The sequence below is a fragment of the Triturus cristatus genome, chromosome 3_1, assembly GCF_964204655.1.
Source record: "Triturus cristatus chromosome 3_1, aTriCri1.1, whole genome shotgun sequence".
Classification (NCBI taxonomy): domain Eukaryota; kingdom Metazoa; phylum Chordata; class Amphibia; order Caudata; family Salamandridae; genus Triturus; species Triturus cristatus.
In genome coordinates, this window is record NC_140583.1 from 581,596,103 (window position 1) to 581,668,191 (window position 72,089).

Consider the following 72,089-nt stretch of genomic DNA (forward strand, 5'->3'; position numbering starts at 1 on the left):
TAAGTGCAAGCTGGAGATAAAGTTAATATTTTTGTATTGTATTGCAGTGTCATTTATATTCCACTTTCTACCCCAGGGAAGGCAAGCAGTCATGCAAGGCATATGTTGTCATCCAAAATGCCATGTAATCTTATTGCTTGTCGTGAGTCACCGGGCACTATCCAGGGAGCCTGACCATGATGTGATACCCTGAGGGTATAAATAAAAGGGTCGAAGACCGCTCGTGATCTTGCACCTGTAAATACAGTGCTGTGATCGTGTTGTCTTTAATGCTGCCCAAGGGGCTCCATGAGCTGTGACGAAGCTCCGCGCCACACTGGCGACAAGGGGGAAGCACCTCACATGGTGTGACTCCGTGCTGCAGCATCGGCAGCACCTAAGCCCTGCCCCGGCCCGGTGGCCCAGACATGTCAACGCATGGAGCTCGGTGCCCAAAGCGGCTGTAGCTGCAGCTTATACCCGGCTCTTGATCCAGCGGAGTCCAGGTTCTGCCTTCACGCCTTCGGTACATTGGTTTAGGGCAAAGCCGTGGCCTGGTTGAAGTGGCGGCTGGTGACTTTTGAAAGTGGTGAGCGGAAAATTTGTGGTGGCGTGCACTGTGGTGAGCAAGCTAAGAAGGTTTGGGGGGGGGGGGGGAGGGTCTCCCTCCACGAACATTTTGTAAAAAGTGTGGGCAAATGAAGCTATTTCAAGCAATTGGAGAAAGCAAGAAGGTTGATAAAGCAATATTAAATACAAGAACATTCCTCCAGAGAATTAATTAGGTGCACACTTATGGAGTATTAAGAACTGGCATGCTACCCATGATTAACTACAGTCGCTTTCATATGCAATATTAAATACTAGTGCACTCCTCCAGGGTATTAATTGTGTGCACAGTTACAGAGCATTAAGAACTAGCATATATTAAATACATTCACTTTCCTCTATAATATTAAATAGTACCTCAGCCCTCCAGAGTATTAATTACACTAAGGGGCAGATTTATGTTTGACGTGCGCCTCATTTACGCCGCCGTTGCGTCACTTTTGTGACGCAGCAGTGGCGCAAATGCTGCGCCATGGTGCGGGGTATTTACAGCGCGACGCATCTGGGAGATGCGTCACGTTGTAAAGCCCTGCGCCACATGTAGGCGTTCCAGGGCAGGTGGGGGCGTTCCGGCGCAGGAACGCCTCCTAAAAGTGGCTGAGTGAAATCTACAAGATTTCACTCAGTCACTTTTGAGCCCATGCTGCGTCAAAACCCTGCGCCTGCTTGAAGCAGGCGTAAGGATTGGCGCAGCATTGTGCAGAGAGGGCCCCCCAGAGCATTGCTGGAGCTGCGTCGCGCTTGTGACGCAACTCCAGCAATGCGCCACTTTTACGGCACAGATGCGTGACGCATCTGTGCCGTTTTTGCCCCATGGTGCGCCGCATTATAAATGCGGCGCATCCATGATGGCGGAGCTGGGGTGCAAAATAACTGGCGCATCCCTGCTGATATGCAGGGATGCATCAGTTATTATAAATATGCCCCTTAGAGTATTAAGAACTGGGATACGCCTCCCCTTTATTAACTACAGTCGCTGTGTGTAATGTTAAATACTAGTGCTCTCCTCCAGAGGATTAATTATGTGTACACTTACAGAGTAGTAAGAATTAGAATACTCATCCCTGTATTAACTACAGTCACTTTCACTGCAATGCTAATTACTAGCACACGCCTCTAGAGTATTAATTACATGCACACTTACAGAGTATTAAGAACTAGCAAATTCCCCCCCTTTATTAAATGAAGCCTCTTTCCTCTGTATTACCAAATAGTAGTTTACTCCTCCAGAGTAGTAATTACATGCACACTTAGAGTATTAAGAATTAGCATACTCCTCCCCTTATATTAACTACAGTCAACTTGGTCTGTAATATTAAATACTAGAGCACATCTCCAGAGTATTACTAAGGTACTTACCGAGTATTAAGAACTAGCATACACTTCCCCTGTATTAACTCTATTAACTTTCCAATGTAATATTAAATACTAGCGCAACCCACATAATCTTAATTATGAACACACGTACAGAGTATTAAGAACTAGCATATGCCTCCCCTGAATCTACAGACAATTGAGCAATAATTATGTTTTATGCTTGGAACATCTCGAACTGTGTTGTTTCTTGTTTGATCATGTTATGTGAATGCGAGAAGGCAGAAACATAAATGGTAGTTTTTACCGTTTAGGTTTCTGCCTTCTCGCACCGCGAGAAAGCAGTGGGGCAACGCCCCCACACCCCAATGGGGAAGCCGCCACTGCTGGTGAGTCCTGGGACCGGCGCTGAATCACCACTTGTGGGTGCACGGCCCTGCCCACGCGACCTACCCAAGTGGATCGTGGAGCACGTTTTGCAGCCAAGAGCGTGATTGGGGGTCTGCTGCCCACCTCTCCCCAGTCAATCTGCTCGGTGCCGTGGGTTGCCTGGTCTCAAAGTGTCTGACTCACGCCTGCCAAACTACACTGGCCTCCAAGACCAGGTGATTGCAAAGAGTGAGCTTGAGGCCTGCTTGGCCACTTCCCGCCTGCACCTACACGACGATTCACGTGACCTCATTGCCATCCTGTGCAGAGCAGCTCCTGTCTCTTTATGCCATGTCCTGGTGAGACTCTACCCTTATGCCATAGCAGACAATGCCACTACTGCACAGGCGGGCACACCACTGGCACACGCAGCACTTCCATAGCACCTACCAGTTGCATCGCTCCAACCCTTTAGTGAGCTAGTCGACCAGGCCACAGTAGCACCCCGATGGAAGGCATGGGTGGGCTGATTGAACAACTATTTCAGGGTGAACCGTGAGACTGATGGTGCGGTAAAATGATCTCTCCTGTTGCACTCTGTGAGGGAGGAGATATACAAGCTATTTGAACACCGCCCAAACATGGGTGCCAATGATGATTATGAGACCGTAGTAAGAGCCCTGAATGGCCTTTTTGACCTCCAGTTGAACCCAGACTGTGAGTGTTTCAAACTGAGGTAGACACAGCAACGTGAAGGGGAAACAATTGATAACTTCTACATGGCTACATGAATTGGCCAGCACCTGCACTGTTGACAACAAGCCAAAGGAAGTTTGGGCTCAAGTCATTCAAGGTTGAAGGTCCAAAACCCTTGGAGGCCTTATTCTGGGACAACCGAACATCAGCGTAGATTATATTCTCATACTGGCCCATTCTCACGATCTCTTGGCAGCACGGGCCACAGAGCTGTAGATGGCCCTAGCACAAGGCCATGGAGGTAGCAAGACACCGATATCAAGACAGAAACAGTTGATGTAGTCTCAAACAGGCCAAGGAGCAGTCTCCCCAAATCCTCAGCATCTATGCCTGGGGCACGATGCAAGAACTGTGGGAGGGAAGAACACCAGTGGGAGAACTGCCCAGCCAATGGGAAGGTTTGCTCAAATTGTGGAAAGATCAACCACTGCACCAAAGTGTGCTGCGGGGGACCAGGAACCCGAGGGAGCAGGGACAGAACATGGACGAGAAGGAAACTGTCATTGGGAGACTCTGAGAAGCAAACCCCACCTTGAGGCATACATGGCAGTGCAACCAACAAGAGGAAATGTCGGAGGAGGAGGAAGATGTCTTCCTCGTATCATCCACAGATGAACTCAAGAAGAACTGGAGACCTCAACCCAAGTGCAAAATCTGTGTAGCAGGCTCAGCAATCAAAGTGCTTGTAGACACGGGGGCATCTGTCACTGTGATAAGCCATTGCCAATACCTGCGCCTCCTCTTGAGGCCAATACTAGTGCCATCTACAATGAGGATCTACACGTATGGGGGGAAGATGCCCCTGCCACTAAAAGGGATGATTGGTGTCTGGGGGAGTCCAAAAACAGGAAGGCACCCACAAAATTTCATGGTATTGACTGTGAAGCTAAAACCCTCATCAGGAGTCACACGGCCGAGGATCTGGGGCTAATATTGTTTGCTCAGAAAATCCAGGCATTCCAGGTAGATGAGCTCACAGGTCAGTTCCCTCAACTCTTCCAGGGACTAGGGTGCCTCAAGGCTCCCCTATAAAGCTCCATATCAACAAGTCAGTCCAGCCCGTGGCACTCCGACACTGGCAGGTGCCTCTCTATCTGCAGCTGCTGGTGGACCAAGAGCTAGACAAGCTGGAAAAACTGGGTGTAATTGAGAAGGCATTCCAGAATACCATCCAGGAAGTACTTTCTGTCCTGCAAGTTGTGATGAACATTAGCAATAATATTTTTATTTACTCCTTGACCATTGAATAACACTACCACCAACTCAGGGCCACCTTAAAGCGTTCGAGTGACCACTGCCTCACTCTTTTACCGAGAAAAATGTTTTTTCTTTGAAATGAGCATAGAATTATTCGGCTATATGTTCACAGAAGAACGCAACCAGGTGGATCCCCAGAAGTCACAGGCAATCTAACATGCCACAGCACCCCTGATCAGCACGGAGGTCAGCACCTTCCTTGGGATGGCCACTTATTGGGGACGGTTGAACCAGGAGATCACACCTTTCTACAGGACTGATGACTGGGCTGGAGGTTCCTCATCCCCTATGAGCCTGGAAGGTGGGTGGGTGGAAACTGCGGTAGAAGGAACAATGGGTACGGCTCATCGAGGTGAAGAGACAGTGACCCAGAATATATCCAGGTTTGAGAGGGTAGAGAACCCAGCAGGAGAAGAGGAAGGTGGTGAGCTAAGAGCCAGGACCAGAGGTCGACATGAAAGGAAGGGGAACCGACTGTAGCCCAAGCCATGAAGAACAACAGCCAAGCCAAAATCTCTGGGGCAGCCAACAGCCACCACCAGGACAGGCCGAAAGAGAGGAACCATCAGAGAAGACCCAGGTTTCAAGAAGGCAGTGCTATGACGTGTGCCCAAATCTCCAACACAGTCAGAGACTGAAAGATTTTGTATTCGCGACTTGATCCTAACAATCAGAGTAAAGTGGGAGGGGGATGTAGTGAGCCACCCAGCCACTATCCAGGTGACCTTGACCTTGGATGTAATGCAGGCACTATTGAGGCAGGTATGGCCAAAGGGTATAAATAACAAGCATTGGCATAGCCAATAGGTCTCTCTTTTGGGACCTTATAAGTGTTTAGCCATGCAACACTTGATGTTGTTTAATCAAGTATATTGTGCTGGATAACTAAACACTTATAATGTCCTAAAGGTGATACCTATTGGCTATGCATTGGGGGGGGGCCTTATAAGTGTTTAGGTAGAGCTATTGACTTTGCCAATGTTTCTAAACTGTGCAGTAGAGAAGTGTGGCTGCTGTGCAGCATGCTGAGAAGTTGTAATTAAAAAGTGCAAGAAGCACTGAGTGATGCTGTGGTGTCGTAGAGTGATGCTGTGCTGGCCCTGAGTCATGCTGTGGTGGCGTTGAGTGATGCTGTGCTGGCCTTGAGTGATGCTCTGGTGGTCCTGTGTGATGCTGTGGTGGTGCTGATTGATGCTGTGCTGTTATGTCTCTGGTTGCTTCGTTTTACAAAAGGCATTGACCCACGTGGTAGGTGAGAACTGCAAAAGAAGAGCAAGGCCCAGAGCTCACGTGGAGCTGCGTAATTTGTGGCACGAGTCGCAGCTGCTAAAACGTCTTCCACGTTCCAAGCTCCCTGGAACCCAGGTGGCGGCAATGCAGCATGAAGCTCGGTGCACTAACACGACACGCATGTGGAACTAATGGTTTCTTTCAGCATCTGCGGTTAAGGTAAAACGTGTGCATTTTGTTTTTCTTTTACAGACGCATTCAGGCATTCGTAAGTGAAAGCGTATCAAAGACTCTTCCACGTTTATGCGTGCTTTCTGGCCTGTGTGGAACTGCCTAATGAGCTAACTGCTCCCGCTCTGGATTTGTGGATTTGTAATCAGAAAGTGTTTGGTTTCAGAAAGTAAGTTTGAGTATGGCAGAAACCCCGGGACGGCAGAAGTGCAAGCTTAATTTGCACAAGCTGAAGTACAGGGCAGGCAGCACTATCGTCACACATGCAGAACGTGGGGGAACACAGGCAGGGCTTTGAGTAGGCCGTGGACTCAGTGGCATAAAGCACATTTTATGGAGGAGCTGGTTGGGGAGTGAGAGGTGCAACAAAGACGCTTGAGGATTTTTTTTTAAAGCTGCACTGTGATGGAACACTCTCCCACGTAAACAGCAAGGCCACACATTGGAGCATATCAACAAAGAATAGCGATAAACATCGCTGAGCGTGTTTAGCATAACGCCGGCTATTGCCGGATTTAATCGCCGAGATATCGCGTTATTTACAACGCATATCTCCACGGCGATATCAAATCCGGCGATAGCGGTGAAATCCGCGCACATCGCTGGAAATCCAGCGATACAACGGAAGCGATAAGGCAAACCTTGCTAATAGGGAAATGTGGATTCAGCCATAGAATCCACCTCCCATAATATGTAAAGCTAAGTCTGCTTTTTAGCAGATGTTAGCTATCGGCGTTATCCGCGGTTAGCGCTGATTCTAACATAGGTATTGCCAGCTTGTTGATAGGGAGTAGTGCTGTAACTCCTTGATTCCCGTGTTGTGTTAGTAGGAAACGCCCACTTTGCATCTCATTAGAGATGCAAAGCGAGGCGTAGGTAAAAAGGCTGCTAACATGTGCTAATGCACGTTAGCACTGCCTTGTAAATAGGGCGAATACATTATCTCCGCTTCTTTGGCTTTTTAAGCCAAAAAAGCGGAGATAAGGCCCTTGATAATATGCCCTATAGTTTTTATTAACCAACTTTAATTTGCTTCCTTGTGGCCTGTCAGAAGCACGATTAATGAGTCTACACCCAGACAAGAATAAAAAACTACGAAACATAGGGAAACAAAACGCGTGCATTACTTAGCTGGTTAGATATCTCGAGGGTTTTGCGCCTGTTGCAGTGATCTAGTTGCAACCGAGAGAGTTGAATACCGTGAAGGCCAACTCAGTCTTTTATCCTTAATGGGTCGATTAAATTAATGCTTATAATTGAAATTTGTTACTAATAGCTGCGTAGAAGTAGCAAGACACCATTCAGTCTGGTGTAAATGGTCACTGATTTTATTATCCAATGCATATGAGAAGAGTTGACCACATCAAGAGGCCGCAAGCGCAGCGGACGTTGAGATGTTCGTAGCAGCTGTTTGCGGAGGCATGCCACGAGCAAGAGGGGTCTCTCAGACCCTGCCGACCCCTTTCTCTGGGTTCATCATACCTTGACATGCCGATGACGTGCGAGTTTACTCGGTGGATGTGATTTCACTTTCGATGCAGACGTCAAAGGGGGGGGTTGTTGCAGTGGGGCGCTGCGGGGGCCGGCCAACTCTGTAATGTACTCGAGAATAAACGCGCACATAAATACAGGCTGACCGATCTTGAAAGAGGGGACGGGGCGCGCAGGCTAGACACATGGCGTGGAGGGGCAGCCTGTGCCTTCCGATGGTCTCTGGGAGGAAATCTTGGAGGACCTGTGCACTCACAGCACACTGCAGCCACCCCTTGCCCTCGCTGTTCACTATTAGGGCACAAAGCTGAATATCATCACGACGACCAAAATGAGCTGTGGCTACTAGCGCCGCGAGACGCACGTGCATTCCTTGGCGTTATGTAGTAGCAAAGGCCGCGCTCTGTGGTGGGGGAGGAGCGAGACGCTCGCTTGTGCTGTAATGCATTAAGAAACATCGGACACACAAATTCAGCCCGGTGACTAACAAGGAGGCAGGGGGAGAAGGGAGGAGGTAGTGAGAGGGCGGGAGAGGGAGAAGGGAGGGGGTAGTGAGAGCAGGGGGGTGGAGGAGCATTAAAACAAAAGTGATTCACGCACTGTAAGGCTTAATGAGCCATGTCAAAAAGCCAGATGGCGGATGCGTGCGTTCACGCAGGCGTAACCACAAGCTTGAGGCCACCAAAAGCGTCTGGTAGCACTTTGAAAACCTCTTACTAAATGTCTCGCAGAGTAGAGCATGCGCTGGCTCAGGCGAGAGTTAAAAAGGTAAACTGGTGGATAGCTACTCAGCACCACTGAGTCAGACGTAGGCTTCTCTAACAGCAGAACCAACAGTGCATTCTTCAAGTTCCGCAGCATTGCAGCTAAGTGCAAGGATGGTTTGGATAATGCCGCAAGATAAGGCATGGTTACATCACTATCCATGTTAAAAATAGAGACAGGCCAGTAATCGCTTTGTGATTAAGATTCAGTCCTGAATATAAAATGTTATATATCATAGCACAGGAGTTGAAAATGCTACAAAAGTACTGCTATCCTGGACCAACCCGTTATCGCTCGTGGGGCAGTTATTAGCCCCATCAACTGCAAGCGTTTGATCAAAATTTTTTAATTTGTTTTTTTAAATTGGGAGTAAATGGCTTCACAAAACTCTATGGAGCAGAGAACGCCCGAGCTGGCAGATGGCAGTGGGGACTGCTTATGTTGCTGGTGCTGTAGACTTCTTGATCTACCCCTTCCTCAAAAAGAGCGGTACGTTTGCTGAGGTATCTTACCGACTTATATAATTGTCTGGACTGCTGAGCTACGGATTATCCCCTGAACTTTTTGTATTGCTGATGGAAGCACATTGCAGGCAAAGCCATGTCAAGCTAGCAGGCTGAAGCAATGCAATTCTTGAAGCGCTCCAGGGAGGAGTCACCCTTTTCATCAAACACCTGCTCGCCTTTGAATGGAATATCCATCAGAGTGGCCTAGACATTTCTGAAAAAAGCCAGTAAAACCGCATGCAAGCATGTCGGCGTAAAGTGATGATCTTGCAAATGGACAGGCCAAGTTAACCACAGAATCCAAGCATTATTGGCTATTCAAAAACCTGCTTCTGCATGTCTTCGAGTCGTCCTAGAACAGACAGCCTTTTAAATTCCAACAGGGCTTGCACACAATGGTCTGAGATGTACGTGGCATTTCCCGTACAGAGAGCAATACTGCCCAAAGCAAAAGCCTTTCAGTCTATGGTGTCTGAAGTTTGGACACCCTGCCTAGAGGGGCTATAGGTATGGCACTGGGGTTCACTTTGACCATGACGTTAGAACCACCAGGCTCTCTGGCGACAGGTGTAAGGCCCATTTTTTCAGATCACCTCAGGTTACCCTATGGCATACACCAGTTTGTCTGTGGACTGCAGGGTCGAAGGAAGGCTTTTTCCTAGACAGCCATGAATGGTTCCAGAGGGATCTCATTAACTGAGAGTGGAAGGACACTGCAACTGAGGAGGGTGACTGCTAGATTTCCATCAAAATGGTAAACTTGGTTACCTGTGAGGGCAAAGTCTAATCCTGAGGATCTGCAGCTTTATACAGTGGCAAACGAGGATACATTTTCTATCGCACCCCAGTGGGGTAAGGGATGTCTCCTCCTGGAGGGGTGTCTAGGCCATTGTCATTTTGTAAAGTCAAGCTATATCTCTGCAAAATAATAAGACTGAGGTAGCATATTTGATGAATACAGGCCCCAGCTAGGCCCGCAGGACACAAGGGTTCGCTCTCCTGCAATGGAATCTATAAGGAAGTTGGCACGGAAACTGCAAAGTACAAAGACAAGGTTTATTAACCCTTAAGGGTGGTCCTATAATCCATACAATACCCTTCAGTATTGCATAGAGTAGCACAAAGAACTTGCGTACACGGTCCCCTTTTATACACAACAGAGGGGCTCATAAGTGGGAGGATACAACATGAGGCTAGGAATGTTACCTTTTATGGACATTTTCGATACAAGATCAATATGTGGGCGGAGCTGACATACTCCTTGAGCCCGCGAAAACATGGTCAAGCAAGGACTAACTAATAACAGATGTGGTCAAGCCTGGGCATGCGCCAGGCGGACAAAGGAACTATTTATAGACTGTTACTAGGCAGATTACAAGAGCAACTAACACGAAGATAGGACTCTTCTCGTGCTGAGCACGTGGAGACATGACAATACAAAATGGAGTCCAGACTTTAGTCAACATAACGAAAGAGACATGTTCTAAGGAAGGAGAATTCATGTCTTTAGTAAATGCTTAATCACATCGTGGTTTCAATTTACAACAGACGACCCTTTCAGCATTTACTGAAGACATCCGGTTTGTTAAGATAATCATCGTATATGTCAATTGTCATCATTTCTTCTACTTCTTTAGCTAAACGTTTCTGATAAGTGACATTGGCAATAGCTTTCTTATCGGGAATACAGAATGATACACATAAGGAACAGAACAAGGGACCACATTGGACACAGATGCAACAAGAAAACAGAACTGCTACAATTATACAGAGACCAGTTGAAACCTTCCAACCCCAAGCAGTGACCAATGCCCAGAACCATCCAGAAAAGGACCAAGTGCCGTTTTCTGTATGGATTTCAGCTGCAATTTTATGCAACCTGTTGATAGCATTATAGACTGACGGTGTGTGGTCAGGGATAAACACACAGCAACTACTTCCGATAATTTTACAAGCTCCACCTCGGTCAGCTAACATAACATCTAACACCATACGATTCTGCAATGCAACAATTCTGGTAATCTGCAATTCTTCCGTAAGATTCCCAAGAGCAGCAGCGGTTTGGTTTGTCACAGCCTCTACCACTCTTGTTAATCTTCGAACTTTCCTACTATTTAGGGCAGCTCCAACGAAGAAAAACAATCCTAAATTAAAATCAATGTACTGCTGCAGACTGGTGTCAGTCTGATCCACGTCATCAATTGCTAGAGTACGCTTATACCTATTTACAGTCACATTATTTAACAACTTCAAATCCTTATGATAGGATGCAGGTGCCAAAAATACAGGAGGCAATAGAAATGCTACATAACATACTCCGGACCAACCGGCTGGCAAACGGTAATAACCTTTATTCCCGCATACGAATTATGTATTATGGGATGCTAAGAAGGTACTGTTATTCAACCCGTCGATGTTTAATATGGTAATACAATCACTAACACCAACAGGAATATAACCCACACTCTGGACACACAGGTCCGCTTGAGCTTGTGCCACTTGAATCACAAATTTGTCTTTTCCCACAGTGTCTCTGGTGTTCGTGAAAATATAAGGAATCGATTCATTGTCTGGTCGATACTCTTCCCATTCCCAAATTGTCCCATTGGCTTGCGGATATCCATCTTTATCCTGATGACATTCTTTATTGAGTCTGAAGAGTAATCGTCCCACTGTGGGTTTCCGGGTGGCAAAAAGCAAAGTGTACCATGCTCTACAAGAGCCATTATGAGAGAAAGGAAGAAGTATAAATGGCGTTCCTCCTTTCTTCTGATGAGCTGGCATCATGCCACATATCCAACAGTTCGTAGCATTCGTGGCAACGTGGGTATGATGCAACATCTGGATGAAAGTGTTATTCAAATAAGACTGACGATGCTTCAATTCTTGATACGGAAGGGTATAGAAGTAGTGCTCCTCAGGCACTGGAGTGGTCAACACAAGTAACTCTCGAGCAGGAGTCACATCCTCCACAAACCATGTGGTTATCCCAACAATAGCTACTGTGAGCATAAAACCTGTTGCACAAAGGATCTTCTTTTTCTCCATGTCAAGATAAAGAATCAATATCTTCCTGAAACTAAAAGGTTTGTCAGAACTCTTCCCCTTAGGCAGCGGTCGATTTCTTCACCAACGGGCCAAGACGGGTGTCACTACACTAATGCAGGGCTGATCCCCCCCCCCTTGCCTCATTGGCTCTCCGTTTCACTAACCCAAGGGCCGTTCTGACAACATGTCCCGATACTGAAGGATTCACTTTCTTGGCCTCAGATGATATCGCTTTCCTCCAGGAGTCGCGTGGTCCGGAAAGAGCTCCTCAGCGTCGTTCGGTTCCACAGCACGGCCTTTCTCTGTGGTCAGAATCTCTCGTTGATCGGTCAATACAGCAGGCTCCACCAATCCGGGCGGTACTTTGCGGCAGTGCAGGGAATGGATCCAATTCTTTCTGTTGGAAACTCGCACAGCCGTCCTCGTTGCAAGTAAGACTTGCTCAGGACCAACCCATCTCGGCTCCAAGCTATTCGTCCTGTCAAAGATTTTTATCATGACATAGTCGCCAGGCCGTAGACTCTGTCCTTCACCGGTGGACCGATCAGGGAGCGCCTCCCGGACCTGTTGATGAATAGAAACCAAGTTATCCATTAACTGCGCCAGATAATCATTCATCATTACACAAGGTACATCATACACAGTCTTAGGTTTTGGTGGACCCCAAATATTCATTGGGCGTCCAAAGACAATCTCGTACGGTGTAAGACCGGTTCGAGAGTGCGGTACCGATCTGATTGACAATAACGCCAGCGGTAAAGCATCTGGCCAAGTCAAAGATGTCGACGCTTGGATTTTAGCGATCTTGAGCTTCAGCGTACCATTATACTTCTCGACTAGTCCTGCAGATTGAGGGTGAAACACTACGTGGAACTTCTGGGTGATGCCCAGACCCTTCAAAACATACTTTATAACATCCGCTATAAAGTGGGGTCCGTTATCACTCCACAGAAGTCTACAAATGCCATATCGAGGGAAGAACTCCTTCAACAGCATCTTGGCGGTAGTCATTGCAGTATTGTCTTTCGTAGGATATGCCTCAACCCATTTGCTAAAGGCACAAACCACTAATAGAACATACTTCAAATTGTTACAGCGCTCAAGCTGGATGTAATCCATCTGCAAAACCTCAAAGGGTGCAGTAGGTGTTACAAATCCTCCTGCTGGGGTTCGAGTACCCTTTCCTGGGTTGTACCTCAGGCAGATCATACAGGTCTGCACCACCCTCTTTGCCGTGCTAGCAATCTCTGGATGCTCCCAGACTTGGGTAAGCAATTTTACAATTGCGGAAGCTCCAACATGTGCTAGCCCATGTGCCATCTGAACCATAGGTTGTACAAAAGCCGTGGGTAATTTCCATCTATCCATCTGCTTATTTCTCCAGCAACCCTCATCATCCAATTCTCCCTCACTGGACCATTGCTCCCGTTCTTTATCAGAAGCGGTCCTCTGTATTTCTCGCACTTCTTCCTTCGCATCGTGCCATCTTTCTACTTGCGACTTCACTACATACATGGCAGTAGCACCCGGCTGCATCGCAGTCTCCCGTGCCACCCGGCCTGCTAACGCATTCCCTTCTCCAACTTTATCGACTACTCTCCTATGGGCGCTACATTTAACGATGGCAATTTTCTTCGGATATGTCAATGCAGTTAAAAGATTATAAACTAACTCCCCATGCATTATTTGTACTCCATGTGACGTTAAAAACCCTCTCTCCTTCCAGAGCAGGCCGAAATCGTGCGCTACTCCGAAGGCATACCGACTATCTGTATAAATATTCACACACAATCCTGTACTGAGCTCACATGCTCGCGTTAATGCTATCAGTTCCGCTGCTTGAGCTGATTTCTGTGGTATGCGTGCTGCCTCCACTATTGTTTGCAATGTGGTAATTGCATACGCTGCTGAAGTCGTACCATCTGGTAGCTTCAGGCAGGACCCGTCCACCCACAGTTCTCCATCTACATCTGGAAAGGGCGTATCCTGGAGATCAATACGACCCTTTGTTTGTTCCTCAGTCACAAGAATACAATCATGTGCTTTCCGTGCTTCAGACTGAGTCTCGAGGTATGGCAACAATGTGGCCGGATTTAACGTCACGCACCTCTTTAACGTAATATGAGGAGCCAAAAGCGTCAGCTCATATCCCGTTAAACGGGCACTGGTCAAATGCTGCGTCTTTGTCTGATTAAGCAGGGCATCAACAGCATGGGGGACTAATACCAACAGCTTATGAGATAACACAATTCCCTCGCTTTGGCGTATTGACACAGCTGTCGCCGCAACCGAGCGAAAACAACCAGGCAATGCTCGGGCAACAGGATCAAGTACAGCCGAAAAATATGCACAAGGGCGCTGCTTGTCGCCGTGCATCTACACTAAAACTGATAATGCACATCCATCTTTCTCATGCACATACAGCGAAAAAGGTTTGGTATAATCAGGAGTCCCTAACACTGGTGCTGAACAGAGAGCCTGTCGCAATTTCTGAAAGGCAGTGTCACACTCATTCGTCCAAGGAAGCGGAATAGGTGTGTCTTTTGTCAAAAGGGCTAACAATGGCTTAGCTATGTGTGAAAACCCTAGTATCCATTGCCTACAAAACGAAACGAGACCCAAAAATGCACGCACGTCCTTCTGCGTGGACGGCGTCGGCGTGTCCAGAATTACTTGGACACGATCTGGTGTGAGTGCACGCCCCTCCTTAGACAAAAGGTGACCCAGATAAGTCACCTTTGGTCTACAGAATTGCAACTTTTTCCGAGATACTTTGTGATTGTGGGATGCCAAAAAGGAAAGCAAAGACAACGTACTCGTTTCACACAACTCCGGAGTGTCGGCCGCCAGCAAGATGTCATCGACATATTGAATGAGGGCGACACCCTCGGGCAGAACAAAGGAGTCCAATTGTCTTTTCAAAGCTTGACTGTAAATGCTAGGGCTTTCCGTGTAGCCCTGAGGGATTCTACAAAATCGGTAAGACCTATTATTTAGAGTAAAACCAAAAAGGTATCGACTATCAGGATGAATAGGAATTGAAAAGAAGGCATTTTTCAAATCAATAACTGAAAACGTGGTCGCCGTAGGCGGGACCAAAGTAAGCAACGTCGTGATATCAGAAACCACTGGGTACTGAGGTATCACGATCTTGTTCACTTCTCTCAAGTCAATTATAAACCGATAGACTTTGGCATCCGTATCCTTTTTCAGAATGGGTAAAATCGGGCTATTACAGACGTTATAGGGAACTTCTTCCACTACTCCCACCTTAATCAGATCCTGCACAATCTGTATAAGAGCCTCTTCCCCCTCCTGCGAAATACGATACTGTGGAAGGCGTGGTAACACCGCCCCCTCCTGGACACTAATGTGAACAGGCGGAATCACCATCTGTCCCACATCAGTATCCGAAGTGGAGCACAGAGCACAAGGGAGGGTAGCTAACACAGCATCCTCTGCAACCACACACATCCGTTCAGACAGGGGGTAATTGTCATTCAATATCACCCGCACTCCAGCAGGGGAACAGCGGATCGTAGCTCTGAAGTGCTTCAGCATATCAAGGCCCATAATATTGTCCGGCGTGTTCGGGGCAAGCAAAAACGGACAGGGTGCAGAAAAGGAATCAACCTGAAATGTGAGGGGCCGTGAAAGAGGGCTTCGGGAGAGTGTACCATCAAACCCTACCGATGTAACCATTAAGCCAGATGGGGGAGCCCTCGGAACCAATTGTTTAGACAGCGCACTACGAGTCGCTCCTGTATCCACTAGGAACTGATCAGTAGAACCCAAAACCTCAGCTGATACGTAAGGACCCTTCTGATCAACCGGCACCTCAACTGATTCTAACCCCCATCCAACGCATTCCTATGCATGCTGAGAATCATGGTACCCAGAACGGTCAATCCCCGACACTTGATACTGGTTTTGTCGATCGAAAACATTAGGCCTATCTCGTTGCTGCCCGGCAGGGTCAAAACGAGCGTGATCGTTAGAATACCCTCTAAAATTCGAGAAACCCCCTCTACCTCGTGGGCCACCCTGATTGTGTCCCTGACGCGAAGCATGCAACGCCGGGCAATCTCTGGCCCAGTGTCCCGATTGCTTACAATACGCACATTGATTCCTGTTCAAATCAGATCGGCCCGAGGGAGGACCATAAAATCCTCCCCTACCTCTATTTACACCCCGTCGGGGCGGACCATATACTTGTGCTAACATCACCTTCGTTTTCAAATCCCTCGATTTCTTCTCCTCCTGCCCCTTCGCTTCTTGCTCCTGGCGCTCATAGTACTGAGCTATAGTCAGGAGGGCTGTCGGGGTCGCAGTGGACCAAGAACTTTCACTCGCTTTTAGGCGGGCTGCGATCGCCGGTAATAAGTTCGCCACATATTTATCAGCAAAGAGGTGTCGACCCGTATCGTCCGTAAGTGACTGACCACTAAAATCATGAAACGTCTCCTCAAAGCGCGTAAAGAAATCTGCAACTGATTCATCGACTTTCTGCTTGCACGAGGCTAGCATATTCCAGTCAATCTTTTTAGGGGGAATGATTGTCTTCAACTTAGCCAGAAGAGCAGCAGGGAGATCTAAGATAATCTGAGGTGGTTTCTGCGCGGGCTTCCTCCCCCTATCCTCATCCTCAAGCTCAGACCATCGAGCCTTAAAAGCGGCAGCATCATCCACCTTCCGCACAGATCGCCACATATCTGGTGGTAAAATAAGCCCAAAGAACAAATCTATATCTGCTAAGGTCATAGTACAAGAATTCAAGGCCCCCTCGACTTCTTCGTAAAAGGCCGCTGGATTCTTGCAGGGATCAGGCAACGCATTCTTTAATGCCATAACGTCAGCCCTGTGCCAGGGAGTATAAACCCAATTATACACAAAATATCCCTTAGCATCGGCGGAGGTAGTATCCGAGCTAGTCCCCGCTCCTTTAGGAGGAACATACAAAGGCGCCGCCTCTCGCATTGGTTTAGCATGCACTAGATCGCTCTTATCTGACTGAGAGGTGGATGAATGGCCATCTCCGGTACGCGAATCCGACCGCTTCTCCTCCTCAACTTGTTGGCGTGCTTTCTCTTTAAGGTCCCTCGCCGCATCCCGCAACGCAAACAGTCGCCGAACCGCATCAGGCGCCTTAGAGGGAGAGAAAACACCATTACGCAATGCTTTAGCATCTAATACCACATCGTCAGGTTCAAAGACACTGGAATATTTCTGGAAAGTAGCAATCACTTCCTCAGAAAAGTGGCCCAAAAAATACAACCTTTCTCTATCCTGCCACAACTCCCAAGAATCCAACAACTCAGCAAGGGATAACTTGCCCTTAAGTGCACGATAGGAAACTTGCCGAAGCTCACCCATTCGCTCAGCCGATAACATGGACCGCGTGTCTACCTTACCCGAACCCGATCCAGAATCTTGTGGCCTCGGGGCAGACGCGCCGACATAAGGAGGCGGAGAACGATCTAATAAATAAAAATCATCGTCATGATTATTAAGGACAGGATAGAGTGACTGACGAACAGCATATTGACCCGAGACTTGTAACCTACGCTCTTTCTCTTGCCTCTCCGTCTGTTCTCTTTCCTCCCGACGCTTTGCTTCCTGCGCTCTCACATGATCATTCTTTCGTTGCTCTTTATCAAACAGCGCTTTCTCACGTTTCTCTCGCTCACGCACTTCCTTCACCCATAATCGCACACATTCAAACATGTCTTGCCGAGCACGCCGCTTACACATACACTGTTCCACATACTCAATCTTACGCATATCAAACGACCCATACAACGGCCACCGTAACTCAGGATCCTTTCTGGTATATTTCCTCCATACTGTGCTGTACATTATGGAAGAAAGACCATGCTTCACATACATATCCCTATTAGGAGTCCCCTCTGGGGGAGCTGGAGCAGATTCCTCGAGGTTTAACCGGTTTCCAAAGCAGCAGCACCACTTACGGAGTGCGCTAAAAGCAGGCATGCTCAAAAATAATGCAGAATATGCAGTATTATCAAAAAAATGGCACTTAAACGTTGTGCCGTTCAAAGTTACACAGTTCCGGAGAAATATCTCCACATTACCTGCCTATATGTGTTGCAACGCATATATTCTCACAATAATCAATACAAGATATGACCGGTCATCACAAATCAAACTCAAATAGCCAAACCAGGCTTCAAAAACTCGGAGCAAGTGCCGTACAACGGTTCTTACCAATCAAGAGTCCAGATTCCAACTGCCAAGCTCCAAAATTCACCCAAACGGCTGTCACGGCAGGACCGACAGAAGAGGTCTCAGTCGAGGACCGGCGCCACCCAGATGGTCAGGTCGGAAGGGAAGGAAGAAAAACCTCGGGATGCCAGGACTAAAGTGCCTCTGGCAGTGATCACATCCCCGGCCAAATTCCTCACCTTCGTCGCGACCAATCCTTCGAGCATCCGAGTCGCCGATGAGCCCCACGTGACGGGCGCCAATTGATGAATACAGGCCCCAGCTAGGCCCGCAGGACACAAGGGTTCGCTCTCCTGCAATGGAATCTATAAGGAAGTTGGCACGGAAACTGCAAAGTACAAAGACAAGGTTTATTAACCCTTAAGGGTGGTCCTACAATCCATACAATACCCTTCAGTATTGCATAGAGTAGCACAAAGAACTTGCGTACACGGTCCCCTTTTATACACAACAGAGGGGCTCATAAGTGGGAGGATACAACATGAGGCAAGGAATGTTACCTTTTATGGACATTTTCGATACAAGATCAATATGTGGGCGGAGCTGACATACTCCTTGAGCCCGCGAAAACATGGTCAAGCAAGGACTAACTAATAACAGATGTGGTCAAGCCTGGGCATGCGCCAGGCGGACAAAGGAACTATTTATAGACTGTTACTAGGCAGATTACAAGAGCAACTAACACGAAGATAGGACTCTTCTCGTGCTGAGCACGTGGAGACATGACAATACAAAATGGAGTCCAGACTTTAGTCAACATAACGAAAGAGACATGTTCTAAGGAAGGAGAATTCATGTCTTTAGTAAATGCTTAATCACATCGTGGTTTCAATTTACAACATATTGTCCATCTCTAAATTATCTTTCTTGGGTCCATAATCCTTATCAAGCATGGCAATTTAGATGGAGTTATAACCAAATAATTTCACAATCCGGGCAGACGTTTGGGCTCAAGAAAGAGACTGTTCTTTAAGGCAAACCATGACCTTCTCTTCTGCCACCCACATGATTTTACCTGACTTGCCAGCAACTACGAATGCTGTGCTGGAGTGGACTCCAGGGGCAACATCCTGAACAAGAAATGTTTCTCTGCAGTTTGTGACTTTTTATGCTCTAAAGCCAGCGCCTATGAAGGCACCAAGCCTCAAAAAACAGGTCCACCCTTGAGTGGCCCAGAGGGTGCCGGAGCGGTCCTAAAAATGTCCATCTGGGCACTACAGAAGGCCCCAACCTGTTTGGTATTGTAAGAGGAGATGGTAATTTCAAATTAGTCTTCTGCTGCCTCAGAATCGGCTCAGCGGATGAAGAATTCAGAGCCCAGCATTTGGGAATGGTGCTTTGTCTCTGAAAGGAGGATTATTCCTCATGGCAGTAATAGGGCTTGTCCTTCCAATGTCGCAAATCAGCAGTGGGCTCTTGGGTTCAGTGTTCTTCCGCTAAATGTTAAGAGACTGAACTCCCCAACCGTCTTAAGATTCGATCTTTACTTAAGGATACTGATATAGTGGCTCTGCAAGAGATCAATTTAAGATTTATATGGGCTGATTAGCCATATGAAATTGGCAAATCCATGCCTCTGGTAGGGCTAAGTTTGTGGGGTAGCCTTACTGGACCTCGGGCAGGAGCTGGTCCCCATCGGATAACCTGGGTGAAAAGGAACACGTATACATCCTGGTCAAAGAGAAGACGGGCAAGGAAATTCCGATGTGGGTTGTGGCTTATGCCTCCAAACCTCAAACAAGTATACTTGGAAAAGCTACTACGCACCATAGTGGGCTTTGCTGTGGCAAGCGATCTCAAAGTTATTTACTCCAAGTTAGACATCTCTGAGTGGGGCAGGAGGGGGGCTCCTTGATGGTGGTATCTTGGAATTTTCAGGAGAGACTTCTCAATCTGGGACAGACTGGTGAGTGGAGGAAGTTGATTATTATAAGACATTCTACACCCATGTACACCAGCCCTTCTCTAGGGCAAATCACATATTTCCCACAAGGCTGGGTTAGAGAGGTCAGGGGAGCCGGTAGAAGAACGAACAGAACAATGTCTGACAACTCTCCATTTCAAAAGCAGTGCGCCTCGGGCCAATGGCTCCTCGAGATAGGAGATGGAGAATGAAAGATACATTTAACATGGTGGAGACTAGGAAATACGATCGAGGAATATGTGGACAGAAATTTGACTCTTGAATTCAGGATGGTCACAGTGTTTCATGCCATAAAGGATGTGTTAATGGGCAAACTCTGTTTCATAGCTTTGGCCTCCAGGTGGGAGAGATCTCAGGTAAAAGTTCTATTTGTGTTTTAAAGCCACAGGAACTTTTCAAGTGTTGAGGACTATGAAAATGAGGGAACTACTGAATGTATTGCTAGTGAATAGATCTGAGAAATGACTGTTGTTTTTTTTTTTACTTTTTATTGGTGTTATTTCAAATATTATAACAGAAAGGTAGCATGATTGCAAGTGGTGTAGATTGTGTACAGCTCAGTTAAATTTGACATGGTACTCTCTGTACAGTTGGCCTTGACCCTTGGGTCGTCTGTTATTGGTGACATTCCAGTCCTTTACTACCCTCCCACTCCCTCTGCATGAGTACTTCTGAGAGCTATTGTCCTCTCAGTCTCCTCCGGTAGGAGGTCTCATTATCCAAAGCGCTGTAATCATGTTTCTCAGGACCTCTGAAATTTCCTAGGGCATTCCATCCCCTTACTTACTCCGCTTCCATGGACTGGCCCATCCCTATCTGCCATTGGGTTTTGGATGGGCTTCCTACCCGTTCAAGACCCTCAGATTATTTCCCCCTCATATACAGAGATGTTATTTTATGGCAAGCCAAATAAGGCAACGGGTATCCTCGCTTGGATCTATTAAGTCATGCGTGGAAAGTCTTTTCGGCACAACAGCAGCCCAGTCATGGGTGAGAGGGAAAAGGCCTGCTTGTTAGATTCTTCCACCAGGAGCTACATAACTCTGCGAGGAAGTGGCTAGAGATATCTAAACACTATAAGGATCCCGAAGTCATTGCCAGAAAAGTAGGCGGCTTTGTTGTTCATGGTTTCCCATGGCGACATGCGAAGAGTATTTGGTGAGATGAAAGTAAATAAGGACTTCAATCCTAATGGTTTTTCAGTTGTCTTTTATTGGATGTTTGCATTTGAGAAGAAGCCCTTGATGATGGATTTAATTCTTTGTGTTCTGCCCAAAAAAAGCCTGAATTCCAATTGAAGCCCCTGTTAGATGTGAAGGACATCTAACCTGAGCTTCAATTGGAATTCCATAGAGCATATTATCAAGCCCATTATCGCCCCTTTAGCGGCAGTTTTCTGCCGCTAAATCGGCGATAATTTTATCGCCTGTCTTGATAATATGCCCCCAGGTTTTTATGGTCAGGCCTGAAAGTACAGCTGTCGCCAGACAATTATGTGAGTATCACCACAGAGGGGCTTTGGCTCCACTCACATTTGGAGGGCCTGGAGTACATGTTTTGATTGGCCAGAAGTTGTGTGCTTCCACAAAAAAAGGGCTTGCCCTCCAGGCAGCAGTGATAATTTTAGTTATCCAGGTGCCCGAGCTTGGACTTTCAGGGGCACACATGACATTGTAATGCTATTAAAGTGTCTTAGATAATTTACAGTGTTCTCAGGCAGTAGCACAGATAAGAGGTGGGCAGTCATTCACCCACATGGATGTTTAGGTCTGGCTTGATGGTGCTACTATCAAATGACATTTAACCTTAACCAATATTAATCTACAATTCTTTGTTTGAACACAAATACATGTCCACTTCTATGCTATTTATTTGTAATGCTTCACATTACATACAACACTCCTTTAAAGCCGGACATATTGGCATTGCCAATGCTTGTAGTATTATGCTTACAGGGTAGCTCAGTGATTTAGATGGTCCCCGATGACATCTGCTGTGATCTAAAAGTCACGAGCACCAATATAGCAAGTCATGGGCTTCCATCCTTCCAAGGTCGGGAAATGAATATTTAAATGTATAATAATTAAACCTGTCATTTACTTTCCTTAGAATCAGCAGAACTATAGTATGAAGCGCTGCATATACAATCTTTTATTCCAATTAACCGCATCATGGCACTCATTTTATCAATCATGAAATGCTGAGTTGGCCATGTAGAAAATATAAACTTGAAGTCTGCATTTAATGTACCCCTCGATTAAGTTTGTAACTTGTGTACAAAGAACAAACTTACCATATAGTTCTAACTCTGCAATATTTTCGTTGCAGCAAAAAGTTAACCTGCATTTTATATGCATAGCAATTAATTATGTTGCTGGTACAGAAAGGACAGCCGAAATATGGCATCTCCCCAAAAGTGCCATGGTATAGTGGGATAAACATATAACAGACTACTTAGCGATTGACAGATTTTCCAAAAACTCTTTAAGACTATGCTACCCTAGATCTCCTCAGGTTCCAGAAATAAATATATAAAATTATCTTAGTATAATTGGCCCACTATTTGGGGCGTGAGCCTCACTCCACCGGGTTTCAGTGCGCTGTACAATCCGGGTGGAGATATACAGCGGCAACAAGTGGAACAAACACGCTTTTTTTTTTAAGCAGAAAACCGTTTTTGAAGGAATGGGCAGGCCTAAGGTACACGAATATAGACAACTTGTAAGTGTGACATAAGTAGAGCGTGATCACAGTATGTCACAACCTCAGGGTGTCGGACACACAATTGCCCTATTGGACTGCAAAGGCTGCTGAGAGTCATAAATCAGTCACAAGTGGAGAAAAAAAAGGTCTACTCAGGTTGTCCGCAACTGCACAGAAAGTTAAATATTAGCATATTAGTAATGTATATACACATTAAAAAGGCAATTTAAAAAAAAAAAATTTAGGCTGTGGAAATGTGAGGGAGTTCAAAATTAGAGGCTAAAATCTAAGTTGGGATCCATTGCTTGATTGGTGGAAGTAGCATAAGTTCAGCAAACAATAGTGCGTAAGACTGGTGGCCTCAGTTGAAGCACGAGTATGCGCTGGCAAAAATAGACACCGCTTTAGGCACAAAAAAAGAGTGATAGACCAAACTCTAGAATATCGCTTTGTCTTATAGGAATAAAACTAAAAGCTTCAACCTCCCCATTAAAATATGATTTTTTTAGGTTTTGTTGTGAATTTAAGAAATCTCATAATTAGTATATTTCTTGGATTTATGATTCTTTATTTTTGTATATTTTTTTAGGTTCACATGGGGGTCATTGCTTGTACCTGGCTCCCCAGCTGCCCATAATGATTCAGTGTGAGTGCACAGAAGTCAAATGGTTAAGAACCCCTGCTCTATAGCATTAGTGACAGACAGGCAGCCATGGTGTTGTGCTGGAGGACTCTCCCTTTGTTAATGTTTACCTAACTTGATGTGTTAAGCTCTGGGGGGCGACAGGGACCGAAGAGTCTTGGACCCTGGTGACTTTCTAGGAGAGGAAGATAAGGGAGAGCGCACTGAATTTTACAAACCCGTTTTACCCAGGATACACTTTTGCTTTACCTCCAAAAATCTATACAATAATGCCACCAGCTTTTAGCCGACACATATGGAGGTTGAAGGTGCTGGCGCCTCAAACACTATTTTAGGGATATGTTCTGATGGTTCCCCCTTAAATTCCTCGCCCACCATCCCACCCCATTGGTAAGAGCAGCCCAGGCATCTGCTTGGGGGCCTCGGATTACTGAAGATAGGGGTCGAATGGTGAACTAACAATATATCTTTTCCTTCTGCCTCGATTTCAATGGCTTGCAGGTTATATGAAAAAACTGTCCTGTAAAGCCCTTAATTCAGCAACGTGGTCTCATCAACGCAGTTGGGGGGAGGTAGAAAGGTAAAGGGACTAGGGGCGTGGTTGCCTTGTGCATGGAAGGGTCATCCCAAAACGTTCCCACCCCACTAGGTGGCCAGGAAGTGGTGCTTATTGGTAGACAGCCTTGGATGCCTGCTTTAACTGGACAGGAAAGTGAGAGCAAAAGGGGGTTGGGGGAGATGGAACCGGAGCCACCTCGAAAGGGCTGGGAAGGGTACAGACTTTTTCCATCATCGGAATGACCCAATTCTTCTCGAATAAAGAACAGAACTGGGGTTTCGAATTTATTTTTCAATTGCACAATTCGGTGCAATGCAGCACGTAAAGGATGAATTTCCAGCCCAGCCCAGGGGTTTAAGCTGTCCGGAGGGCTCGACTCATTTCCTGTGGCAGGTACTTCAGTGCGCTGAGACATTAACATTTCATCATCCTCCCCTCCCAAGTCTGGCCAGTCGCAGCGCTTCGAAAGATGCTGGCAGTTTCACTGTGTCACGAGAGGCACAAAAAAACCAGAAGCAGAAAATAAACAAGTAGGGGGTGGGGGGGAGTGTGGCCGAGAGCAGGCAGCGTTTCCCTTGTGGGAGCGAGCACAATAATTGCTAACATATGGTGCTGCTCACTCCCGCAAGGGAATCGCAAGCGTGCTCGTGTTGCATTGAAAGCAATGCAACACGTGCACGTTTTTGCCTGCAAAGCAGAATCGATTTCAAGAGGTCTCTTTCCTATGCAGCACATGTGCACTGCGTAGGCGAGACCTAAAAAGGGTGGAGGCCGCTTGTGGTCTTGCACCCATAACAACAGTGCTGTGTGCGTGTTGTCTTTATAGCTGCCCACAGGGCTCCATGAGCTGTGATGGAGCCATGCACCTCAATGCTGGTGGTCACTCTGGTGTTTGTGTGGGCTGTCGTATAGTGGCTGTACACATTATTCTGTCAGTCAGGCATGTAGTGAGGCCAGCACTCATGTATGAGGTCAGGGAAATGGTTATACTAGTGTCATGTCTGTGAGCATGGCATGAACAGTAACAGTTCACAGGTTAAGCTGTTTACTAGTTTATGTAAAAAAATTATTTTGATCATTTAGTGATCGGCATTAGCTTTGTTCTATCAGATTAATTCCTGAAACAGTTTTGTTGGAGACCCTTGTGTCCAGTTAATGTCAAAACATTCCAATACAAACTAATGTTTAGTGATCAAACACACAAAAGGCAATATATGAAATGCTTGCAAATGTTTCAAATCACTGGTCAGCTTTCTAAGTAGCATTCCCACCCATCATTTTTTCTCCCACAATGTCTCACTAGACAAAGGTCTGCATTATGCAAATAAAAGCTCACCCTGCTTCTTATTGGAATATTTGATCCTTGATTACCAGGCAAGACCCTCTCCAGAAGAGAACACAAACATCCCAGACCAGATTTTGGCTTTATAAGTGAGGTATATCTTGGATTCAATGACACAGCAAGCAAGGGACCCACATCTGGACATATTCTTGACCACTTAAGGTGGTGTACCAAATAAACAAAAGACGATAGGTGGAATGCTTGCTAATAGTCTGAACTGCTGCCAATTGGTCTGGTCAGCATTCCAACCCATTATTTTTCGCCCAATGTGCCAGTGTAGATAGAGGTCCACGTAACGCAAATCAGTAATACATTTGACAGCCTCATGAGTCATGCAATGGAAATGGCTCTAAAGTTGGGACAATATGATCCCATAGATTTAAGGGTAGAAGTGCTTTGCTGCTGCGTTCTAAATTCTTTGTAGCCAAGGCAGATCTGAAAGTGAGATCCCATGGTACAGTTTGTTTGCATAATCCAGATATAACGTGAAAAAATGTGTCTTTGGATCTCCTCTGGAAATCCCAGATGTGGAACAGTACATTGTAGCATCCATATTGTGGAAAGATCACTTTTTATGGCATGGTTCACCTGAGTGGCCTTGAAGGTTTAAATTCACAAATGCTCCCAGGTTTCTCATCTAATTTGGAGTTAGTGGTGTCCCAAGTAATTGGCATCAGGTTGTTAAAGGATCGTAGTTCTTCCAATATCTCCATCTGAGAATCTCTGTTTTGGATGCATTTAGTTGGAGGGGATTTGGTGAATGGTTCAAAGATATTTAGTTTTCTGTTATCAAGAACATTTAGATTTTCCAGTTTTAGGGTGATCTGGGTGTCATCTGCATAGTTATAGCATGTATCATGTAAGTGTAAAATAACTGATTAATTCAAGGAGTGGGCTGAGGTACCTAATCAAGAAAGAAGGAGACATATGTCATCCTTGTATAGGCCTGCCTTGATGTAAGGTGTGGAGGTGAATGGAGGTACTGAGATGATGCTTGATCAGGTACTGAGGTGGAAATGAATTCATTCCAGGGTGGCTCCATTATTACCAATTTATTTTAGTTCCTGATTTAGATCTTGGCAGTACTCCCGCCATCCTTCCGTGGCAATGGTTTCAAGTACTCCGTCGACTTGATTAAGTCCCACCTACTGTATTTAGATGTGCCCTGGTTCTGTTGCCATCAAGCCAATGGTATTCCGTCGAGCCGATTTAGATGCCCCCACTGTGCTGGTGTTGTCCTGACCATGGATTCCAGATGGAGTGAGTCCCTGATGGAGTAGAGACTGGTAAGAATAACTTATTGTCATGTCAATACCCATATATGTTGTGTTTGCCTCCAAAACATTTTTAGGTAATGTGTTTTGCCCTTTTTTGTAACATATTGCATGCCACACAAAAAAACATACACACATCATTGAATGCACACACACAGGCACCATAAGCACAACACCCCCAAGCATCACAACAAAAAGAATGTTAAGAATCAATACAGGTGTGTTCAATTCACCTTGGTAAGTAGGGAAATTAACACTATTGCATAACAAGTAAGAAAAAATTGTATGTAAAAGAAATGCCAACATGCATGAGCCTACAGCAATTCTCAACACATGATTCATAGCAGGGCAACTGTAAGAGTTACTTTCCTTATATCGAGGCAACAAAGAAGTCGTTAAGCGTTGAGGTGGAGCCAGAGCAGTATTGGAGGAACCTGGAAGATGGCGTTCAGAATGGAAACAGGAAGTGGAAAACAGTTATAAAGCTCATTTCTTACCTTATTTCCTTCCATTACGCCAATTGAAAGTAGTTGGTATTCCCGCCACACTTGCCTCGATGGAAAGCCACATTGTGATTAGCGCGCCAGTTATCTTGGCTGAACTCCCACCGACAGCCACGTCTGCCTATGGCACCATTGACATAGGTGAGAATTCCTGGCAGAGTCAGCAGGATTCTGGTGGTCTTTCATCCATAGACCCGCCAACATCTAAATAGAGTGGGCGGACTGCCATGTAGGTGGGCAATGAATCTGTTGGAAAAGTGATGGCGGGACCATTACTGCCAAGATCTAAATCAGACCCTTAGTCTCTCTGAGTTAAAGTTGATGTAGTGTGAGAAAAGTGACTGATAGTTCTAGCAGAAGCAATGCTATTACTCCAATCCTATCACCTGTCATTTTACAGTGTCACATATGGAGATGATGACTGTTGGACTTGGCCCTTTTTGCATGATCAGCCCTGAACTTTTTGCCTTCCTCCTGTATTTTTTTTAGGTCTCGCCTGACCCAGCGCATGCGCTGGTCTGGCGAGACTTATTGAGAGGGCTCCAAAAAGTGCTACCAGGCCAGCCTAGAGCTACAGTGCATGTGCGCGGGCGCGCGCGCTGCTTTTACCACGATTACTTTCACTTTCTCTGCCGCACAGCCGCTTTGATGTTTGATCGCGATTGCGATCACTTTCACTTTCGCGGCCGCACAGCATGCCAATAGGTCTCGCTTTTGGGACCTTATAAGTGTTTAGTTATGCAACTGTTGCATGGATAAATGCTTATAAGGTCCCAAAGGCGAGACCTATTGGCCATGCCAATGCTTGTTCTGACCTGTTGTTGGCTGTTTTATGACTCTGGGCACTTTACCACTGCTGATCAGTGCTAAAGTGCATATGCTCTCTATTGTAAATTGATGTATGGATTAGTGACTCCATGATTGGCTTCTTTGGTTTACCTGTCAGACCCTAGTACAGTGCACTGTGTGTGCCCAGGGCTTGTACAATAAGTACTGCTAGTGGGCTTGCAGCACTGGTTGTGCAACCCACCAAAGCAGCCTGTAAAGTGTGTCTCAGGCCTGCCATTGCAGAGCCTATGTACAGTCTGTTACTGCCATGTTGACTGGTCAAGTGCACCCACTTGCCAGTCCCTAAACCGTCCCTTCTCTTCATATCAGACACCCCTAAGGTAGGCCTAAGGGCAGGGTGCATTGTAAGTAAAAGGTAGGACATGCCCAGGTGTGTGTGGCATGTCCTAATAGTGAATTACATCCATTTTCGTTTTTCACTATTGCAAGGCTACCTTTTCCCCATAGGCCAGAATGGGCAGTTTGAGTATAACACTTCTTTTGTTGTATAGCATTACGCATCCAAAGGTACATTGATCATAAAGTGTCGCATTTACCATCTTAAGAGATCTAAGCTATTTCTACCATTTTTAAAGTACAGTATAGTGGATTTTTGAAGTTTATGGTCTTGTGTTAAATCTATATAAAAGATACCTATTTTTATAATACAACCTGTGTGGCGTCCCTCTGTAGTGTTGTCACTATATTACTATATGTGTTCACAAATGCTTTACACACTGCCTCTGAGATAAGCCTGCCTGCTCGTGCCAAGCTACCAAGGGGGTGAGCTGGGGTTATTTTAGTAGTGTACCCCCTTACCCTGACTAGACGCAAAGGTCCCTATTTGGTCAAAGGTACCTACCTCTGCCAACTAGAGACACCCAAATCTAATAATGACAGATTTCATACCATGTGCTGAAAGAATGCATATTTTTTAACCCCTTCGCTGCTAGGCCTTTTCCCCCCTTGTGCTAAGCCTTTTTTGGGCTATTTGGGGTAGTGCACGCTTAGGCCCCTGTAACTTTTTGACCACATAAAGTATCCACGCCAAATTTGCGTCCTTTTCTTCCAACATCATGGGGATTGTAAAGGTACCCAGGGTTTGTGGATTCCCCTGGAGGGGTCCCAGAAATTAGCCAAAATACAGCTACATTTTATTTTTGTGAAAGATGGGAAAAACGGGTTGCTAATGAAAGCGTCTGGGTTTTTCTCAGCAAATGGCATCAAAAAAGGGTTTGTGGGGCTGAAATCACCATTTTCCCGGCTTTTAGGGAATGACAGACTTTTGTCAGAAAACCAACATTTTTTACACAGTTTTGGCATTTTTCTGGGATATAGCCTATTTTTGCTTTCAACCTCCTTCCAGTTAATGGTAGAAATGGGTGTGAAAGCAATAATGGACCCTGGAAAGCTATACATTTTAGGAAATCGGATACAATTCTGAATTCAGCAAGGGGTTATTTTTGTAGATCCATCAAGTTTTCTTTATAGAAAATAACAGTTAAATATAGGAAAAATTGAAAATTAGTTGAAAAAAACAGCCTTTTGAGTCAACGTTTTTACCTGTAACTTCTTCTAATTATGACAGCTCTTTTAAAGCGATATACCGTTACATCCACTGGACATTCCTGGTTGTGGGGATATATAGGACTTGTAGGTTCACCAAGAACCCGACGAACCCAGAGTCAAAAACTGAGCAGCAATTTGCAATGGTTTTTTATTATGTTCCGGGTATATAGCAATTATTGTGGGAAAATGTATAAATGGAAAAATCGGTATGAAAGACACCTATGTATTTCTGAAATGGGAACAAATTATAGAGTTTAGAAACAGTACATATTTGCACATTTTCGAAATTGGGAATACTCATACTAGCATGAGAATTATTGGTCATTTTTCAAAATGACTTCTTTTTTACACAAAGTCTTTCATTTGGAAGGCAGAAATGCATCAAAAATCAATAGGTAATAACAGTTGCTTTACAAATCTGAATTACCCTAAGTCTCCTGATAAAAATGGTACCTCACTTGTGTGGGTAGCCATAGTGCCCATGACAGGAAATGGCTTAAAACCCAACATGAACACACTACATTTTCACAATGAAAATTTACCTTTTTTTTACGAAGTGTGTAGCTGTAGTTTTTTAACACTAGCTCTGCGGGCACCTTGGGAAACGTAGCAAACCTATACATTTTTGAAAACTAGACACCGAGGGAAATCCAGGATGGGGTGACTTGACTACCTCCCCCCAGATTCTGTTACCCAGAATCCCATGCAAACCTAAAAAATTGTCAAAAAAACCACATTTTCCCCACATTTCTGTGGTGGAAAGTTCTGGAATCTGCCTGGATCCACAAATTTCCACCCCCCCAGCATTCCTCAAAGTCTTGTGAGAAAAATGGTACCTCACTTGTGCGGGTCGCCCTAGTGCCCACAACAGGAAATGGCGCAAAATGCAATGTGGTCACAACTCAATTTCGCAGTGAAAAATGACCCTTTTTTGGCAAAGTGCCTAGCTGTAGTTTTTGAACCCTAGTTCTGCGGGCACCTTGGGAAACCTAGCAAACGTATACATTTTTTAAAACTAGACACCCAGGGAAATCCAGGCTTGGGTGACTTGACTGCCTCCCACCAGGGTCTGTTACCCAGAATCCCTTGCAAACCTAAATAATTGTAAAAAAAAACACATTTTCCCATATTTCTGTAGTGGAAAGTTCTGAAATCTGTGTGGATCGACAAATTTCCACCCACCCCGCGTTCCCCAAAGTCTTACGAGAAAAATGCTACCTCACTTGTGCGGATCGGCCTAGTGCCCGCGACAGGAAACGGTGCAAAATGCAACATGGTCACACCTCAATTTTGTAGTGAAAAATGACCCTTTTTTGGCAAAGTGCCTAGCTGTAGTTTTTGAACCCTAGCTCTGCGGGCACCTTGGGAAACCTAGCAAACCTATAAATTTTTTAAAACTAGACACCCAGGAGAATCCAGGATGGGGTGACTTGACTGCCTCCCACCAGGGTCTGTTACCCAGAATCCCTTGCAAACCTAAAAAATTGTCCAAAAAAACACATTTCCCCCACATTTCTGTGGTGGAAAGTTCCGGAATCTGCATGGATCCACAAATTTCCACCCACCCCGCATTCCCCAAAGTCTTTAGAGAAAAATGGTACCTCACTTGTGCGGGTCGGCCTAGTGCCCGCAACAGGAAACGGTGCAAAACACAACATGGTCACACCTCAATTTCGCTGTGAAAAAGGACCCTTTTTTGGCAAAGTTCCTAGCTGTAGTTTATGAACCCCAGCTCTGCCGGCGCCTAGGGAAACCTACCAAACCTATACATTTCTGAAAACTAGACACCCGGGGGCTTCCATGGAGGTATGGCTTGCATGGATCCCCCAAAGTTTCCTTACCCAGAATCCCCTGCAAACCACAATTTTAGCTGAAAAAAATCACTTTTGTCACACATTTTTGTGTGGGAAAGTTGTGGCATAACTGGGCTCACACAAATTTACCACCTCCCAGCGTTCCCCCAGGTCTCCCGGTCAAAATGGTGCCTCACTTGTGAGGGAGGCCAAGTACCCGCGACAGACAAGGGCCCAAAACGTAGTGAGGCGACATCAAAATTGCCCATCTCAAAACCACCTGGTTTTGCAAGGGGGGTCACCCGAGTTTTTGGCCTGGTGCTTGGCGGCCATCTATGGAAACCTACCAAACCCACACATTTCTGAAAACTAGACACCCGGGGGCTTCCAGGGAGGTATGGCTTGCATGGATTCCCCAACGTTTCCTTACCCAGAATCCCCTACAAACCTCAATTTTAGATGAAAAAAATCACTTTTTTCACACATTTTTGTTTGGGAAAGTTGTGGCATCACCGGGCTCACACACATTTACCACCACCCAGCGTTACCCCAGGTCTCCCAGTAAAAATGGTGCCTCACTTGTGTGGGAGGTCCAAGTACCCGTGACAGGCAAGGGCCCAAGACGTAGTGAGGCGACATCAAAATTGCCTATCTCAAAACCACCTGGTTTTGCACGGGGGGTCACCTGGGTTTTTGGCCCAGTGCTCGGCGGCCATCTAGGGAAACCTACCAAACCCATACATTTTTGAAAACTAGACACCCGGGGGCTTCCAGGGAGATATGGCTTGATCCCCCAATGTTTCCTTACCCAGAATCACCTGTAAACCTCAATTTTAGCTGAAATATTCACTTTTTTCACCACATTTTTGTGTGGGAAAGTTGTGGCATCACCGGGCTCACACAAATTTCACCTTTCATACGTGTGACACATACAAAACCATTCACACCGCCAGCCGCGGGCCCATCACATTACAACACTCACACCAGCAGACAGCGCCATTCAAGGGCCCATCACTTTCACATGCCCACATTCCTGACACAGCTACCACACAAGCTGATGGATTGCGTGGAGTGACACTCAGCTAGCAGTGTGTGTAGTGACCAGCAGTAAGTAACTACTCACACACAGCCAGCCAAGCGCCAGTCCACGCACACCACTAGCCGAGCGCCAGTCCACGCACACTGCTAGCCAAACACCAGTCCACGCACACCGCCAGCCAAGCGCCAGTTCAGGCACACCACCAGCCAATCGCCAGTCCAGGCACACCGCCAGCTATGTGCCAATCCACGCACACCACCAGCCAAGTGACAGTCCACGCACACCATGTGCCAAGCGCCAGACCACGCACACCGCCAGCCAAGCACCAGTCCACGCACACCACCAGTCAAGCGCCAGTCCAGGCACACCACCAGTCAAGCACCAGTCTGCGTACACCGCCAGCCAAGCACCAGTCAACGCACACCGCCAGCCAAGCGCCAGTCCACGCACACTGCCAGCCAAGCGCCAGACTACACACACCAACAGCCAAGTGCTAGCCTACACACACCGCCATTACATTTAGGATTTTTTTTAGACAAAAATAAAAACACAAACAAATTGCAAATAGATAAAAATCCACTAACACAAAATCAGAAACTAAACACATTGCACTAATGCCAACCTTGAAACAGAATCAAATTTTTTAAAGAATACAGACCAGGCAGTTCACTTTACCACTCATGGATGCTCCCAAAAATTATTTTGCGTGTGGTACGCTCTAAAACAAGCAGATACACACAGCCCAGGGTTAGAAGGACACTCGGGGCAGTACATACGAGTCTCCTTCAGCGTACCTCTTCGCCAACAGACTCTACATCTCCTACTGGGAAAGTCTTTTGAGGGTGTGGTAGGAATGTGATCAGGAAAGTGATGATCTTTCAATCTAGCAACATCCTCCACCACTCCAACTCTAGGAACACTTGTCTGTTCCACTAAAACAAGGCTGCCTATTACAGACTCCTAAAACTTAGCAAAACTCATATTTGACTCAGGACAAGAATCATGGAACACAACAAAAGCATTAAAGGTTGCCAAGTGGAAAAGATGGATAGCCAACTTCTTGTACCAAATGTAAGCCTTACGAAGAGCAGCGTAAGGTTCCAACCTCTGATCTACTCTGTCAACACCACCCATGTGCCTATTATAGTCTAAAATGCACACAGGTTTGCACGCTTCAGCAACCTGACCCCAAACAGTCACAGGGGCAGTGCTTTCATCATGGATGGTAGTCAGCATGTAGACATCTCTCCTGTCTGAAAAGTTTACAGCTAGAAGCTCCTGGCAACGCAACGCACTGCACTGTCCCCGCACAAGCTTTTGACAAATAAGTTATTTTGGGAAACCTTTACAGTTAGAGCGGATTGTGCCACAAGCAACAGTGTCCACTTTGGCCAATTCCCTGAACAACCGCACACACCAGTGTAGAAGTTATCTACATATAAATGGTGGCCTTTGTTAAAAAATCCTCTACCAAGTTCCCAAACAATTTTCTCAGTCACTCCAAAAGTGGACGGACAAACATGGGGGTTAATCCTGGATTCCTTACCTGTGTACACCCTGAAATTAGAGACATATCCAGTCCTACTGTCACACAGCATATACAGCTTAATTCCATAGCGTGCCCTCTTACTAGGAATGTATTGCCTAAAAACCAAGCGGCCCTTGAACAACACCAAAGACTCATCCACTGCTATTTCTTTCTCTGGAGCATAGATCTCAGAAAATCAATCAACAAAGTGATCAAGGACAGGCCAAATCTTAAAAAGACGGTCACAATCAGGGTGATCTCATGGCAACGCTAAACCATTATCGACAAAATGCATCATCCGAAGCAGAAGCAAATACCGATCACGATGCAGGAAATATAGCAGTTGCCATCAAGGGACTAGCAGACCAATATGAAGACATTGATGGCTTCCTTAGCAAGCCCATCAAAAAAGTTAAACCCAAGAACTTCTTCATCTCATCCAGATTTGTGGGAGTCCACCAGTTAGCACTAGAGTGGGGATTAAGGCTGGCACTGTTGTCCCTCAAAAACTGTTTGGCATACAAATTAGTCTGCTCAACAATCTCTGCCAAAAATATATCATCCATAAACAATTGAAAAAAATGTATCGGCAAAATGTTTTCAGTATTCACTCTACACCCTGGAACACCAGTAAAGTCTGGCAATGCTGGCTGCACCATCCCTGGGGCAACCCAGACGTCAGCACTTTAAACTGGAAGCCTTGCAGCCCCAGGCTGCAGTCCAGATGCCTCTTGCCGCACTATACCAACGGGAAGCCTTGCAGCCCCAGAACCCTCTTGCCGCACTACACCAACGGGAAGCCTTGCAGCCCCAGGCTGCAGCCCAGATGCCTCTTGCCGCACTACACCAATGGGAAGCCTTGCAGCCCCAGATGCCTCTTGCCGCACTATCGGCACATCAATGTCCTCCTCTAACACTGGCACTTCATCCGCACTAAGAGTAGCTTCATCCGCACTGAGACATCCGATGATGCCATGTGGAGAGAAAACTCACTGCCTGAATCTTCCCCTCCCACCTCTGCCTCAGAATCAGAGTCAGTCTCTGGACCATGGTCAGAGGAAGACTCAAAAATCATACCAACAACCTGCTGAGCAGTAATCCTGCGGCTAGCCATTATCTTTACTAAGAAAGGAAACTGCACAAACAAGTCAACAACAACCAACACTGTCCAAACAAGTAAGTAAAAAACATGCGCGCCTTTCTCACAAAGATCAATATACTCAAAAACTATACGATTCACTTGCAAGAGACCGCTACACTCACCAACACCTACTCTGCAGAGAGACAGCAAAAACGACATCCCACTAGAAAGAAAACAAAACCAAAACCAATTACTCACAAAACAACATACACATTGAGCACAAATGCAAAAAGTTTTTGACACTCAAAAAACAGAAGCCAAACATACTGCAATTCTTACATCATTTGAAAAAACATATTCATGCAGAGAAATGAAAAAGATTTACATTCTACAAAAAAAAGTCTCTTACCAAACACAAGCAACTACACAAACAGCAGAACCAAAAGTAACGAAACCGCAACCTGGAACAGTCTAAAGAGCAAAAGCTTTCAACTAGAACAAAAAGGGAGAAAAAAAGCATTACAATTGAAATTCACAAAAAATAAAAGAATTAGCATTATAACACACTGTCACTGCCCAATTGGTCAATCTGCCAGATGGGCCTTTTGATAGGGCTGTGCAAAAATGGGGGTGAACTTGCCAAAGGGATCGGGTGAGCTTGTCTGAGGGCTGGGCAGAAAACAGCAGACAGAAAAATGCCCCCCTAACAAAAGAAAAAAATCCCTGGTGCCTAGTAGGGTTTTCTGCCCCCCGCTCCCGCCTAGGGCAAAAAGGCCACAAAAAAAGGGGCAAATCTGTCCACAGGAGGGGCAGAAATAACTAACCAAATGTATAAAATAACAATAACCAAATTTAAAAAACAAATCTGCTCCCTGGGAAGGACCCTTGCCCAAGGGGTCGTTTCCATTTTATTTTCAAATACGTCCCTGGTGTCTTGTGGGGTATTCTGCCCCCCGGGGGCAGAAGCCAAATACACGGGCTGATCTGCCCCCGGGGGGGCAGAATACACATTGAAAAAAAATGAGGCCCTTGGAAGTGACCCTTCCGCCAGAGGGACGCTTCCATTTTTTTTAAAAAAATCCCTGGCTCTAGTGGGCTTTTCTGCCCCCCCTGCCAGAAATGACAAAAGGGGGGGCAGAAAAGACTTTAAAAAAAATGTGCCCCCTAAGGAAGCGACCCTTGCCCAAGGGGTCGCTTCTTTTACATAATAAAAGGACTCCCTGGTGTCTAGTGGGGTATTCTGCCCCTCCCCGGGGGGCAGAAAGCCAAATACACAGGCTGATCTGCCCCCAGGGGGGCAGAGTACTCATTTAAAAAAAATTAGGGGCCTGGAAGCAACCCTTCCCCAAGGGGTCGCTTCCGTTTTTATAAATAAAAAATCCCTGGCTCTAGTGGGCTTTTCTGCTCCCCCTGGGGCCAGAAACGCCAAAAACAGTCCCCAGGGGGGGCAGCAAAGACTTTTAAAATATTTGCCCCCTAAGGAAGCGACCCTTGCCCAAGGGGTCGCTTCCTATAGCTAAAAAAAGGACCCCCTGGTGTCTAGTGGGGTATTCTGCCGGGGGGGCAGAAAGGTCAAAACTACGAGACAATCTGCCCCCGGGGGGCAGAACACACATTTTTTAATAATTAAGGGCTGGAAGCGACCCTTCTCCCAAGGGGTCGCTTCTGTTTAAAAAAATTAAAAATTCCTGGCTCTAGTGGGCTTTCCTGCCCCCCTGGGGCCAGAAACGCCAATAAACCGAGGCTTTCGGGCCCCAGGGGGGCAGAAAAGTCTTAAACTTAAATGCCCCCATAAGGAAGCGACCCTTGCCCAAGGGGTCGCTTCCTTTTAATAAAAAGCATCCCTGGTGCCTAGTGGGGGCATTCCTGCAGCAGGATCGCGATGCTGTGCGCGAACGTGCTGCAGGAATGCCCTTTATTGAGACATCAGGGGAGAGGAAATACTCTTTCCTCTACCCCGATGCCTCAATAGTTGAAAAAAATCCCCCCCACTGCCCCACCGGACAGCAAAACTCACCTCCTCCTTGCTGGGACGCCTGGAAGCAAATGGCTCATGGCGGAACCGCTCCGTCATGAGCATCGAAGGGGTTAAGGACTTTGGAGATTTGTGTGAAAGCTGCTCTCAACATCAGCTTTCCATGAAAATAATTATTTGTGATTGGTCTGTAGTTGGTCAGATCTGCTGGGTAGACTGTTCTTACTGAGGAGTGGTTGTAGGTAAGAATTGTTAAGCTCCTATAGAATGCCCGTGTGGATACAGATTTGTTAAATATGTTAATTGCTGGTATGGTGGCCATCAAGGATATTCTTGACTATTTGTGTTGTGTATAGGCCAGATTGTGAGCCAGTAACTCTGCCTGCTATAACTAGGTTATGGAATTCTGAATGTGAGAGTTGTTTGAATGATGCAAGTATAAGGTGTTCTTTCTTTGGTATGATCCTTCACATCTTAGACTCATAGGGGCAGACTTACAAGCCCCATTTGCTGCCAGTACGTCACTTTTTGTGTCGCACTGGCAGCGCATTACACTGCCCCATATTTACAAGGACAGGAAAAGCCACCCTGCGTGGCTTTTCCTCTCCTTGCAAATACGGCCCCTTTACACGTAGCACTTTGCGTGAAAGGGGCGTTCCATGGGTGTTGCTGTGGGTGTCCCCACGCAACACCCATGGAACCAGACACATTTGCAGATTTACGAGGATTCGTAAACCTGGAAATGCGTCAGTATGCTAAGACACCCTGGGGGTGGCGTAGCAAGGGGCAACGAGGAGAAATGTTTTCATTCCTCCTTGTTTTTTTCCTCTTTCAATGCGTGCTGCATTCTACAGCACGCTTTGAAAGAGGAAAATGCATATTCTGTCTACTCTTGCTCATTGATTGCACATTAATTAGCAAACAGTGTAAGTGAGGAAATTGTCACAGGTCTGAGAAATGGATGAAGGAAGAGAAGGCAGGCAGAGGGCCGCATTCAGTTGATAAAATTATAATCAGGAGGCGGGGCTTGGCATTGTGCACAATGGCTGCATCTTAAGCACATTGTTTTCTTGAGATTAAAGTCATGCTTGACAACTGTCACAGAAGCTTTGGAAACTGGTGAGGAATGAGATGGAGTGATTACCTTTTTTCTTTTTTGTATGGGGCGAGGTCACTGAGAAGGATGTTCACCAATTCCGAATGTGCCCCAGGTGCCCCAGTGAATGGAAGCTGACATTACACCAACTCGGTCCGACAGCTGCGGTGGAGTACAGAGGATGGCGCAGGTACAACAGACGTTCTTTTCCTGTGGAGCTCACTGCTGTACTCTGCCCACTCGGGGGGGCCGTTGTCTTGTATTCTCTGCTGAGTGGGATGGCGGCGAGTGGACCGACAAGTGAGTCTTGCCTCTGCAGATGACAGGTTTCAACGTATTCCTCATTCTCTTCCTCCTCTGTGCTTTTTGGGGGACCAGTCCCTGGCACAAGATTGGGGGAGTGCCTAGAAGAGTCACTGAGTCACAAGGAGGCCTGTACTCTGCCACTACAACAGAGCAGTGCCTCATTTGAGCTGGAGGTAGCAGGTGGGGCTAACTGTCACTCATTTTGGGGGATCAGTACTTATTTTTCCTCATCACACATTGATCCAGAGCAAGTGAGAGAAAAACACAAAAAGAGGAAAGGAGGAGGTAGGGAATGGTCGAAAGACAATGTGAAAGGAAAAAAGTAGCGATGAAAAAGACCCTGCAAGACTAACATTAAGGAACAGGGAGGGGTCCGGTGGTTGATGAAAGAAGCGTGAGGTGGAATCAAGACTACACAACCTGACAGTTGATTGCAGCAGCTGCAGAATTCTAAGTAAATCTTTGGGCACCAACACTTATTCTTTTACCAATTAAACACTGCAACAGAGTGATGTTGTGTTGTGTGACCGGTGGTAATATTGGAGCCAGGCATTGTGGCCTAGAACACCCTGGTGAGTGAAACTGGCTACCATATGGGTACTCATCCGTCTCTAATACTACCTTTAGATTTCTAACCTCTGGGCATATTAAGCTACCAGGTCTACTGGCTGTGTATGACAATGTTATTAACTATCCGTGGGTGGGGAGCCTGCTCATCACAAGCAACTTCCATCACAGATTTTGTTGTGACATAGTGTGTGGTCAAGACCACCACAGCCCTCCCTCTCTATTGCAGGCATCATGCCTCCATGACCACTTCACCCTGCCAGCATAGCCTATTTCTTTACCCTCGAATAGGGTACAGCACATGCATCTGAGTTCTACTACCCAATCTTTGTGTCCTGGCATTGTGGTATAAGGGCCACCGCCTGTCTTGGTCTCACTGAGAAATCTGATGTCTTTCTGTAGGGCATCCAGACAGCTTTTGTTCTCTGAGGCACACCCAGGCTCCAAGCATCAGATCTCAACTCACAGAGAGAAGATGTTGGAACTCAACCTGCATACACTCATCAACAAATCTCAACAATCTGGGTCCCTGTTATATTGACGAATGACAAAACAGGTGGGGCATCACAAGAACTGAAATCAATATGTACAGATTTCGCCTCCTTTAATAATTGGGTACACACCAGAAAAGAGGCAGGTCGATATTGAAGACCAGATTGATAAGATGGGAATAGTTCTTCACTACTATAAAACCCAATCATATATTTAAAGCCTCTACAGTGCCTCTGCGTTGCTTCTAAGGCTTACCAACAAGAAATTGAAAAATTCAACATTATGGCTTTCTTGTGCGATTTCTTACTCTACTTTATGGCGATTGAAATCTTCCCTCCATGAATTCCAACATCTGTTCAACCTAGTGATGAAGTGTGGGATCTTGCCATACAGGAATCGGTAGACAATGCAAAGCATCTTAAAAGTGAAAGGTTGGCAAATAGAGGGCCAAAGTAGAGTTCTAAAGATAGACCTAGAATGGCTAGGTTGAGGTGCCCTTGCAATAGTCCAGCCTTGAGCCAATATGTTCCACAATACAGGCATACCTGCCCTTTGAGGTTAATAGTAGTAGTACTTGGTGAAGTCTACTCATGTGGAAAACAGAGGAGGAGATACCTGAGGAGAGAAACAAGACATCTGGTTGTCCATCAGCAGAGAAGTATCTTATTTGATGCACAAACTCCTAACCTGTTTGTCACAAGTGGGCAGACGCCAAAGTTCCCTGGCCAGAAAGCAGAGTTCCATGGATTGTTAGTGCCTTCAACTAACAAGATTTCAGCTCTATCCATACTTTGTTTGAGTCTATGGGGCATATCAACAACAACCGGCGATAATTATCTCTAAGCGCACTTAGCGCTAGGATAATTATCGCCGGCTAGCGTGAATTTTTATCGCGGAGATAGCGTGCTATTAGCAACACTTATCTCAATAGCGATAAAAATTCTCACGCTAACAGGCTAACGTGAGATTATCGCTGGAAACCCAGCGATAATCTCACGTTACCTTGTTGATGGGACAGGCAAACTTAGCCATGATATCCTCCTTCCATAGGATATCATGGCTAAGTCAGAAAAATACGAGACGTAAAAAAGCAGCGTTAACCGCGGTTAGCGCTGCTTTTTTTGTCTCTAACAGGGTTAGCGACATTCTTGATAATAGGAGAAATGTCGCTTAGCGACATTTCTCCTATTATTTTACTCTGGAACGCCCCCTTTGCATCTCATTAGAGATGCAAGGGGAAGCGTAGAGTAAAAGGGTGCTAACATGCAAATTTGCATGTTAGCACCCTGTTGTTGATAGGGCGCTAGTTTTATCTCTCCTTTTTTGGCTTTTAAAGCCCAAAAAAGCAGAGATAAAGCCCTTGTTCATATGCCCCTATGTTCTCCCATGCAGTTTCGAACTGCTTAGAGACAGCTTTGAAGTGAGAGTATATCATTGGATGCACCGCTAAATCTAAATAGGAGTTGGGTGTCATGAGCATTGGAATTAACATTGAGACAAAAAGAGTTGATGATAGCAGTTAGAGGTTTCATATAGAGATTAAAAATATAGAAAATATAGGAGTAAAGGGAAGAATGTTTTTGAACCTCACAAGAACAAATTAACACATTGCATTATCCCTGCATCTGGTGCTGGGTTTTCCTACTTTAAAACAAGACATCCCCATCCAGGATTCATTGTCTCCTGTCCAGAGGCGGCCTGTAATTTTAGCAGGGAGGGGGCAGATGGGACACACATAGTGAGGAAAAGAACAATTAATTAAACTCATATCTCTTGACTGGGGGTGAGTGGTTGAAAAGTTTCAGTACTCCGTCCATCAACTTGTTGTGTTTACCTAGTTTATCTTTGCTGTCAGGCTGCTTTCTTTGATGGTTGATCTACCAGTGCCAGTCTTTGAGGAAAACACGGATACATTTACAGTCATCAGCTTTGCTCTACTTGGCATTGTTGCTCCTGACCTCCCTGGTATCAAAACGCAATCCACCTAATTCCTCAGCTCTTTTGTGGGGGGAGCTTGTGACTTCACTGGTTCTATTTTTTTCCCACTATTAGTCGTGCAAGTTCCCCTAATACATATTATGTAAAACTTATATAAAATCTAGGGGGAAGCTGAATTTCTCTAAAATACAAAAAAGACCCCTGCAATAGAACAGATCAAAAGCCTTTTCGGCTTCTTATAATAGCAGTTGGGTCAGAACTTGCTGCTGTTTAAAGAGTTCCAGAGCCTTCATTAAAATTTTTGTGATGGAGTGTAATTTGCCTATCCATAATAAAGCCTTATTGATCCCTGTTAATTATTGCACCAATACCCTGTTCATACAATTAGCAAATAATTTAATTACAATTTTGGAATCGGCATTTAGGAGGCTGATTGGTCTGTAAGAATTAATATTTTCTGAATTCTTATCTTTTTCAAGAGAACTTACCATGATGGCTGTATTAAAAGATGGAGGAATGTTACCGCCATTTAAAATGTGATTCCAAAGTTTTAAAATCTTCTGAGTTAAGGCGGGTAAAAACTTCTTATAAAACGCAATAGGGATGTCATCCTCCCCATCAGGCCTTCCCATTGGCTATAGAGTTAATTGATTTGTCCACTATGGCTTGGGCTTGATTTTGCCTCAACTTGGTAAAAAGCTGTTGGTATAATGTCTGCCTGTTCAAATATGTTGCAAAGTCCTTAATTGCCTTAATATCCATGTTTGGCAAATTCAATAAAAGACACGCACTTTTCATTTGTCATTGCACTTCGAAACATTTGCAAACTGTCAAAAAAGTCCAGCGCTGCAGACAGTTAGTTCCTGAATAAGACAACCAGAATAATGAATGATGCACTAAAAGCAAGACTGCATTTATAAGTTTTGGAATAATGCTGGCTTGTGTCAACAATGTCAGTCTGCGGCACCTTGTGACCTTATGTAGAAGCTGGGTGTGATTGCCCCTCCCAAGAAGGAACACAATCTGATAAAATGCAATGCAGCTGAAATAATGCGCCTGCATGTTGTCATACTTTCTGTCAGCATCACGGAGTTATCTTGTGTGCATAAGAGACTATACTAGGTGCAAGCTGTGTTCCATGCTACAAATAAAAGGAAGCATAGGCTGTTATCGGTCTAAATACGCGTGTAACGTGAAGCATTGAGGCATGATCACTTGCCCTTGTTTATTTTTCCGTGTTATGCACATTCCAGCTCCTAGAAGGTAATGTCCTGCAAATCGATCCAATGGAACCCACCAACACATTGGTAACAACATTGGTCAATGGCGGCATATCCGTTTTCAGAACCTGAGTCACAATTGCTAGTTGAGGCTCCCTGTACTGTTGTGGTTTGCTACAAAGTCTGAACAGCACTACAACACACAGATTGTAGAAGCTGTATTCAGTAGTAAAACACAGCAAACCTGAATTCCAGCTTCCATTGTGTATTGCTGCTTTTGATTTGCTTGGCAAGTATCACAGCCTCATGAAAACAACTCATATTTGGAAAGGTGTTGGTGCTAAAAGCACACGACGAAGCACAAACAAGTAGCATATAGTATGATTATCCATGATGCATCTACACTACAAAAATTAGAATTATCCATTGATATCAGCCGCCACAGGTGTCAGGACATTTTCTAGCCCTGGCAGTGTCTTTAGCATTGGTGCTTTTGGGGTTCATCAAAGCTGTTGCTGAATCAGAAACTATACATAACTCTAAAAGGTATGCACTGATCAATCAAAAGGAGGGCTGAGAGGCTCAAGGTGGTTCTAATGATCAACCACGTATTGCCATTCATGGTCAAAGGGTATGGAATGTCAGGTCCGTTTTGGTACTTAAGGTGTTTCAAGTCCATGACGGCGCAAAACCAACACCCTAGCATGCGTCACATATATGAACAATATTAGCAGGAGAGTAATAAGTAGCAACAATTTCTAAAAATATTAACAGTGCATGAAGAGGAAATTCTACAGCCTTAAGTCTGTGGAATTTCTACACAATGGTTTTACACAAGGCATAGTGTATATATTTAATTGAAATCCCTGAGTGGAAGCAAATGGATTATGAAATGTGACTTCTTGTGGAAAAGTACAGTAAAATCAGAACACTGTACCTCTAGTAACGGGGTAGTCTGACTTCTTATAGCAGGTATGGAGTTAAATCAAAACAATTATCAAAAATGTTTCAGATATTTTTATTTGCAAAGTTGTATATAGCGCTGACTAGACCAGTAGGTATCAGAGCGCTTTACATTAGGATGAGCAAGTTACAGGTTACATAGTTACATCAGTTGAATCAAAGAATCACATTAGGATCAGCGAGTTACAGCAAACATAGTTGCATCAGTTAAATAAAAGAATCACAGAGGGAGGAGGAGGGGAATGGAAGGAAACATAAATTGGGAGACAAGGAAAACAATGTCAGATGATTGCTGGGTAGGTGATGGCCAAGGGAGTGAACCAGAGCCAGACTCCTCTTTAGCTGCATAGGACAGCTCCACCGGGCATCAGACCAAGATTGCTCGGGCTCCACAGTAGGAACAAACAGTTTTGGTATCCGCCCAGGGGGCATCGTCATATATCTAGAGAGCTAGTGACAGAACAGTGTTCAGTACTTTGGTCCCTTGAGAGTCAGGGTGGGAGTGCCTCTGCTAGGTAACAAAGGAGATTCTGAGTCTCCCTCCAGATGCATAGATATTTTTAATGGCTCTCTGATTTCAGTGTAGCTCCGGCGCCATCTTAGGTCAGGCTCTGCCTCGAGTACTCAGCCCAGTTTAGGGTCAAAAACATCTCAAAGTCCCAAGGTAAACACATTTGGGGGGAGGGGAGGTCTTCAAGGAAGCCAAGCAAGTGATTTAGTTCACGCCACCATTTACCCTTTGGACAGTTGCTCCTTCCTTGCCCGCTCCACCTATGTGCGCAGTGTCTCCAGCTCGACCGCCCCTCACCGGGCCGCCATCTTAGGGTCAGGCACCCGCTCCAACAAGGGATCCTCCCCCGTTCCAAAGGGGCGACAGGGGGTGGAGGTGGAGGACCCCCACTTAAATTCTTCCGGACCCCCACTTAAGTTCTGCCGATACGCCTGATCCCCGCTTGGGGTGGCAGCACTATGGATGTAGAGTGAAGTGGTAGCGCGCCACGACTAGTCAGCGCAAGTGAAGCTCTCACCTTTGCTCCCTCTGGCCGTTCACTATCGGCGCCCCGTCTGTCCAAATGGCTGTCACTGCAGTGAGTGGCCCTCAAATCGAGATGCGGGCCGAGGGCTGGAGGCGTTGTTAACTGGGTAAAAACTGAGGTTGGCGGCCTCACGGTGCACTTCTTATGGCACCAGGCATGTCCTCTCAGCTCTCCAGGCGCCATCTTCACGTAGTCATAGGGGGGGCCGTCACGGCTCATTTCTCCCCAATGCTAAATCGGAGAAGGGGGTTAATGATCTTTGACTGATAAGCCTGTAATACGGATTTGTAATCGTTGTTCAGGTTGGGAAAACAAAGTGGAGGGATGCTGCTTAGAAGTTGAAAAGAGGGTTCAACACGGATCATCATCTCCGAGCTGCCATGATGGGCTAGCTCCTCCTCCTTCAGGTATAAAGAGGAGTATTTTGCACGGCCCCTCCTGCAAACCTAACTTGCTTCCTCCTACCTCATAAACATCTATTAGAGACCTAAAATCTCCAAAGTTAATAGTCCTATTCACCCACGTCAGATCTTTCTCCAATACTTTTTCAGCCGTGGTCACACAGTAAAAAGTAACTATTAGTAGGAGCGTCCTTAGAGATCGGACTTTGGATATTGTGGAGCAGCTGGACAATTTCCTGATTCCGTTGAACTTTATCTGAACTACCTTTGTATCGCTTTTAGATTTACAAAGCACTGTCAGCATTTGACTGTCACCCCAACAATGTCCTTCACCCTGCTGGTCCCTCTGCCACTCATTGTTTCTAGTTTTCTGCACAGCGGTGTAGCAAGGGGTGGGCAGTTTGACACCGGTTGGCACGAGTTTTGGGGACTGCGCCCCCTCTTACCTGTGGCCGTCACGTGGCAGCAGATGCAGGGACCACCAGCACCTCCTTCAGTCTAAAGAACAGTGATGGATTAAACCCAGATCAGTTGACTGGGGGTGAGTGTTTGCAATGTTCAACACTCCGTCCATCATTTCCTTTGGTTTTTGCTTTGTTCGCCATAAGTTGGCAGGGTATGCTCAGACGTGAGTCCCTTGCTCACTTTGCCACTGGATTCAAGCAAGCCTGGCTGAAGACGGCTGAAATGCCAGAAACCGGTCCTAGGAAGCTTGTTTCCGGTCCAGGGAAGACATGGCTTGGCAGTTCGGGCTGGACTGTTCCCATGAGGCACAGGGTCAGACTGATTTGCATATGGCCATGTCTGAGCTGGGGTGGCAGAGTGGGCTAAAGAACAGTGATGGATTAAACCCAGATCAGTTGACTGGGGGTGAGTGTTTGCAATGTTCAACACTCCGTCCATCATTTCCTTTGGTTTTTGCTTTGTTCGCCATAAGTTGGCAGGGTATGCTCAGACGTGAGTCCCTTGCTCACTTTGCCACTGGATTCAAGCAAGCCTGGCTGAAGACGGCTGAAATGCCAGAAACCGGTCCTAGGAAGCTTGTTTCCGGTCCAGGGAAGACATGGCTTGGCAGTTCGGGCTGGACTGTTCCCATGAGGCACAGGGTCAGACTGATTTGCATATGGCCATGTCTGAGCTGGGGTGGCCGAATGGGCTAAAGAACATTGATGGATTAAACCCAGATCAGTTGACTGGGGGTGAGTGTTTGCAATGTTCAACACTCCGTCCATCATTTCCTTTGGTTTTTGCTTTGTTCGCCATAAGTTGGCAGGGTATGCTCAGACGTGAGTCCCTTGCTCACTTTGCCACTGGATTCAAGCAAGCCTGGCTGAAGACGGCTGAAATGCCAGAAACCGGTCCTAGGAAGCTTGTTTCCGGTCCAGGGAAGACATGGCTTGGCAGTTCGGGCTGGACTGTTCCCATGAGGCACAGGGTCAGACTGATTTGCATATGGCCATGTCTGAGCTGGGGTGGCAGAGTGGGCTAAAGAACAGTGATGGATTAAACCCAGATCAGTTGACTGGGGGTGAGTGTTTGCAATGTTCAACACTCCGTCCATCATTTCCTTTGGTTTTTGCTTTGTTCGCCATAAGTTGGCAGGGTATGCTCAGACGTGAGTCCCTTGCTCACTTTGCCACTGGATTCAAGCAAGCCTGGCTGAAGACGGCTGAAATGCCAGAAACCGGTCCTAGGAAGCTTGTTTCCGGTCCAGGGAAGACATGGCTTGGCAGTTCGGGCTGGACTGTTCCCATGAGGCACAGGGTCAGACTGATTTGCATATGGCCATGTCTGAGCTGGGGTGGCAGAGTGGGCTAAAGAACAGTGATGGATTAAACCCAGATCAGTTGACTGGGGGTGAGTGTTTGCAATGTTCAACACTCCGTCCATCATTTCCTTTGGTTTTTGCTTTGTTCGCCATAAGTTGGCAGGGTATGCTCAGACGTGAGTCCCTTGCTCACTTTGCCACTGGATTCAAGCAAGCCTGGCTGAAGACGGCTGAAATGCCAGAAACCGGTCCTAGGAAGCTTGTTTCCGGTCCAGGGAAGACATGGCTTGGCAGTTCGGGCTGGACTGTTCCCATGAGGCACAGGGTCAGACTGATTTGCATATGGCCATGTCTGAGCTGGGGTGGCAGAGTGGGCTAAAGAACAGTGATGGATTAAACCCAGATCAGTTGACTGGGGGTGAGTGTTTGCAATGTTCAACACTCCGTCCATCATTTCCTTTGGTTTTTGCTTTGTTCGCCATAAGTTGGCAGGGTATGCTCAGACGTGAGTCCCTTGCTCACTTTGCCACTGGATTCAAGCAAGCCTGGCTGAAGACGGCTGAAATGCCAGAAACCGGTCCTAGGAAGCTTGTTTCCGGTCCAGGGAAGACATGGCTTGGCAGTTCGGGCTGGACTGTTCCCATGAGGCACAGGGTCAGACTGATTTGCATATGGCCATGTCTGAGCTGGGGTGGCAGAGTGGGCTAAAGAACAGTGATGGATTAAACCCAGATCAGTTGACTGGGGGTGAGTGTTTGCAATGTTCAACACTCCGTCCATCATTTCCTTTGGTTTTTGCTTTGTTCGCCATAAGTTGGCAGGGTATGCTCAGACGTGAGTCCCTTGCTCACTTTGCCACTGGATTCAAGCAAGCCTGGCTGAAGACGGCTGAAATGCCAGAAACCGGTCCTAGGAAGCTTGTTTCCGGTCCAGGGAAGACATGGCTTGGCAGTTCGGGCTGGACTGTTCCCATGAGGCACAGGGTCAGACTGATTTGCATATGGCCATGTCTGAGCTGGGGTGGCAGAGTGGGCTAAAGAACAGTGATGGATTAAACCCAGATCAGTTGACTGGGGGTGAGTGTTTGCAATGTTCAACACTCCGTCCATCATTTCCTTTGGTTTTTGCTTTGTTCGCCATAAGTTGGCAGGGTATGTTCAGACGTGAGTCCCTTGCTCACTTTGCCACTGGATTCAAGCAAGCCTGGCTGAAGACGGCTGAAATGCCAGAAACCGGTCCTAGGAAGCTTGTTTCCGGTCCAGGGAAGACATGGCTTGGCAGTTCGGGCTGGACTGTTCCCATGAGGCACAGGGTCAGACTGATTTGCATATGGCCATGTCTGAGCTGGGGTGGCAGAGTGGGCTAAAGAACAGTGATGGATTAAACCCAGATCAGTTGACTGGGGGTGAGTGTTTGCAATGTTCAACACTCCGTCCATCATTTCCTTTGGTTTTTTCTTTGTTCGCCATAAGTTGGCAGGGTATGCTCAGACGTGAGTCCCTTGCTCACTTTGCCACTGGATTCAAGCAAGCCTGGCTGAAGACGGCTGAAATGCCAGAAACCGGTCCTAGGAAGCTTGTTTCCGGTCCAGGGAAGACATGGCTTGGCAGTTCGGGCTGGACTGTTCCCATGAGGCACAGGGTCAGACTGATTTGCATATGGCCATGTCTGAGCTGGGGTGGCAGAGTGGGCTAAAGAACAGTGATGGATTAAACCCAGATCAGTTGACTGGGGGTGAGTGTTTGCAATGTTCAACACTCCGTCCATCATTTCCTTTGGTTTTTGCTTTGTTCGCCATAAGTTGGCAGGGTATGCTCAGACGTGAGTCCCTTGCTCACTTTGCCACTGGATTCAAGCAAGCCTGGCTGAAGACGGCTGAAATGCCAGAAACCGGTCCTAGGAAGCTTGTTTCCGGTCCAGGGAAGACATGGCTTGGCAGTTCGGGCTGGACTGTTCCCATGAGGCACAGGGTCAGACTGATTTGCATATGGCCATGTCTGAGCTGGGGTGGCAGAGTGGGCTAAAGAACAGTGATGGATTAAACCCAGATCAGTTGACTGGGGGTGAGTGTTTGCAATGTTCAACACTCCGTCCATCATTTCCTTTGGTTTTTGCTTTGTTCGCCATAAGTTGGCAGGGTATGCTCAGACGTGAGTCCCTTGCTCACTTTGCCACTGGATTCAAGCAAGCCTGGCTGAAGACGGCTGAAATGCCAGAAACCGGTCCTAGGAAGCTTGTTTCCGGTCCAGGGAAGACATGGCTTGGCAGTTCGGGCTGGACTGTTCCCATGAGGCACAGGGTCAGACTGATTTGCATATGGCCATGTCTGAGCTGGGGTGGCAGAGTGGGCTAAAGAACAGTGATGGATTAAACCCAGATCAGTTGACTGGGGGTGAGTGTTTGCAATGTTCAACACTCCGTCCATCATTTCCTTTGGTTTTTGCTTTACCTGTGCCTGTAGCTGGCCGGAAAATGCAGGAATCGCCAGCACTACCCCCACATACCCCGCCGCTCTTAAATGCAGCCTTCAAACGTACACACCGCCACGTGCAGCAAAAGGTCTAGCCACGCCACTGTTTCTGCACTGGATAGCTGTTGGTCATATGCTTAAGGCTGGTTGTCCAGAAGTACTGCTGCCTCTCTGGGAGAGACCAATGTCTTAGAGAAAACCCACTTCATATACAAGGTGCATTCTCTTTGCCTTGTGCATATTCTTACTCTCTCTTTGCCCATATTTTCTCTCTCTCACTCGCTTCATGGTTCAAGGCGATTGTATGATGGATTTCAAAACTATACAAAAAAGCTAAATATCATGCTAAGACAATCAGAGACAAATAAGCAAAATATCATCTTAAGGCATCCTTCAATTTGCCAGACGGTCACCATACCCCCTGCCAGCAGTTGGTTCTAAAATAAAAGGTTTCAGTACAACCATAATAATATGTGGTACATTACCCCACTCCACCTTCCAAACATGAAATGTTGCTTCAAAAGCAGTATTGCACCTTCCAAAAAAACACTAAACAGGCACAAGATAAGTATCATTTATGCATGTTTTTCTCCCACACAAAACATGTACGTCATTGGCAACAGCAATACACACACTTAATTGACAAACAGAACAGATACACCATGGGCAGTAAAAAGAGAAGCCGTGGGGTCTCCTGACACCAGTAGTGTATGAAGATTGGTGTAAGAGTCAGGGTTATGCCATGGGGCCGTGGGGATCATCTCTGCATTAAAGTCTGTGTTTGAAGATAGGGTTAGTGCAGAAGTCCACTTCGAGTTCTGCAGCAATATATGCAGTAGGGGAGAGTAGGGGTAGAGGTCAGTTCATTGTGGAGGGATCAGTGGACTCCTGTTGACACCTCTGCCATCTACCAGAACTTCTCTATCTTCCCTCAGTGCTGATATGCAAACCACCCATCCCATTACATTTTGTTATTCTGGCCCCTAGGAGACCATCAGCCAGCTAGGACGTGTGGTGGCAAATCCCATCACATGAAAACAAAGGAAGATTGTCGTATGGTAGATAGTCACAGTGATAAAAACAGTTAGGGTGTGAATGTTACACGGCTCAGTCAAGCAACAAGGTAGGAACTAAAACACCAAGCCCATAGCAGATGATAACACTCTACAATCAGCACACATTTCTCACTGTGTGTTAGGTGTGGAACAGAGGCCAGAACATGCAAAAGGCCAGGATGTTATGATAGTCCCACATTTACCAGTAAGGACAGGATACAAACTCCAGCATAATCCCTGGAACCCTTGTTTATCATTTAACAAATATATAATGATGTATTCTACAAAGTGAATGCTGTAGCATATTCTGCAAAGAGTAGAAAAGCCCTGTGTGGCACTGTGTGGAATATTTAAATTAATCTTAACTAGTGGTAAATGTTCAGGACCCAATTCCATTGCATGATTGTATTGTCCATCATATCACCCCAGATAGGAATGTGCAGATCAGCCTTGGCCCTGCTCCAATAGGGATGGTCCAGCTAAGACTGAGAGCCAGAGCTCCTCTGAACAAGAGCACAAGCAAACCTAAACCAGTTTGGCCCAGGATTGAGTCCTGTGGTAAAGTGAGCACAGGACCCAGGTCTGGACTCTTAAAGCATGGCACTGAAGAAAGCAAAAAAAGCAATGGGTGGAAAACTTGAATGAATATCTAACACTGGTAACTGCTAGAGGCTGCACTCCAGTCCATCATTTTGTGTCCACCATGGCACATGTGCCAGAAACCAGCCATATGGAAATCAGCCTTGGGTCTGCTCCAATTTTTGCATCACTGTAAATACGTGTTCTAGCTTTAACTCAGTGATATCCATTTTATAAGCCTCTGAAAGATGAAAAGTAGGACACCTCTGCTTAAATTCATAATCTCTTCAGGTTACACATATATATGTCTGTAGATGGCATACAAATGGCATATACAACTACCTACATACACCCAGCTGCATATAATAAGCAGTAAGCAGGTTTATAGATGGAAGGTTAATTTTTCAGATTATAACCCAGTGTTACTCTCTTTGAATTGGGAGCGTGAGCGCGCATGCATTCTTGACTGGCGATTACTGGTAGAGGCATTGGATTATCCGGTCTACCAAAAAAACTTTGTAGAGGCCATAAGTGATTATTTTACAGATAATGTTGGGTCTGCTTCATCTCCTTTACTTGAGTGGGATTTACTTAAAACTGTGATCAGATTTAGCTGTATTGCGGAAATGGTTGGGGTGCGATGTACACTAGTTGGCGAGGTTGAAACTAGGCCTGGGCAAAATTTCCGTTCCGTTCGCGGAATTTGCGATAATTTGGCATTTCCGCGTTCCGCAGAGAGCGCGGAAATGTCAAAATTTCCGCATTCCGCAGCTTTGCGATAATTTGGTTCTTGCTCGCGCTGTAAAATAATACATTCTCGCGCGCGCGCGATCGCCTTACCTGAATTCCCGCGTTCGCCGACAAGTTTTCCCGATCCGGTCGCGTTCTCCGTGAGATGTTGTATTGTTTTAGCCATTTGCGCTGTCTCGCGACAGTTCGCGTCCGCATTGACGTCATGCGTCGCGCGATCACGTGTTTTTTCTCGCGATCATGCACCGCGAGACAACTGAAAACAAGATGGCCGCGCCCGCAAGCAACCACATGGGTAAGTTGGCGACCCGCAACCATGCAGAAAATCTCACGAACATGCCGGAAAAAAACTTCCGCATCTTCGCGATATTTCCGCTTGTTTGCGGAGATTTTGAACATTTTCGCGATAATTTGCGAAATTCGCTTTCGCAAATTCCGCCCACCCCTAGTTGAAACCTGGGAAAGGGTATTGCGGGACCTGGAAGAACAGAGGCTGGGAAACTCTACCCTTAACCATCTGTTGCTTTAGGCAAAGGAATTACTGGCAGCCCGAATTGAGAGGCTCAGCTGTTTTGATTAGAGGCAGTGTCTATCTCATGCACATGCAGGCACCTTATTACTGTGGCTTTTCAACCCCAACAATAGAGGTTCCATTATTTTAGCGCTCAAATCAGATTTTCGTGAACCTTTATATAGCCGATCTACTCAATACTAGATTCCGGGACATTTATGCATCCCTCTACGCCTCATCACAAAAATACCACCTCAGGCCATTGAAGACTTCCTGACACTGGGTCACCTATGGATGCTTCCGCAGGAAGATGCCGATGAATTAGGAGGCGATATTACAATAGAGGAAATAAGAGCTGGTATCAAAAGTATGGCACGCTGTGAGGTCCTGGAGCTGATTGCCTACCTGTAGAGATCTTTGCCACATTTGAGACCACCATGGCTATGAAGATAGTAGAACTCTACTCTACAGCTCGTAAATCTGGCTGTCTTCATGTAACCACATGTGAAGCTTTGGTTATTCCACTAATAAAACCAGGTCGCCCTCCCACGGGTGTCAGAGCTCATCAGCCTTTGTCCGTGCTTAATGTAGATTACAAAATTCTTAGTAGAATTCTGGTGATCCATCTCTTGCCCCAACTGCCTACTTCAATTCACATAGATCAATTAAGATTCACACCTGGGCGCAATACTGCGCTCAATGTCCATAGACTCCTTACACTTTCGAATGTTGATTTTGTAGACTTATGGACAGCAGCTGTTATGGCAATAGATATTGAGAAGGCCTTTCATAGTCTCAGTTGGGACTCTATATCAAGTAATGGCTCATATGGGGCTGGGACCTGGGTTTATATGCTGCGTCCGACTCCTCTATATGGGTCCAACAGCACAGGTTCGGACTGACATAACTATATCTGATTCATATGAAGTGGGACGAGGGACTAGGTAGGGGTGTCCCCTCTCCCCTTTATTTGCAATTGCAATGGAGCCATTGGCAAGCAGTGCTCATGCAGGGGGGTTTTACCATCGGTTAGAGGTTTGTGGTCAATCTCATTATGCATCATTATATGCTAATGATATGTTATTGTTTCTCAGAGAGGTTTGAAAAGTCTTACCTGGTGCAATAGATTTACTGGTATGCTTCGGTGTAGTTTCTGTCCTACACATTGATTGGCAGAAATTGCCTTTTGGTTTCACTTTTTGGGGATTCTGGCCCTCCTCAGAATCAACTCAGACTTACTTGGAACCCGTCATATAAAATATTTAGGAGTTGACATATATCATAACCACCAAGATTTCTTGGATGGTATTCTTGGGGCAGCAACTGGAGCTCTTAGAAGTACTGTAAAGTTTTGGTTGGCTTTGCTATTATCTGTGGCTGGTTGAATAGCGGTGGCTAAGATGGTGGTGCTTCCAAGACTACTCTATTTTTTCTCCACTTTGCCACTATTGGTGCCTCACTGGCTGTTCCGAGAGCTGGAATCACTGCTTTTGGAGCTGATTTGGGGGGACTTGTAGACGAAGGGTGTCGCTAGTTAAGTTGCAGCATCCTGTAGCGGAGACTGGGTTGGCTGCACCAGTCTTTGAGTCATATTACTTGGCGGCACAGCTGCAGTGGTTTAACCAGTGGATTTATTGTAGGTTGCATCGTGATGGGGGTGTCATCAATGCACCTCCCGACTTGAGGGACTTATTGCAGGTCCTCTTGGTCCCCTGGAGGCAGCTGCATGTGGCCTCTTGGGCGCTCCTGGTGATACAGCATTGCTGACAGCATTGCCTGCAGCAAACATGCATACCTAAACCCCAGTCACCAGATCTGCCACTAAAGTGGTTGAAGATGGTGGCCCATGAGGGGGCTTTGGGGGGATTGCTGGGTTGGTTGCTTATAGGTTAAAAGTATTGGAGATCCATATCAAGATGGCAAATACCGCTTGTTTGGAGACTTGGTAGAAGATTTTGATATTCCTGGCAGCCAATTCCTGTTGCACCGGGCTTTAGCAGTCACGCAAGGAATCATTGGGGAAAAGGAGACTTGAAACTTGCAATGCACAAAGTCTGTCATCTGCTCTGTACAAGGACGGGTCGTGTAAAAGCGGTCACTTCATTGTATCAAACCATACATCCAAACATTCTAACTTCCCTCACAGATCTGAAAGTTAACCCCTTCAGTGCCCATGACGAGATAGTCTCGTCATGGAGCGCGGTTGCGCTGTGCCCATGACGAGACTATCTCGTCATGAACCCCGCCCGCTAATGAAACGCCCGGCACAGGGCGTGGAAAGGGCGGGGCACAGAAGGGGTTAAATTGGAGACAGATTAGGAGCTGTAGATTTATGATATTGATTAAGATACGATCCTAGCATACTCCTGTAATGTCAGATTCAAAATGTATTAATTTTTATTTTCTATTTAGAGCTTACCTTACGCTTGGTAGGATCAATATGTTCTATGCGACTGCTGCAGCAGCATGTCCAAGATGCCAGGAATTATGAGCAGAATTGTTCCATATGGTATGGTCCTGTCCATCTTTAAGGGGGTTTTGGGAGGCGGTGATGGACTGTGCCAATGATATCATGCACTGAGCGATCCCTTGTACATCTCTGGCCTGCCCTAAAAAGAGAAAAAACACTACTAGCTTTATTAATTTGGCATGGTTACTTGCAAAAATTGAATTCACAATGCATTGGAAATCTGCTGGGGGTCTTCGACCGCTTAAGTGGTGAGAAGAGCTGGTTAAATGGGCAGGTCTTGAGAGTGCTGTATTGTTTTGTGAATGGAAAAGAGGGTGGGGAAAAATTGACCAGGCTAGGTCTTGGGAACATTTAGTGGATAACCTACAAGCTCTTCTGGATATCGGCTCTGATACATCTGGCAGCTCCCGGATTTTGCAGTAGGATTCAGAAGGTGGAAGTAATTGATTTTAGTGGAGAGGCTTTGGTAGGGAGGGGACCTGAAATTCTGACAGCTTGGTTAGAGCTAACTGTAGGTGGGGGTATTGGGTGTAGTTGTTTGTTAGTTGCTAGCTGATGAGGAGAAATGGCATGTTTTAATGGGTGTGCATTTGTGTTGTATGAGTTTAAAAGATATGTACAATTGTAGTCCATTTTTCTCTGTACTAGTATGCGTAGACCTTTGTCTGTATCTGATATCCAGTACTACCACAGTGCATAGTACAGTCTTTGTTTCTGAAGTATTAAGTCCTGGCAAAAAAAATTCTTTATTTTGTATTATATGAAAATAATAAAAGATTGTTTATAAAAATAAATAGATGAAAGGTTCATTTTTTTTATTTGATGTCAAAACGTATTCTTTCTTTTGTGCATTTTAATTCTAATAGTGCATTGCAATATCACTGGCTTCACAGCAACAAGAAATAAACAAAACTCTATTTCATTTATTTATTTGTATTTAGTTTAATAGGTTTATATAGCCCGAACGTGACCATTGCAGGTATCAGAGCGCTGCATAGAGTTTCAGCAAACAGAGTAGTAAAACAGTTAATTTAGAACTTTTACTGAATGTGATATTACTAACAACCAAGTACAATAGATCCATCATTTAAAACAGCATATTGTCATAGTTCAGACCACTGCAGATATCATGCTGTGTGGAGGAGTAGGTGAGTAAAGATGTTACCGCATGGGAAAGCGCAACTATAAAATTAGTCGGAGATAAGTAATCATGTGAGCGCTTGAGGAGGCTGGAGTCATGGGATCTAGGGAGGAAGTTTGTTCATAAGGAGTTCCTTGACTTTTTTCTTGAATTAAATAATCAAGGGATTAGTTCTGGTTTCGGGAGGTAATGAGTTCCAGATTCTTGGGGCAATCCCAGAGAGGGCACAGTTGTAGGTTTTCTTCTTGTGGAATCTTTAAGGTTTCAGAAGAAAGGTGTTGGAGCTTCTGTATGTTCTGCAACCACCAGAGAGCTCGAGCTTCTGACCGAGATAGTTAAGGGTATTGTGATGGAGGGCTTTGTGAGTCATACATGAGATTTTTTGTTGGATTCTTGCTTTATAAGCGAGCTAGTTAAGGGATTTGAGATCCAGGGTGACATGGTTGTGTCTTTTTGAGCCAGTGATGAGTCTAGTGGCAGAACTGAGGGAGGTCCTTAGAAGAGCAAGTTTAGACCTGGGTAGTCCGGATAGTGTTGTTCTACCGTAATCCAACCTGGGAATCACTAGGGCTTGTACTGCTTGCTTGAAGTTGTTGGGTGGTAGGAAAGGTTTTAGTATTCCTAAAATACTCATTTGATGGTTTGCTGCTTTGGTGGAGGTTCTTGTCAAGAGTTATGGCCTGAGATTTTGCAGAGTCAATGGTTTGTGGAGTGCATTTGAGGGCTGTAAGCTGTTTCAGCCATTCTTTGATGATCATTGTCTGGCAAGTTGGGGCGATTAGAAGGAGCTCATTTTTGCAGGTTTAGTTTGAGGTGATTCATTGCTAGCCAGTTTTGAGTTTCCATTAGTGTTGTGTTGAGGGAATTACTGTCTTCTGGGGAGGAGATTTTTAGGTATAGCTGGGTATCGTCAGCGTACATGTGGTAGTGGATGTTGGATGAGTTTAGAATTTCTGTTAGGGGTTCCATGGATAGGTTGAAGAGGGTGGGCAAGAGAGATGATCCCTGAGAGACCCCTAGTGAGATTGGCGTGGCGTGAGATAGAGAGTGATTAAGTGTTTAACTTTGAGATCTGTTTAGGATATAGGAGGAGAACCAGTTAAGGACTGGTCCTGTTAGGCCCATACGATGTTCCAAAAGGTCTAGGAAACTTGTGTGCTTAACTGTGTCAAATGCCGAGGATAGATCAAGGAGGAGTAATAGGCAAACCTGGTTCTGCTCCAGCATTTTTAGTGCATCATCCACAATGTGTGTCATAGTAGATTCAGTGCTGTACCCTGCACAGAAACCAGATTGAAATTGGTCAAATAGATGGAATTGGTCAATGTAGTTACAGAGTTGCATGTGAACACATTTTTCAAGGAGGTTCGCCAGGGTAGGGATATTGGAAATAGGTCCGTAATTGTTAAGGCCAGTTTGGACTGCTTTTCCTTTTTTCAGAATGGAGGTAACTTGACCGCATTTTAGGAGGTAAGGGATGAGCCCTTGAAGGAGGGAGGCATTAACAGTCTTGGTCCTTATTGGGAGTATTGCGGGAATTATTTCCCGGAAGAGTTTGGAGGGGAGTGGGTCATTGAAATGGTTTGAGGGTTTGAGCCTAATCAGGATTTTGTGAATGGTGTCTTCATCAAAGGTTCAGAAGGAGTTCCATGAGGCATTGTTTTTGGGGAAAAGGCACACTGGAACAGGAAGCTTGGGAGGAGAGGGGCAGGATTGAGGGGGAATATGATGTTGTTCCAAGGCCATCTGTATATCGTTTCTCATAATTTCTGTCTTCTGTAGAAAGAAGGAGGCAAAATCGTCACAATTTGGTAACGAATTGGGTCCAACCAGTGGTGAATGGGTGCACATTTTGATTGTGCTTTTATCAGCTCAAACTGTTTTTGGGTCAGTTATTGGCTAGATCTAATTGATTTCTGAAGAAAATAGCTTCAGAGGTTCCTGATGCTTTTGTGGTATCTGCTCCTCGGTGATCTATGGTGCTTGAGGTGATCAATGGACGGGACAGATCTCCATTGATGTTCTGCTAGTCTCAGGATTCGTCTTTCTGTGTTGAGACTTCCATTGTACCAAAGTTTAGAGATTTTAGTTGAGGTTCTTTTTAGTTGGAATGTAGCGATTGAGTCAAGAACTGACTCCATGGATAGAGTGTAGTGATTTGTGAGATCAAGGATATCTGTGAGCTCTTCAGGGGGAGTCAGGATGTTGTGACTGAGAGAGGTTAGAGCATTCCCGTTGATGTTGTGCATGTTCCTTTTCCAGACTTTGAGCTTGGATTGTTGAGCAGTGTTGTTTTCAGAACTTCCGTGATGAGGAATGTGATACGGTGGTGGTCGGTCCAATCACAAGGGAGGATAGATTGCATCTGAATTGAGTTGGACTTTGCGATGATAAGATCTAATGTTGCTCCTTTATTGTGCGTGGGCTTGTCAGAATTGAGTCAGGTTCAGGTCTGCAAGAAAGGTTTTGAAGCTGGTGACCGATGGATCATTCAGGTCATTCCAATGCAGATTGAAATCTCAGAGAAAGATTTGAGGGCAAAGCTGATCGGCGTTTATTCCAATGGTTTCCATGATTTGTTCAATAAATTATATTCCTGAAAGACCAAATGAAAGGAGAACCACACAAGAGGTATACAAAATATATGTATTTATTACTAAACACTCTCTACTAACCTCTTTATGAGGTTAGAGCACAAAGCACACAATATTAAATCACTAGAACGACAGTAAATAGTAAAATACCCAATGGAATCCAGGGGGAGACCAAACCATATACTAAGAAAGTGGTATAACAACCACGACTTAACTAGACACAGTGCCTAGAGCACTTGGAATCGCTGGGACCCCAAGGAACCACCCAAAGTAGTGACACAGGGGACCCACGGAGGACGAGTGCAGTGTGTGAACTCAGGCGCGAGCTCCGTACAATCCTATGGGAAAGTCGCGGTTGGAATTTTAAAGATTAAGGACACTTCAGAGAGGACTTTAAGCAAACCCTTTCAAACATAGAACGCTCTAAGGCCAGCACCCTTTAGAGTACTGAGATACACGTGTTACCTATCCCAGAGGAGCCGTGTGCATAGGGGTCAAGTGATGTCAGAAACCTTCGTCGTTTTCAATGGCGTGATGCGGACAAGTGCTGCTGCCGGGAAGATGAAAAGTGTCCAGTGGAATCCAAGCCTGGAGCCGAGGTTAGAAGAACCTGAAAGCAGAGGGTACAGAGTCTGGGTCACTTCAGGGTGACCAGGGGCACGATAGACGAATGCCCACTGAGGTCAGGTGCTTCAGGTGAGAAGATGCGATGCTTGACTCTGCAGCCACGGGGACCAGGAGATGTCGACGACAACCAAAGTCTGGAGGTGAGCTGTCCCACGAAGGATGTCGAATGCTGGGGGCTCAGTGTCCAGATCGAGCACCAACAAGCCTTGGCAACTACAACCAACGTAGGCAGATCAAATAAGCTTTGGTGAGGAGTCGGACCACCAAGGCCTTGGGAACTCTTCAAGCTTGGAGAGTCAGGGCACATCTGGAGCAACCAGGAAAGAACATGGAAAGTCAAAGTTATCTTCACAGGGACCCACAGGCCAACGGACCAGGAATCGTGAAGGGACCTCAAGCTGAATCACTAAAATACTAGCCCATGGAACACTCATGGAGTGTAGGCCAGAAATCTTCAGTGGAATTACTGCTCGGGTCAGGACTACACGTAGCCCAAAGCTCAGCCTCAGGGATCACCAAAAAGCATATGCTGCTGCAAAAGTACGCAGTGCACAGGGGTTCGGGTTGCACGGTCCCCATGAGGGATACTGATCTCAGAATTGCTGAGAATGCAGATCAACCTCAGAGACCTTGGGAACCCACCTCCTGTTTTGCAAAAATCTTCGGAGTCCTCAGGAGCTCGGGAGATGCAAACCGGTCAGATGCGCTAAAGGTGCCTGCCCTGCAGGTGAGTAACTAACTCCTTTACTCCACGGGAGATTCTTCAGTCATCCAGTGCAGTGTAGATCATTAAAGTACATGGTTTCTGTAGCAGAGTTTAGTCCAGGTAAAATCTAAAGTCCTGTAGTCAGGGGTTCCTACTTTATACCCAAGGAAGGGGTGGAACATACTCTGGGGACCCACCTATGGGAGGGTCAGGACAGAGGGGTGGCTACACCCATGTCCTTTGTCCAGTTTTGCACCAGAGCAGAAGCCACTGGTTCCTGTTACCGGTTTGAACTGGACTATGCACAGGGACACCTAATGTGCCCCCTGTGTAGACTTCAAAGCACTCTCAGAGTGCACCCACCCAGTCCCAATAAACTAACGCCTGTCTGGGAGGTGGTCACACCTCCCTGTGACAGGAACCCTTTTGTCAGGCCTTCCCCTGTTCGAGCTAATCTCAGCAGCAGGATGGCAGACTCGTGTCTGGCAGCATCCATTTTGTGATGCCCAGGTCAAGAAAGCTGGTACCGGGTGTACCGGTGTTTCACATAAGTCCGTCTAGGAGGGTGAAATCATACCTCCCTTGCCAGTTACTGGTGGGGAGGTATGATTCCAAGGTGTTTGACACCAAACACAACATGTTTCTAAGCAGCCGTTTTAAAGTTAGCATTTACCACGAGGTTATAATGCACTTAAAGATATATGGTTGGCTGCATCACAAACAACCCCGGAAAATAGGTTCTGAAGGCTACAGAGGGGCTCTGCTCATGCATGGGCACCCTCTGACATGAAACCCAGCACCCTGCCTTCAGGATTGATAAGGCCTGCCATAGGGTGACTGATAGATTTATATGTGCCGTGATTTAGAATAGATATAGTGAACCTATATCTAAGTAAAGGGTGCATGCACCACCTTACACAGGCTGCAGTAGCAGACCTGTGGTGCCATTTTGAAAGATCTCTCAGGGGTAGCACAATACATGCTGCAGCCCCTTGGCGGCCTCTGGGGTACCTAGGCCCTGGGTACATAGTATACCATATACTAGGGACTTATAAGGGTACCCCAGAATCCAATCTGAAGTGTACCTATAGTACATGCAATCAATTTAGAGGAGAAAGCAGCTAGACTGGGGTCCTGGATAGCAGGATCTCAGTCAGACTAAGTCGAAAACAGTGATACATCAGCAAAAAGTGGGGGTAACCATAAGAAGCAGATACTACTCTCCTACAGGTAAGAATGGATTTTGTGTGCATATGATAGAGGGGTTGAGGTTGTGTATGCAAGCGATGCCACCTTCGGGTCTATAGGGTCTATCGAGTCTGGTAATACCATGATTAGGGGGGTACTAAAATGTCCATGACTGTTGTGGACGAGTCATTTAGCCAGGTTTCCGTTAGGATGTCAAGGTCATGTGAGAAGATCAGGTCTATTAATATGTATTTTATAATTAAATACGCTGGGCTAAATGTATGGACTTTTTCATTGGAAGGCAAAATTATTCTGGCTTGCACAGTCTTTTAACCACCGTGTGATGGGTATGTATCGAGGCTCACATGTTAAAGTGGAAGTGTTTCTGGATACCCATGCTATCTACTTGTCGATGGGTATGGGATGTGATAATGCATTTTTGACCCCTGCCGATTTCCACCAATCCACATTAAATATGGTAGGTCATTGTTTGTTTGTGTTTGTTATGACATTGAAACGATCATGTTATGTAATATGAGACAGGAAGGCATTGCGATTTTGGAAAGCAATGAAAACGCCCAGTAGCCTGTCAAGGCTCTTACCGTCATTGTAGCTAATACTTTAGATGGTCGCTGCGCATCTGCCCTAACTAGCGGTACAGACTTCTCTTCTTTACTTTGATTTATTTTCATCAAAGCTTTTAACTTTGTTATCATTTAATGTAAATTGCCTTTCTCTTAATGTCAAGTGGAAAAGCCCTATATTATCTGGCCACTCAATAATTGGATGTTGCCTTTCTACAATAAATGCACCTCTTCCTGAAAGAAGTGTAAGAGGGATTGGGTAAGAAGAGTGGTCAGTAGTAGCTGTTGCGCTCCCTTGCCCAACGCCCCTTCTCCTGTAGTTTCCAGAAATATGGAGTAACCCTAGGTGAGATCCGGTAGCTCAGTGGACAAATACTTCCACTCCAAAAACCTTTGTTTGATTTCATGGAAGTAAGTTCAAATCCCAGCGAGTCCACTCAGCCTTGCATCCTTCTGTGGTTGAGAGAATGATCACCATTGTTTTGGGTAACACTATGCACATAGGGCCTTATTTATGAAACATTGCAACACTTTTGCACCGCTGTTGCTTCATTTTTTGTAACTCACCAGCGGCGTCAAAAATGCACCATGCTGCACCCTATTTACAAAGTGATGCATCTAAGCATATGCACCAGTTTGTAAAGCACTGCACTACATTATACCTGCATCTAGTATAATGTAAAAGACACACAATTGAGGGACGCAATGCAGAAAAAATCAAAACATTCACCCCCAGTCAAGAGATCTGGGTGAAATTCATCATTCTTTTGCTCACCATGCCACCCCAGTTTAGACCTGGCCATATGCAAATCAGTTTTGAACCTGTGCCTCATGGGAACAGTCCGCCCCGAACTGCCAGGCCAGGTCTTCCCTGGACCGGAAACAAGCATTATAGGACCGGTTTCGGTGTTTCATCCCTCTTCAGCCAGGATAGCTGGATTCCAGTGGCACAGTGAGCCCAGGACCCAGTATAATGTATGCAGGGTGGACGTTCCCATGTAAAAAGCCTCATAGAAGTGGTGAAGTGACCACTTCTAGGATGCTACCGTGCCAAAATCTTACAACTGCCTCACAGCAGGTTTAAGACTGATGTAGGCCCTTTCCCATGGGGCTTACCCCATGTGAAAGGACACATTGCTGGAGTTGCATCACTTTTGTGACACACTCTAGCAATGCATATTTACTGCGCCTACAGATACTTCAGAAATAGTGACGTATCTGTAACTCCTTGCAACTTGGAGTGCCATACATTAAATACGGTGCATCCATCGTGTCGCGAGGAGGGCATAGTGAAAACTGTTGCATCGCTGTTTTCACACCACGATGTGACAGTTTGCATAAATGAGGCCCCTGCTTTTTAGTGCTAAGATGCCCGAAGGTTTGAACACGCGTCTTATGGCTATCATTACTTTCCAATTTAAACAATGCTTGTGTGCAGTACGATTACGAGAGACTGCACTGGCTTGAGTGAAACAGAAGTGAGCACAGATGAGTCCAGAGAAGGAAATTTAGAAGCTGAGTAGGGACTACAGTACTAACTGCACCAATATCACATTCTGGGCTCTAGAAAAAAATATATATGACATAAATGCACTTTTTACCACGGAGGCAAGTAATGCACTGACCCGCATGAAGTGGCATTATTACAAAGTCCAAATGGGGCTTATTTACTAGTTTGTCTCGGCTAACCTATTAGCTTCCAAATTGACCAGAATGTTCACAGCTTACTGACGTGCATTTGACAATTTACCTTTGTACTACTTGCCTTTGTATTTCTACATGAAAATGTTGCCACACTGCTGACTTATGTTTTTATTTTCACTTGTTTATTTCCTTGGTTGTAACTTCCCCTTCTTTTCCCCTTCTCCCACAGGTCTACAGTACTCCCCAGTACAAGTCTACTAGGGTACTTTTTACTGTATCTGGTAAGTAACTCACAGATTTTCAATACCAGACAGCAGTGCACCATTCACATTTAGTTACTTTGGTCCTGATGAAGTGCCAACTGACCTGTTAGGGGCAAACTGGGCAAGAAACATGTTGACCAACTTCACATTGACAACCCTTTAGGAACATTACTCCCACATAGGGGCACTTGCACCTTTTTTAACCAGGCTAGAGCTACCTAAACCATTAAAACTTGACCAAAGTAGGCCTGCTCCAGACCTATTTTACTTTATCTCACTCTCCTGTGCACTGCCCAGCCCCCACACCTGCACGCACCCAACGGCTTCTTCAAAAATATCCCCGATAAAGAGCCCTGTTTACGGGAGCCTGTCAGGCATTTCTGAGCCGGCCTGACGAGGGGCAAATGCCCTATGATGAAGCATGACATCCCCCGGGGTGTGTGAGGGCAACACGAAGAAAGACCTGCCTGTCCCCCACGCCCAGCCAGGAACTGTACACTCCCTTCAGGCTTATTTACAAGTCCCATGCGCCGCCGGGACGCCACTTTTTCCCATATTAAAAGTGACATACCGGTGGCGCAAGTGTCTTGTAAATAAGCCCCAAGGGCCGCAGACTCCTTGTGGTGCAGTTGAAACAAAGTGTGTCACTGTCTGTGACTCCGTCCATATAGAGTGCTTCCCGTTACTTTCTTCACACATCAGCAAATTTGCTGTTTTTTCCTGCCTTCTATTTGACTCAGACCATTCTGCTTCTGAAGAAAAATTCACTCACAACCTTGTCAGATAATGTCAGAAAGCTCTGGGAAGGGGAAGGCACATTTATCTAGATAAGAAGTCCTTAAGGACACCCCGACCAGGAATGAAGACTTTCCAGTGAAATGTTCAAGATGAAACAATCTCACATTGTACATCTATTGTACCACTTCAGCAAGGGAGCTCACATACAGCAGTGCTCAGAAGTAGACATGCTCTGTAACAGACAGGAAGTACCTTTGGATTACTGAAGGAAAGATTCTATTGTCTTCATGAAAGTGGTGCAGCTCTGCAGTTTGTGCTGGAGACATGCTGCAGAATCATTGCTTATTGCACATTCCTGCATAATATTGGAAATATGTAAGAACCAGGGGCGTAGGGGACACTACATTTCTGGGGGGGGGGGGGGACAAGGAAAACCTTTTGGACTTTCCAGTGACCATATAGAAATCTCCCATTGCCTGAGAGCCGTTAAACGCTTAGTTTTGTAGTGAAATGTTGATAACGGCAGACATGTAGTCACAGTTTGCAAGTATGCTTAATTTACATTCACAAAGTAATTAGACACAGAACTGTGCAGTGTGAAAAAGGTCAAATAAGGTAGGGTGGGGGCTGAGGGCCAGATGCAGGCAGCAATCAACAAAGTACCTCCCTTCCTTTGTCTTGGAAGTGCAGACTGCAGGCAGCGGTGGTGGCGAGGACGAGGTGTGAACAAATTCCTGAAGCTTTGCAACTCAACAAAAGGGAAGGTCACAGGTCAAGTGCAGGACTAGTGCTTTGACGTGCCGATAGCCCTGCAACTGACAGAAGGGAGAGAGAAAATTATTGTGTCCACTTTTTGTAAAGTCTTTCCAATTAATGGTAATTTGCTGAAAAGCAATTGCTAATAATAATTTTGACATTGAGCAAAACGTTGTCCCAGATAGAAGAGAGACTACCTGGGAAAACATGGACAAAAGAAAAAGAAAATTTGGTAATAAAAAATTAAGGTAATTTGAGACCATACTTGTTTCCAGAAAGTGTGTACATGGGAGCATGAAAATAGCTTATGAAATAGATCAGCGTTAGGAGATGAACAAGTCCAACAAGTATCTGGTGTGGTTGAAAATCTTTTGCTTAAGGTAGCTGGTGTAAATAGGAGTCTGTTATAAACAAAAAATAGTGTTGTTCTACAGGAAGGAGGATAAAATGGAATTAATTTTCTTAAATAATTTAGTAGAGATTGGGACTGGGATGTTAGAACTAGTGTATAAAACTATGGACGATAACATCATCTTTATAGTGTCTAAGCGACCCCACCAGGACAAATAGAGGGGATGCCATTTAGAGGTTAATTCTGAAATCTTTTGAGTACATTTATTCATGCATAATAGCACCGTGCCTGAGATTGAGGATGTAAAGTGTAAACCTAAAAATTTAATATGATTTGGACTCCGAGAAAATTTAGAAGCTAGAAACTCTGAGCTGAAAGTATATTTTGTTAAGGGCAGAATTTCACATTTATCATTATTTAATTTGTAACCGGATGTGAGAGAGTAAGACTTTACTTCTGCTAAAAAAGCCGGAATTGAGTCATATGGTTTTGACATAAAAAGCAAAATATCATCGCCATAGGCTGCAAGTTTGATATGGGCATTTGATGCTTGAAATCCATGTATGGTTGGGTTCTGACGTAATTTAGACAGAAATGGTTCTCGAGCCAAATTGAATAGGAAGGAGGAAAAAGGGCAGTTTTGACGTACTCCTCTTCCTAAGTTAAAAAATGGGGAAATCAAGCCGTTGGCGCATACTGCGACCCGGGGGTTGGAATAAAGGAGAGATAATAAAGTTATAAAATAAGGGCCAAAGCCAAACCATTTAAGAGTATAAAATAAGTATTTCCATTCAACTCTATCAAAAGCCTTTTCGGCATGCAACGCAACTGCTGCCAAAGAGTGATTTAGGTGGGAGGATTTGGATAAAACATTAAAAAAAAGTCATGTATTATCTGTTATGAACCGTCGCTTAACAAAGCTGGATTGTTCTTTTCCTAACAAATTCAGTAGGTACGAATCTAAACGTATGGCTAGAGCTTTAGAAAACTTTTTGTAATCAATGTTGACCAGGGAAATGGGCCTATAGTTTTTACAATACTTAGAATCTTTACCGTCTTTGGGAATGAGGCAGATATGTGCTTCCGAAAAAGAACCAGAGTAATTATTCGAAGAAGAAAAAAATGTATTAGAGAGTGTAACTTAGTGATTTAAAAGTTTAGAAAAATGGAGGTAAAATTCGACAGTAAAACCGTCCGGACCAGGTGCTTTTCTTTTTTAAGGTATTGAAGAGCTTTTAGAAGTTCTTGTTGATTGAGGTCTGATTCTAAGGGAGACAGATCTGGAGGGTTTTGTTGGGATTTTTGGATGCTTGAGAAGACCTGTGATAATGAGTGGTCCATAGGTTGAGTTTCCGATCTATATAAAGATTTGTACAAAAGAGAGAACTCATTCAAAATTTTGGCGTCTTTAAATTTTAAAACAGCATGTTCATTATAGACAGATTCAATGTTTAATTTGTTGTGCTGAATTTTTAAGTAGTTGTCTAATATTTTCCCTGCTTTGTTTTTACCGCCGTAGAATTTTGCACTGGATTTTAAAAAATATAGTGAGGCATCCTCTGTTGACTTCTTGTTGAACTGCAATTTGGCATTTATAAGAGCCGTTAAACATTCTCTCGAGTTAGAGACATAATATGAGTGTTGCAGTTTCTTAATGTCTTGGAGGAGATCCTTGCTAATCTTATGTGCATTTTTTCATTTTCTTGCAACAAAACTAATAATAAAGTCTCTTGCTGAGGCTTTAAAAGCATCCCAAATAGTCGAGAGTTGCAAGGACTCTGTTTGATTCATCTCAAAGTAATCATTAAACAATCAGTGGCATAGCAATAGTCTCGCCTTTGGGACCTTATAAGTGTTTAGCCATGCAACAGTTGATGTTGTTGCACCAAGGATATTGTGCTGCATAACTAAATGCTTATAAGGTCCCAAAAGCGTGCTTTTCTCTATTCTTTATTGTGGGCTGCACACGGAAACAGTCTCCTTCCTTCAGTCCATCACAGAGCCAAACGTGATTCGGGCAACACTTTGCCCTTGATCACTGGCCACAAACAATATCGCAGCTGGGGGAATTCATTTTAATCATTTGCAGAGTCCCGCTCCAGTGGGCATGTGCTTCAATGCCTCCTGGGCCTCGTTGTTCCCTCATAATAATCCTCAGTGTGTGCTGCGGAATACGTTCGAAATTACAGTTTCTTACCCTTGTGGGTTACTGAAAGGAGGGAAACCTTGCAACTGCTGCCATTACTTGTCCCACAATTCAGGACTCTTTGTCCTTTCAGCCACCCGGATATCCAGGCGTCGCAGGTCCGCTCTTGAGCAGCGGGGCGTTTTCGCGTCTGGGCGCGCCGCTACTAACCCATCAAAAAAGGTTACCCTGGTGAAAACGCCAACACACAGGAGAGCTTTTCTACATTCTTCATTGTGGGCTGCACACAGAAGCAGGCTCCTTCCTTCAGTCCATCACAGAGCCAAACGCGTTTCGGGCAACACTTTGCCCTTGATCACTGGCCACAAACCATATCGCAGCTGGGGAAATTCATTTTAATCATTTGCAGAGTCCCGCTCCAGTGGGCGTGTGCTTCAATGCCTCCTGGGCCTCATAGTTCACTCATAATAATCCCGTCACCGCGAGAACGCCCCGCTGCCTATTAGCGGCCCTGCAGCACGAGTTACCGGCATGCTGAGAGGGTGTGTGAGTTCATTTTTACAAAATGTTATGCACAGCTCACGGAGTTTTTCATCACATTCAGGAGCCCACATGGGTAAGAGACCTGTTATGAGACTGAGCACGGCACCAACCACTGTGTTTTATTTAAAGGGACGGCGAGTACCAGAAGGCTTTGCTGCTTAAACGCCCACTGGGGCGGGTACTCTGTGAATATATTAAGCATGTTCCCTGTAGTTGGGCATGACCCAGATTTTGCCAGTGAACAAGGAAAGATGATTTTCCGAAACGCGTATGGCCAAAGTGATGTACCAGGAAGTGGGAAGCTGTTTGTCTGCTGTTATCTGGAAATAAACAGAGCAACTGTCATGTGAGTGGCATTTTCATCAGGGCAACTTGTTGGATGGAATACATATATATATATATATATATATTACCTACTTGTGGTCGCCAGTAGGTAGATATAGTTAGGACCTATAAATCCGCAACATACTATTTGGAATAACGTTGGTGCCGATTGACAAATCTTTTTCCCCATGCATTTTCCTATAGGATCTGTTGACGCAGCTACAGCCCGAACTGCTGAACGGAATTACACCAAATTTGGCAAAGAGGTAGTCCTCAGTTCAGACTCGTGCCTTTTGTTTAAATGATGTAAATCCGTTCAGTAGTTCCTGAGAAAATTAGGGTAAAAAAGTTAGTGATATCTATGGCCTCGGAGGATACGCGCACCCTATCCCGCACCCAGCGCGCACCCTGCCGTGCACGAGCTGTATTCTAATTGGCTGTCAACACTCCAGATCAGGAAGTGTTGGCAGCCATCTTGTGCCTTGGTAGAACCGAGGCACAAGAAACCTGAAAAACAAAGGCGAAAAACAGGGCAAGGGGGCAGGGTAGAAACAAAATCAGTGAGATTCGTGCACCCAGCGCGAATTTCGTCCGGAAAAAAAAAAACATTTCAGCACGGGCTCCCGCGCTGAATATTCTAATTTGCCCCCGGGGGCCAAATCCCGGGGGCATAATTTAAAAAAAAAGTGGGGGGGTCCCAATCCCCCCCACACTGCCCCAGGGACCACCACCCCGCGGGGCTTTATTTCAATGTATGCAGGGGGCTCATGGCCCCCCCACAACCCTGGGGACCACCACCCCCGGGGCTTGTTTTTTTTTTTTAAATAAAAAACCCTATGCGGGGGGGCTCGAGCCTCCCCAGACGCCCCAGGGACCGCCACCTCCCCGGGGCACTAAATATTTAAAATAGGGGGTCCGTTACGGACCCCCAAACCCTGCGGACCACCACCACCCGGGGCTTTAAATTAACTGGGAGGGGGGTCGCGCGGCCCCCCCCTGGAGCCAATGATGGCCCTGGGGACCGCCACCCCCCAGGGCCGGCTCCTGCAGTGTCCCGGGGTGCCCACCCCCGGGACACTGCTGTTGCAATGGCAGGGCAGGAGCCGCGTGGCTCCCATCCTGCCATTGCAAACTGCTTTGCTTCATTGAAGCCAGAGCAGGAAACCTGCTCTCGCTTCAATGAAGCAAAGCAGATTGCTTTTCCACATGGGGAGCAGCATTTTTGCTGCTCCCCATGTGGAAAAGCAATGCCGGCTCCCGCTCCCCGGGGCCAAAATGGGCCACAGGAGGGGGGCAAGGCAGCCCCCCTCCAAAAAACAAAAATGAAAAAAAAAAAGGGCCATGCCCCGGGGGATGGGGTCCCCAGGGCAAATTATGGCCTTGGGAGGGGGGCCACGCGACCCCCTTCCCGATTTTTTTTTTTTTTATTAAAAATAAGAAATTGGGGGCAGGCCCTGGGGGATGGGGTCCCCAGGGCCCAAAAATTTGAAAAAGAAGGGGGGCTACACAGCCCCCCTTCTAAAAAAAGGAAAACAAAAAAATAGAAGGGATCGGGCCGGTGGCCACGCCCCCTCCTTGCACCACTCCTGGTGCTTTTGCAGAGGGGATCTAATTCCCCTTGAATACTGGGGGTCCCTGGGGGCCAACTAGCCCACCAGGGACCTCCAGTATGCACCAGGGGGCTGCGTTGCAGAGAGGTGTAATGAGGCCACGCCCCTTTTTACACCTCTCTGCAAGGCAGCTCCTTCATGCTTACTGGAGGTACCTGGTGGGCTAGTTGGCTGCCAGGGGACCTCAGGATTCAAGGGGACTTAATCTCCCAACTTAAAATGCGCCACGGGGCGTGTTTGCACAGTGGTGAAGGTAGGGGGCGGGCCCTGAGGTGATACTGTGCAAACACACCCCGTGGCGCGTTTTAAGTTGGGGAATTCATTCCTCTTCAATCCAGAGGTCCCCTAGGGGCCAACTAGCCCACCAGGTACCTCCACTAAGCGCCACGGAGCTGCGTTGCAGAGTGTAGTAAAAAGGGGCGTGGCCTCTGAACACCTCTCTGGAGCATATTGGCGGTACCTGGTGGGCTAGTTGGCCCCCAGGGGACCTCAGGATTGAAGAGGAAATATTTCCCCAACTTAAAACGTGCCACAGAGCATTTTGCACACGTCACCTCAGGCACCGCACCCTTCCTTTACCATTGTACAAATATTCCTCTAAAATCAGCCGAACTACGAATTCCGATTTACTCACCTGTTATCAGGAGAGAACCCATGGCTGCATCATTTAGCCCAGCACTGACCCTGAAAAGTAATTCTAAGCGTACTTACCAGTAACTTGTATTTCCTTCCATAGGAATCCTTTGTGTGGTTTTCACCAGAAAATGTTCTCTGTCCAATTTTGAAGCGTACAAATATTCCTCTAAAATCTGCTGAACTACGAATTCCTATTTACTCACCTGTTATCAGGAGAGAACCCAGGGCTGCATCTTTTAGCCCAGCACTGACTCTGAAAAGTAATTCTAAGCGTACTTACCAGTAACTTGTATTTCCTTCCATAGGAATCCATTGTGTGGTTTTCAGCAGAAAAGTTTCAAAGGGTCTATTTTCACAAACTACAAATATTCCTAAAAAATTGTCTGTATGAATTAAACACATTCTTTCAACTGTTTACAGGAGGTTGGCCAGTACTGGATCCAGGATCCACCACTGAGTAAGATAAAGTAACGATAACACTACTTACCTGCTATGTGAATTTTCTGCCATAGGATAACATTGGTGATTCTATGTGAAACATTTCATTTTCTAAGTGTCAACTTTTAAAATACAATAATATTCCTTAAAAATAACTACTGTAACCAAAACGATTTTACTCAACTGTTTACAGGAGATGTCCAAGGACTGAATCTAGGATACAGTCCTGTGGTTAGAAAAGTAATCCATAAAGTAACTAATTGCATTTAACTAGAAATTCACATTGAGCTCAATGTTGCTTTGTGTTTGAAATTGTGTTGCCCATTGCAACAACTGTAACTACTGTACTTAAAAGTCTGTTGCCTATTTGCCAAGTATTTAAACTAAAGTAATTCATTCTGAGAAAGTATATTTTGTATTGTAATGCATACTGTAAATATAATGTAATTAAAAAATATATATCTAAAAATAAATAGTTAAAAAAATGTAGTAAATCAGTATAAAAAAAATCAGTATAACAATTAATACATTAAAAATTGTCATTTACAAAACCTTTGAAATTCACTGAAAAAACCATAGGTTTCAGGCCTGATATTGTTAGGAATTAGCATTTAAAAAACTTTTGAAATTTAGTGAAAAAACCATAGGTTTCAGGCCTGATATAGTTAGGAATAAGCATTTAAAAAACCTTTGAAATTCAGTGAAAAAAACATAGGTTTCAGGCCTGATATAGTTAGGAATTAGCATTTAAAGCATGGCCCTTTTTTTCCATTTTTGTTTTTTGCAGGGGGGCTGCCTTGCCCCCCTCCTGTGGCCCATTTTGGCCCCGGGAGCCCATCCGCCGGGGCCGTTTTTTTTTTATCCTTTATTTTTAGGCGGGGGCCATGTGGCCCCCTCCCGGGCCACTACTGGCCCGGGGGCCCCATCCCCCAGGGCCTGGCCACCTCGTTGGGGACCGTGCAGGGATCCCAATGCCCCCACGGCCCCGCCAGCTCCCCACCTCCTGCGGGAGCCGGCATTGCTTTTCCACATGGGGAGCAGCTAACATGTTGCTCCCCATGTGGAAAAGCAATCTGCTTTGCTTCATTGAAGCGAGAGCAGGTTTCCCTGTTCTGGCTTCAATGAAGCAAAGCAGTTTGCAATGGCAGGGTGGGAGCCACGAGGCTCCTGCCCTGCTATTGCAACAGCAGTGTCCTGGGGGTGGGCACCCCGGAACACTGCAGGAACCGGCCCTGGGGGGTGCCGGTCCCCAGGGCCATCATTGGCTCCGGGGGGGGCGCATGGCCCCCCTCCCAGTTAATTTAAAGCCCCTGGGGGTGGTGGTCCCCAGGGCTTGGGGGTCTGTAACGGACCCCCTATTTTAAATATTTAGTGCCCCGGGAGGTGGCGGTCCCCGGGGCGTGTGGGGGGGGCTCCAGCCCCCCCCCCACTCAGCGTTTTCTCCAAAAACTAAAGTCTGCTAAAATGCAGACTTAGCTATACTTACCAATGCTGGTGGATTATGCTGATACGACCACAGGGTTGTATCAGCAAGGTTATCGCCGTTTTCCATGGAACATCGCTGGAAAACCAGCGATGTTCCATGGAAAACATTGCTATCGCTGGAAAATGATCGCC